Source organism: Mirounga angustirostris, unplaced genomic scaffold, assembly GCF_029215605.1.
Source record: "Mirounga angustirostris isolate CCGP_5_RB_7025 unplaced genomic scaffold, mMirAng1.0.hap1 SCAF_5, whole genome shotgun sequence".
NCBI lineage: Eukaryota > Metazoa > Chordata > Mammalia > Carnivora > Phocidae > Mirounga > Mirounga angustirostris.
The window spans coordinates 134,118,596-134,185,122 of NW_026991713.1; the positions used below are offsets into that span (position 1 = coordinate 134,118,596).

Sequence of the window (66,527 nt, forward strand, 5' to 3'; positions counted from 1 at the left end):
TCTAGGAAAAGCAAACGGAGAAGAATCTGCAAGGTTTTATACTAATAGGTGATTTTTAATTATCTGCAAAAAAAATTTCCCCCGTTTTTAAAAATATCACACACATTTTGGGAACAGATTGTATCAGCAAGAAGTGAATGCACCTTCAAGCAAAAGAGAAACAACTGTACAGAAAAGCTGAAAAGCGACACCTCACGGACATGACCAAGCTTTTCCTCCCACCCTCCTTGGCACGTTGGCTGCTCACCTGGACTAAATGGCTGCCATGGCTCCACTGTGAAAGTAAAAAGCATTTCTAAAACTACCGAAACGCACACTCCATTCCCACTTAGAGCTCACGGGCCAGAACGGTCACATGGCTGCTCCTGGCTCCAGGTTAAGAATTTCATTTTTCCAGCTTTTAAAAAAGAGGCCTAAGATAGAAGTTTGGGAATAGGTACTGGGATATGCAGTGTTGCCAGTCGACCTCTTTGGCTCCCCCCCCAAATATTCATTGTTCTTCCCATATGTACTCTTTAAGAGCATTCACCCCTGACCTAGAGACGACACCAAGTCTCTTCCAGTTACTGATTCCAGTCTAAATCTCGGGAGTGAAAGGCAGTTTTTTCCATCAGAGCCAAATGTGGCCGGACTTGGTACACACCTCCAGCTACACAGCCAGGTGACCTGCCCTGAACACAGGACCTAACACACAAAGGCAGACAGGACGTGGATAGCGGCCCGTTCCAGGCCCTAGCAAACACGACGACGAGCTCACCTACAGGCTCTCACCTGAGCACTGTCTTACAGCAGCGGGTCTCTGGGCATCTGTCTGTCCAGTCCCCTCTCCCTTGCCTAGTAATTAAGGCTGTTGTCTTGAGCAATTCAAAACCATCCTTTCAGATGGGAAAGCAGCACCTGTAGTCCCATTTTCGCAGGACTACAATCTGCAATGTGAACTCTGGCTAAGGCTGCTGCTGGGGCCCTCGGCGGAGCTTCAGCGACGGGAGGTTTCCCTGCACCAGCCGGACTCCAACTCAGAACTCTCGGGCAACTGAGATGCAGGCGGCGAGCACAGGAGTCTTCCCTTATCGAGACCAGCTTTATCGTTCTTTTGCAGGACTTTGCAGCTTGCACTGACTCAACACTTCTGAGATACTGCTTTCCATGTATGATTGACTTAATCTTCCTAACAATCCTAGGGAGGTGTGATTATCATTTCCGTTTCCGGCCAAGGCACCTGGTCACACAGCAAGCAAGCAGAACCAAGGTTTGAACCCACGCAGCCTGGCACCAACATCACAGCCGCCTAAGAAGTGACCAACACATGCTAATGCTCTGTGGTTTCCCTCTTATTTCCCTTCACACCAGTCTGGTCTGTTACTGCTAAAGCACAGTAACAGTCTGGCAAAATATTTTACCACCAAATAACTAGGTTCACCAATTTCGCCAACTAACCTAGCACAGGGAATCCTCCCTAATCCTGTCCTATCTCCTCCTTCTTTTAAGATCTGTCATTTGCAATTCCAGCTATCAACTTGTTTATCAGTCAGTTGTTCTTACCTGCAACTGAGAGAACACGCTCTGGCTTAAGGAAAGGAATTTACAAAGCAAAAACAAAAACCAAAAACAAACAAACAAACAAAAAACTAGATAGGAAAGAAGAATCTCCAGACTGGCCCCAGTCATGCTTGGAGGTTTAAACAGACCAAGAACACTGCCAAACCACACCTCGAAACTGCTCCAGAGCCTGCCCTGCCACTCCAACACGACAAGGTCTCTGGCACCGCTGCCCCAAAGGCCATGACACTGGGCCTGCCCCGCCAGGGTGAGGACGGCTTCTTCAGAGACTGCCACATGCAATGGGAACAACAAGGGCCAGGACACTGCCCCAGCTGCAAGACAGGCTGGGAAAGCAAGTTTCTGGTCTTGACCTTAGGGAGGGAGGTGGATGCAGGCAACTCCCTGAACACAGGAAGGGCTCGCTGAGCACAGGTGGACCAGGAGTGACAAATGTCTAGGAGGCTGAACCTAATTATTACAACATAGCTTCATTGATTTTTTAGTTTATATGGAAATTTTGACCTTGCAGTTAATACTGGAAATTAACTTCAAAGTTCTTAAGCACTATCTTGCAGAAAACTTAGAAGTATCAGAAATTCACTGCCAATAACACTAAATGACTAATGCAGTCATGGAAAATTTCAAAATTAATAATCAGAGAGGTTGGGGAGAGAGATACGAAGTTGTGCCATTGCTAACAAGAATCGTAGGCACCTGCATTTCTCTGAGTGGATCATGAAAACACTGAAAAAAGCCACCTGAATGCAAATAAACAATGATGTTACTATAAAGCACAACAATTATACAGGCATTAGAAGCGTTTTGGAACTTACACTTTTAAGAACATTAAGCTGTAGTCATAAATACAGATGTTCTCAACAGTTTTTCAACTTCACGATGGTGTGAAGCGATACACATTCAGTAGGAACCGTACTTGGATGTGGATCTTTTCCCAGGCTAGCGACACGTGGTCGGATCCGCTCTCATGATGCTGGGTAGTGAGCTGCATCCAGGCAGCTGGCCAATCCCACTGTTCTGTTCTTCACTCACAGGGCCGTCCTCAGTACGTGACACAAGACACTCAACACCTGATTATCCAACAGGCTTCCTGCGAGAGGACTTGGCCCACCTGGAGGCTGATGGGAGTGTTGTGGGCATGTTTAAGGTGGGCCAGGCTAGGCTAGGCTGTTCGGCAGGTTAGGTGTATTAAATGGATTTTCAACTTACGGTGGGTTTATGGGCATGTAATCCCATCATAAGTTGAGGGAGGTCTGTACTTAGCATAAACACGTTTAGGTACTTGTAAGCCCAAGGTGTCATCCACATTCAGTATTTGGTCCAGGTGGTCAGGTCCATAGGAAGACCTGCTCAAGTCTCAGGGCTGCTGTTGATTTTTATTCCTGCAAAATACTCAAGTATGTAATTCTTTTACCTTATATTCTTTAACCCAAACTTATTTTAGAGAATATGTGCACCTTTATCACAAAAACCGAGTCTTAATTCAGCTTTACTCAGTAAAATAATACCACAAAAGAGAAAATGTTATTCTTTTATTTATGTTAAATAAAAACATGAGAAAATCCTTTTTTAAAAAGGGTCAGAATATTCCTTGTCTCCAAACCATGGATGCAAAGAACTGTTGAGTGCTTTCTTCCCCCACAGGGTCATAACACACTTCCATGTGGTAATCACCTAGAGACAACATAGACGTGTGTGCTCTCCAGCTGCCACTCTGGGAAAGTCACACGCAGTACGTGGGCAAGCAAGGAACAGAACACAGGCACAGTATATTCTGGAAACACTTCCTGTGCTGGCAATGAACCTCAGTACCAAGTATTGTCACCTGGCTTTGTTTTTTTTTTTTTTTTGTGGTCCTGCTACATTTTTAAGCCACACATACCACCACACTTCAACGGTACAATTTTTCACAATTCCAGAATTCTATCAACTGGCAGTACAGGTTAAGTAGCTTATGTGGAAACATTTATAAATTTAAAAATTACATATGAGAACTAACACTATTGCGAATTTTGCCAGTAGAAACATGACCCCCAAGGAGCCACAGTTTCCAAAATATAACTGGACACACGTTTACAATGTACCTGTGAATTCTAGAATCAACATGTCATTTCTATTTCAGAGACTATAGGTGAGTCTCTGAAAACAAGTGCTAGATCCATGGTTTTTATACCCATCTACCCCTACACCCACCAGATACCCCACAGTCTAACTTCACCAAAGATGATTTATCCAAACAGTCATGGTAGGTTGGCAATTCTTCAACCTTAGCTCATGTCACAAAGAGTTTTCTATGACTGGAGTCAATAAGAACTTCTCTGTTAGAGAAAGCAAACATTTTCACCTTCGGCAGACGGCCAAGATGATGCTTTATTATAGAATTTATGAAGCTACAGTTTAGTAACTTGCAGGTTTTATTAAAATGAATCAAAAAGAAAGAAAAGCAAAGGATAACAATACAACCCCATATCCCAAAAATTTCTAGCTTTTTTAGTGCAAGAAATGCTGTATCACTGAAGCACTTGAGAATTATCATGAAATCCTAGCAAAAAATGTAATCACCTCAGAAGTGGTAATAAAAAAAGAGAAACAACCAGAGAGGCACACAGATTGTTTTTTTTTTTAAAGGATTTTTATACTATATTTAAAAAACCACAAAATAAAAAAGGGATCAATCAACATATATCTTAGAAGTCCTTCCAAGAGTCTCTGTATGCGGCAGCCACCCAGGCCGGCTGACGCCTTTTCCTTCTCTGCTCAGCCTGCAGCTCATTTAAGGATCATCGGAGATGACTCGTGCTCTAGTTCTTAAAATCAGACTTGTTCCGCCAAATCCAAGACCCTGAACTTATCCAAATTGTAGAAACATGCTTTTACCACCCGTCCACCAAAATACCTCCCATTCAGATCAACAACGGCTAAAAGACAAACAGAAAGAGTATCAGTTAATACAGGTATCCTGTAAGGCATTACAAGAATATGTTTTAATTATAAGGATCAAGATCACAAATTCCATTTTATTCTTTACATTTAGCTCTACCACTTACCTTTAATTGCTGATTCAACCCTCTCAAATTCTAAAAATATTCGTACTGCTTCATCATCAGGGGCACCAGGAATCTGGGAAAGAAACGGAAAGTGTCATATGTGAAGTTATCAACTGAGATACAGATGAGTATGTTTTCTTCCTTAATTGATCTTTGTCAGAGTAAGTATTGCAATGATTATCATATACAGACAAGTCAAATACTAAGGAAATAAGTATGATTTGTTTGTCATCAAAATCTGTTAACGTCTGGGTTTTTTTTTTGAATGTCTGTTTATGAGAGGCACCATGTTAGGTGCAGACAACACAGAACTAACTAAGCTGGGCAGTCTTTGACCCTGAAGAAGTCCTATGGCAGCCGACACCTAAACAAATCATTATGTGGTCAACAAACAGAACATGGAATAGAAGAGAAGCAGTAGTGGGATCAGAAATTTAAGATGAAGAGATCTGTGTTCTAACTGCCTCTCACATTCACTGAAATTCCTGTTGGGCTCTTCAAGCCCTGCATAACATGGCCCCGCCCCCCCCGCCCCCGTTGATTCCCAGCACACCCAACCATTCCACTCGGTAGCCCTCCTTAGTCTCCCAGAAGCTGTGACCCCATCAGGATACCTTTTCCTCCTATCCAAATCCTACCCATGCATTTCAAGTTCAGCCCACATCTGATATTGTTCACAAAGCTTGCTCTATTTTTTGTGATCAAATCCTTTTTTGACTCCTGTATTTATAGTGACTACTACAGAGTCTAGCAACTGCACATTCCCTATTTTTACATGTGCTTGTTTTGTTGTTTCTTCAACTTAACATATCACTGAGAGCACAGACCACGTTTCCTGTCTCCCAAATGTATGTGGGAGGCACTAAATATACACTTGCCAAATGAAAGAAACCAAAGGCATGTCCAACTAACTGAACTACTGAACATATGACAGTGAGTCTTGAATCACCAAACTAAACGTCAATCATAAAATGAAACATTTTATTCCTCCACCAAATAAAATTTGAAGTTCTTCTTGTCTTTATGTTTAAAATTGTTATAACCAAGTAAGAGAAGTGTGACTAAGTAACATCTGTCACCTTTGGTGGTAACAACACACTCAGAGCACACCTTGTCTCTACTTGCAGAAAATGTTTGGTAATCTGTCAGTTACAACTTGGGTTACAAACATCAAAAGAAAACCCTCTTACTTCAAATATCACACATTTTCCAACTTTGCCATATTTTTCACACTCTTCCTTGGTTTCTGCTTCCAAGTCTTCATCTACCTCTCCTGCACCAACCATGTTCTACGAAAAAAAATAAAGAAGTTCAAGTATAATTTACAAATATATAAACGAGATGAATAAATTTCTTTCATGATGGCAAATGTTCTCAATCCCAAACGACACAATGAAAATTTTCATCCTTATAGTACCCAAGAGTTGGTATTTCTTAACAAAATAAAAATATGTATTTATGGTTTTTAACATGTTGAATGAAAGCAAATTATGACCTCACGACACGTAATAGAGAACAGATGTACACTCTTATTCCGTTTACTCATCTAACTGAAAAATAATTTTTTGAGCTTATGTTCTACTTCAAGTGTAAGTTGAAAAAGAGTGTCCTACACGGACAGATGCCCAAGTTAAACATGGCTTACCTACTGCTCGAGGGAAAAATAAGCGTTTCAGGTGTGAATAATGAGCGTAAGTGCATGAATGCATTGATGTTGTAAAATAACAGGTGAAATCAATAAATCTTTTGAGAAACACTAAACATAAAAACACAAACACACACATACATTAAGCTTCATAGAGTGTCACAAGAGCATCTACGTAAGCACCAAAATACCTAAACTAAGCTGAACTTGTACTGATTTCAAATATTTTAAAGCAGTTACTCACTGTGGTCTTAAATATTATATTTAGCAAATAAACATTAGTGAAAAACAATCTAAAACATCAATCTTAGATGGAGTCTATCCAGAAAGATCATTTGCAAAGAAAATTATTTTCCGTTTTAACTGTTACCATTAGCAGTAGTGTTAAAAGCATGCAAAGATAGCTCAGGGAGGACTGACACGCAAAACTCAAGGTAGGACAACCCGGTTTCTTCAATTCTGCTTCTTACCCTTAGGAGGACCACTTTGGTAGGACACTTAAGTATTTCAGTTAATGGATTTGAATCTGACTTCTTGGATGCATCTGTAGCAAAACATTTAAAGGTAGGCGTGTTAGAACACTGAGTCCGAGTTACAACGACTAATTTAATTTCCAGAGTACTTCTCACTATTTATGTCCTTAGAGTCATCTATAAGCATTTATGCAAGCAGTCTCTGAGCAAAAATGTAGCCTTATCTGTGATGAAAATATCTGCCCTGCTTTGGTATAGGTTTTTACCATCATTTCTACAAGTTTTTAGCTTCTCTAATTACCTGCGATTTTTGCTTCATTCACCTCCTCAGTTCACAGAGTTGACAGAGCACAGACCACAAACCTTACAGGTCAGAGTACTGCCACATGCAGTGTGGCCAAAGGTCACTAGCCTAACGTAATAAGCAGTGAATTAGCCAGCCACTGGCTGACTAACTTCACATACCCCCCAAATCAGGGCGACTGCTGATTTGGGGTTTTAGCCTGTCAGCCTGACCAGCTGCTTCCTCAGGCTACGTATTGACAGGGCTGCCAGCAAAGTTTTCTTCTTTCTTTAGGAAAGGGAGCTAAACTAAGATATTCAAAATAAACTCAATTCTGCTTAAATGTGAAGCTATGTTTGTCTCATTCTAATATGCCCTCAGCACAGAATAATCACATGAAAATAAAACACCAAGCAGGCATCATCTATCAAACAGACTGTGAAATAACATTAGATCTCACAGAGCAATCAATCTGTAAGAAAATGAGAAATCACTCTTAAAATGAAAGGGCAGGAAAAAGAAAAAAGTAAAGAACTCTTACAGGATGGAAATACACTGACACAATCACGGACATATTATATGTGGCTCTGTCTTTCATGCTCTAAAAACCTAACTACAACTTCACCAATTTAGCAAGGTCTTTGCCTAGGAGAAACAGGCATGAAATCACTTCTCTGAGTGCTGTTTATTTTCTGCCAGTCTCTCGTCTTTTCTCCCATGAACCTTCCTATCTCTAGATCCGTTCTAAACAAATAGATGCGCCTCTGGAGTCTCTGTGTCTACAACACAGAACTGGAATGCATCATAATTCCAAGTTCTTGTTCTACTGCAAAGAGGGCCGGTCCTCTCACGCTGGACCACACCTCCCCCTGCTCCCACCCTGGAAGGTCTGCTTGTGGAGGAGACCCACCTTTCTCTGTGGCATCGCCCACAATGATCTTGCCTCCTCGCTTGCTTGTCTTCTCCACAGACAGTGCTGTGCTCAGCCCCTGCTCGTGCTTCCCCAGACCCTGGCCTTCCCGGAAGCCGTACTTCTGCATGATTTTATGTGCTACTGTGCCACTGGAAGGAAGGAAAAGAGAAGGAGCTCTTGGACTTGAAGTCCCCAGCTACAGCATAAGCCAATTTTATATCACAGCAATCGCCTTCTAAAAAGAGAAAGTGTAAATCCCACATGGGCTTCGATGTGGTCACATATAATACCAACAGGCCATTTGCTAGAAGCTGTGGGGATGTTCAGGATGAAAAAAATGGAAAAGGCTAATGCTGAAATCCTGGACATCCCAAGATTATCTTTGAGGCAAGGGAAATATCTGTTTCCTACAAAATTCTCCCAGTACCCCTGTTCGAAAACACTAGAGGTCTTGTGTGCACCGCTATACAGTTTATGACCACGGTTCATTTCTGAGTGTGCCTGTCAAACAGCAAGCATACATTTCACATTATGAAGACCACCACATTTTTCTAAATAGTATAGCAGAGTTTCCAATGACAGTCTTTATAAACGAAAACTCTTAGAGATCATCCATTTAACAGACGGGCAAATCTTCTGAGGCCCAGATTAGCTGACCAGCTTAAGGCTGACTAGGAGCAAAGCAAGACACCCAATTCAGAAATTCTTTTGTAGGTACTAAGGGTCAAGTCTAACTGGAACCTCCAACTCTTGATTCCTAGCCCATAGCTCTTTCCTTAGGACTCAGCGTTCACACTGCGCTTGGAGGTGCCTCACGGGTCTCTAAGGGGCCCCCCAGCAACCACTGCTGTTTAGGGCTTGAATCATAAAACGCTGCTTCAAGTAACAGTGCAACTACGTCATTTTCCGTATGTAATTTCCTTAAAAATTCCATTTGAACAAGTCGACCTAGAGCAGAGAGCTCTGAAGATGGCTGAGCTACGCCACCCTCTACCTTCCTGCGGTATACGGCGAACATTTAATCCCTGTTCCCAAGGGAATTCAGCAGAACAAAAAACAGCTTCATGTCTGTCCACACTCCAGCACACAGTCCAGGGCAAGAGCGGACGTGTTCTCTATCTACGCTGCTTGTGTGGTTTCTGGCACCAGAGAGGAGACTACTGTGACCGAGGAGCTGCATTTTAAATTGTATTCCTCTTCAAGTAATTTACTAGCCAGCAATTACACCACAGAAAGCCGCACAGATCAAGCAGAGGGATACCAACAAGGCCAGACACTGAATACCCTCTTGCAGGAGTGAAGCCCAGCCATGTGCCCCCAACAAGGCTTCTCAGAATCAAAGCACATGCGCACAGGGGAGGGCACAGCAGGGTCACAGGCAGAGTGTAGGCCTAGTGTAACGTCGCCTCACTGGATAGCTCCTCATAGGAGGAGACACACTGTCAACACTGTAAAACATTCTTTAAACCAAAACGCAGGCCGAATCCAGTGGGGGTCAAAAAAAAAAAACCAAAAACCCACACAAATCCACAAGCCCCACCTGAAAGTCAACATTAAAACTGAATTTTATATGCTGGCAAACAAATTTCTAACTGTAGTCAGAATGACTACGTGTTTTAAAGCCAAAGTGCAGAACCATGACTTTAAAGCAAATGGCTCATTTTATCAAGAAAAAAATGTCATTCACCCTTTGGACGTAGCATATGTCAGCTCTAATTCACATGAGCTATTTTGTTTGCAAATGTTATGAAAATCAATGTAAATAATTATCAGAAACTGTTCCTACCTGTAGACTATAACGTTCAGTATCTAAATCATTCAAAACTTACATGAGAAGGCTTTTTGTTTGGTAGAAAACCTAGCAGTGTCAGGCTGGAACACCCTCCACATGACTCAAGCACTGATTCTTAAGAAGGACGCTGTGTGACTGAACACACCAAGTGTCTCCCCATAAACCCGAGAGTGCCCTCATTCCCCAACAAAAGCTACATCGACTGACAAGGCTGGCAACACTCCACACCGAGTCTCGTTCTTCTTACACTTGCTGAGATGAGAGCACTCAGAACCATTACCCCATGTTGGCAAGGAAGGAGTTGCCAGGTCCAGTCGGAGATCTGGGTCTGTCTTGTTCTTCGTATACTGGGGGAGGGATAGCAGCTTTGGAAGACTGGGAGCGAGGTCTTGAATCCTCTTCGTAAGGGAAATCTCTGGGTACTATTGGATAAAAATAAAACAGGTTTACCAAAGTACTACAAAAGAATTCTGAACTATATTTACACAGATCAGTACCTACAAGGAGTAAGAAAAAAACAAATCAATCTTACAGCCACTACATGACATTTTGAAAAATCAGAGGTAGAACGCTATTTTCCTGTTTCCTGCTTTGCTACTCCTGTTTTTATCTCCTCGAATGTCTTTTTTTTTACATCTTACTGAAATGTTATTTACCCTTTAAAGTGCTCTTAAATGACAATCTGTGTCTAAAACTTTAAACGTTCTCTATGTTCCAAGTAGGTCCAACTCTCTTTTGATGCCCACAGCACTTTGTGTACCCGTCTTAAGATTCTAATCTTACTACCTCGTTAGCCTAGCAAACAATAAAGGTCTCTGAGATTAGGGACCATGTACCAGAACAGTGAACAGGGAAGCTTTAAAAAGATCTAGATGCTTGGGCCCCACTCCCAGAGACTTCTTTCAGTTGGGGCTTATGGTTTGTCAGGTGTTTTCACATAAAAGGTATTTAACAATATCTTTTGAATTATCTTCTTTAAAAAGATAACATAAATTGGGTAACAGGTATTAAAAAGCACTAGGATGATTATATTTTCTTAGGACAGTTTAGGTGTGGTCCAACGCAGCAGATACAAAAACGATCTAGATGCTGTATCAAAGTCTAATTCCAACCCAAATATTCTAGAATAGACCACTGGGAGAAGAAACAGTGGGTGAGCATGTTTTGGCAATCTAAGTAAAGATACACAACGTATGTAAGGAAATAGAAACTAATTGCAGAAAAATCTAATTAAGGAAGGCACTGCCACCTTGTGGAAGGTCATGAATTTAACAGCCTCTAAACCACAGAGTATGAAAACCGTAAACTGAGCAACATTTGTTCTAACCTAACTCCAACTATGAAATGTCAGAGAAAATAAAACAAATTACTGAAAAGAAAAGCATATCGCTATATGAAATCCAAGCCTCAGCCTGGCGTGAAAACTTCTAAAGCAGAGGAGTGAAGGGCGGTCTCCCACTTGGCCTCAGTGGGGGAGCCAGAGGCTGGGTTTTCAGGCCATGACCCTTTACATTCAGCACAGCTGGCTGATTCAAGCCAAGACTTCCCCTGCCCGGGCCCAAGATGTGGGTCAGAAGAAAAAAGGACAAGAAACAGATACGTACACTCTTTGTCTTTCTCTACAAGAGAAGTGGGTGGCGCGATGGCAGCTCCGCCCATACCTGCAAGACAGGAATGAATGCGCCATTAGCGGAGAGGACACCCGGCGCCCCGTGCTATACTGCACCCCTTCGCCCAGGGAGGGGGCAGGAAAATACCCGCTACCTCATCCCTCCTGCTAACACTTACGAATTCATCTGAGTCTAGGATTAAAAACACAGAAAATGGGCAAAACAGAGGCAGACAAAATATCTTTTTCATAGCAGGCAGCCAAGAGCCCCAGAATGCAGTTAATGAGCGAACTGCAAGGTGAAAGGACACAGCCCAGAGAGCGAGCAGTTACTTAGGAGGCAGTAACATAACTCTCCTGAGAGTCTGTTGCCTGTGAGGAGTTTTCATATGTGTTATCTCAATTCAGGTTCAATAAACCTCAGAAGGAGGTCTTACTGCCTTCCATCTTTCAGAAGAGAAGAGGATCAGAGGAGTCAACGGGCAGGGACAGGATAAAACCCAGCTGCCCACGGCACCAACGCTCGCGCCCACTATCTGCACACTCCTTTCCAGGGTGTAACCCCTGGACCTAAACGCCTATCTGGAAATGTGGGTACTTCTGGCCCCTGCGCTGTCATCATTCCTGCTCCTGTTTCCTGGGCCATGACGACACAACCAACCAAAACAGACCCCACTTGCTACCCAGCAACCCGAGGGAGAACAGCATGGAGGACATAAGGAATTTTTCATTAGACACAAACCCTAACACATGTATTACAACTTAATTGCCAATGAAACAATCAAAACAATAAAATGTAAATTTAAAAAAAACCAAACAGATTACAGACCACGTTGCACCAGCATACGTAAGGTTTCACAAAAGTGACTCCTCTAAAGCCGCTGTACGTGCATCACGATGAACACGGCCGGACTAGACAACGTACTTACGGAGAAATACGAACCTGAATAAAACTTACATTTCTCCTGAAATACCTATTATCATTCCTTTTTTTTTAACCTGGTCACTAAGACCTAGATGATTATTGACTGATTCTGAAAAAAATCAGCTCTGAGTTCAGTATAAAGAATTCAGGTGATTACTGGAAATCTGCTACTAATCTGGTTAAAATATGAACATCGATCTGTTAACAGCAGCGTGCAGAATGGATATAATGCCATTGTTTTCCTAATACTAGATTGTATGGCTCTTGTTAACATTAAAAAAAACAATGTCCTTAACATAGAAAGCACAGCTCCTTATCCAAAGGGCAGCCAATGTGTAAGCTGGAAAGGTAAGACAAATATTCAACCTATGCACTGGATTCTAAAACAAGTCAATTAACATTTGTTAAGTAGTAAGATAGATATGGGATGTTTAACATAATGCCTGACATACAGAGCACACTCAAATGTTAACTCTCCTCCCCGTTAGAAAGACAACGTAGCACCTAACAGTGCTCAGCATGTATTTTTTTTTTTTAATTGAGGTATAACTGACATATGACATATTCGTTTCAGGTGTACAACATAGTGATTTGCTATTTGTGTATATTGTGATCACCACAGTAAGTCTAGTTAACATCTATCATACACAGTTACAAATTTTTCTTATAATGAGGACTTTGAAGATCTACTCTCTTAACAACTCTGGAATACGCAATATAGTTTTATTAACTACAACTATGTTGTACGCTACAACCTCATGATTTATTTTATAACTGAAGTTTTGTACCTTTTCATCCCCTTTACCCATTTTGCCCACCTCCCACCCCCATCTCTAGCAACTGCCAATCTGTTCTCTCTGTATCTGTGAACTTGGCTTTTTGTTGTTGCCATTATTAAGCATCCTATAAATACATTTAATTCATATCTGCACTGAAAGATTAAGAATTCTAAATTATTACAGACTTGTTCCTTTCCAAATCAATTAGTATTTTAAATTTTAAATTAAACCCTAAAGCAGCTTTGGCTGTACACTGGGGAAGACCAGGCTTGCCAAACTGCTAGTCATACAACTGAGTTCATGTATGTGGAAATATACTGCACCTTTATGGTAACATGATTCTTAGGTCTCATGTTAAAGATGACGACATAGGTTTTTGGGCATATGAAGATCTTGGATAAGCTGGACCGTGGATCTGTATCTGTATCTGTATCTTATTCCCTCTGTGCCTCAGATTTCTCACCTTTAAAATGGGGATAATCATAGCTCCTACTCTGAGTTGTGTGATGTAAAGTAGATAATCTATGAAAGTGCTTATTAGAACAGTAGCTGGTATCCAGTAGACAAACAGAAGATTTAAATTTCTCACTTAAATAAATCTCAACCTGTCAACCAAACTGGTCAACTAAGCCAAGGAAATCCCAGCAATTAATACACAATGAAGCTAATGTAAGAAGCATTCCATTCTCTCAAAAATGAACACTACTTAGCCATCTAGAGATCACAAAGAAGTCAGCTCTAACAGAAGTACAATTCTGCCTGTGAAATTTTAGAGATGAAGGGGCCTTATGAAGTACCTGGCTCAAATTCTTGTCTCCCTGCTCTCCATAGACCCTGAAAGAAACCAACGTCCCGGGAAACTAAGAGATTTCCTCAAATTCATGCATGTTAGTGGCAAACGCTGTGGAAACGAGTGCCTTGACTCTCTGGTCGGTGCTGAACAGATACGCAGCAGGCTACAGGGAAGAGGTCAATGTGATGGTCCTGTGGGTAAGGAAACTGTGGTAGTAGGTACCTAAGGTATCCCCAAGGTCTCCAAGCAACACATGTGAGAAAGTGATCGCGAAGCTCATAAGAGAATACACGTGAAAACAGGATATAGGTTAAAACTGTTACGCAAACATGGATTGCCGGGATTCCAGACAGAAAATTACCCAAATCAACGTCAACTGAACTATTTATCAAGTTGAACATGAAAAGCAAACAGGAGAATGTCACCATGTTTGAAATGTGACATTTATGTTCCACGCCTTACTTCTTTTCCGCCTCTCTCGCTCGTAATCTTCATCTTCATCAGAATCTGGATCTGGTCGCCTCGAAAACCCACTAGCTTCATGTCTGTCCTTACGCCTCCTGGAACCAAATATTCATTACAGACGAACCAATTGAGAGATATGAACCCAAGGATGTTACCTTGACTTGCTCTTGGCTAGAAAATATTCAAACCCTCTCTTTCCCACTAAACTATTAATTGGGGGGTGGAGGGTGGGAGGGGGGCACATGAGCAAATAACTGGTTTAAGACTAAAGTAGCAAAATTAAGTGAGAAAAATCCAAAAGATAAATTGAACAAATTTAACAGGCACATGAATATAAGTAGCAAGAAAAAAGTTTCCTTGATGTTTACCTTTTTCAATTTTAAAGCATATCAACATAGATAATACTTTAATAATTTTGAGTCTCTAGAATGTGCTTTCACTTCATGAAATGATTCAATAAATAATGAGAAGTTATATAATATTTTATATAACTACTGAATAATTAACATTCAGTATTTTCAAAATAAGAAATACAAATAAAACCTTTTCACCCATACCTTTAAAAAACATAAATAAGGGGTAGACGAACCATGAGAGACAATGGACTCTGAAAAACAAACTGAGGGTTCTAGAGGGGAGGGGTGTGGGAGGATGGGTTAGCCTGGTGATGGGTATTGAGGAGGGCACGTTCTGCATGGAGCACTGGGTGTTATGCACAAACAATGAATCATGGAACACTACATCTAAAACTAATGATGTAATGTATGGGGATTAACGTAACAATAAAAAAAATTTAAAAAAATATAAATAAAAGATGTATATAAGCTTTTCAAAATTCCATTTGGCTCAAAATTAGTTAAACATTGCAAGTATTTTATTTTATTTTTTAAAGTAAGCTCTACTGCCCAACATGGGGCTTGAACTCACGACCCTGAGACCAAGAGCCAGCCAGGCACCCATAACATTTTAAGTATTTTAAATAGTTACGATTCTAGAAGAATAGGAAAAAACCGATTATTCAACTTCAGATTTTTATGTTTCTTTTCTAACAATTCACCCAAAATGTAGACTTCAAGTCTTCTGCATCTAGACATGAAATCTTCTCCTAGCATTTGTTTTCATGCTGGAACATAACCATAGGCACACCTCAGAGATATTGCTGGTTTGGTGCCAGACCACCACAGTAAAGCAAATATTGCAATAAAGAGAATCAAATGGAGTTTCTGGTTTCCCAGTGCATAGAAAAGATATGTTTACACTACACTGTAGTCTATTAAGTATGTAATAATAGCACTATGCCTTAAAAAAAAACCAATGTATATACCTTAAAAATACTGCTAAAAAATTCTAACCATCCTGAGCTTTCAGCAAGTCATAATCACTGATGATAAATCACCAAAACAAATATAATAATGAAAAAGTTTGAAATACTGGGAGAATTACCAAGTAATACAGAGACATGAGGAGAGCAAATGCTGTTAGAAAAATGGCACTGAGGGACACCTGGGTGGCTCAGTCGGCAGAGCATCCAACTCTTGCTTTCAGCTCAGGTTGTGATCTCAGGGTCATGAGATGGAGCCGTGTCAGGCTACACACTCAACATGGACTCTGCTTGAGGATCCTCTCCCTCTGCCCCTCCTCCCACTTGCGCACGCACTCTCCCTCTCAAATAATCTTAAAAAAAAAAAAGAAAAAAAGAAAAAATGGTGCTGATAGACTTGCTCCATACAGAGCTGCCATGATCTTTGTTTTTAAAGATTTATTTATTTGGGGGGAGGAGGGAAGGAGAGAAAGAGACTCTCAAGCAGACTCCGCGCTGGGCATGGACCTGAGGTAGGGCTCCATCTCAGGACCCTGAGATCATGACCTGGGCGGAAAGCAAGAGTCGGACGCTCAACCAACTGAGCCACCAGGCGCCCCACCACAAACTTTTAGTTTGTAAAAAAAATTCTGCATCTGCAAAGCACAATAAAATGAGGTATGCCTGTACAAAATCTTAAAAACAGATTGATTCCTTCTGATGACTGCTTAGATCAACCATGAAAACTAACTTCAGCCTTACAGACAGCACCAAGGTTCATTCGTTAATATCACAATGACTATTTCAAATGAAAATATCCTTGAATCCAAACAGAGCCTTACTTTTCTCTCTCTTCTATTTCTTTTTGTCTCTCCAGCTCCCGCTGTCTCTGTCGTTCCTCTCTTTGGCGCTTCACTACTTTCTCATAATCATTAGGAAACATGGGATCATATTCATCAGCTAATGGAATCAAAACTTCTCCTGCAGAAAATCCACTGGGAACAGGATCCTGAGGAAGGTAAAAATGCCAAACTATGTATCATCCTCATGTTTTAGAATTGTATTCGTAGAATTAAAGTCAAAGAATACGAGCGTTAGAAGGGGCTTTGCAGACCATCTACCTGCCTCCTTTGTTTTATAGACAAGGGAACAGAAGCCTAAGGAGAGTTAGTGACCTGACACGGCCACACACTATGTAGCTATGGAACAGCTGAGCCAAGAGTTCACCTCTCCTTCAGTATTAATTCTATAAATACCCTAGGGCATCTTCCTGGAATTCCTAAACAAGCTGCCACCACCTAAAATTTCAAGCAATAAATTTGACTATTTATAATAAACAGTGAATACTTCTGTTTTAATATGTCTCTATGAAAACTTAAAAATAAACAATCCATGAATAACAATCATTCTTGTGGTCATTTAACAGACTAATTTTGGATTCTGCTTACATGGAAACATGATATATTAAGACTTCACAATAAAGGCAGAAAGCATCCTCTCAGGCTGTTTGAAACCCTCTCGAATACACGTCCCTTTCCAGGAAGGTTGCATTTCAGGAACCGAGTCTGGCACAAGTGGTTGTAACTCCCTTCACACCATCATTAGTTCTTTTAAGGTCCACTAAGGTCAGGTTTGGATGATAACATTTTGCATTTTTCTGTACACTTAGAGACTGGGGCTACTCTTTGAGAGAAAAGAGGTAGCCTTAAAGAACTCAGAAAAACAAAAAGCAGACACAGCACAGCTAACCTGAAAATGGGGACCTAAACCTCCACACTTTGTTAGTTTTCTTAGCATAACTCCCCCTTAGTATCTACACGAATGAGATGCCTTAGCTGGTCTCCACAGTTACCCTGAGCACGCACAGGTTGGGACTAGAGTCTCGGAGGGCCCGCTCTGCACCACCTCACGAAGGACACTGTCCATACCAGCAAAGGCAGGACAGCTGTTTGTCGAATGTACTGTGTATCTGAACACAAGACTGATGTGATACAGAGAGCTTATGTTCAATGTCAATGGATCTAAATCCCACAATTCCTGCATTACACCACTCCGTCTGATGTTTTGCACTGTAAAACAAACATTTCAATGCTTCTTTAGAAAAATCAGGAAACATGATGTCCAATGAATATAAGAAATTAGAAAGCTATAATCAGCTCCCAGGCCTGAACAGTGGAAAGTTTATACAAATCTATTTAAGGAAAGGTTCCCAAAGGGTAGTTATGAATTTGTATTCATATAAAAGACTTTTTAAAAACACAAAGGCACATGAACAAGATTTCCTTTCAGTTATTATTAAGACAGGAGAGAAACTAACAATCAGCTACTCAATTTATATAATACTATCACCACAGAGTTTCTGACAGAACCAACTGTCAATATCAAGGTTAATTCTTTGTCATTTCAAAATCTGAAAGTAAACAACTTTTACTGTATAAACCCTGCTGAGTGGAACAAGGAACCATCATCTCTAAATGCTATAAAGAGTAAAGCAATCTGTTCAATTTTAAAAAATTAAAATGTTAATACCCCAATGCTGGGGAGGGTGGGTAAAACTAAAACACTTATATGTTGTGGGGATATTGTAGAGTCAAGACACAGTAACAGAAGACAGTGAACCAGTTTTTGATTAGATGTGGTCAGGGAAAATTAGGTAGATAATCTGTGGGGAAAGAATGTTAAATGATGAAGAATCCCCAGAAACATCTCCACTGGGGGATGCCTTTCCTCCTTGATATATCGACTATCAGCCTGCAGGACCAATGCCAGTTCTTCTGGCCAAGAAATCTCAGAATAAAGGCAAATGAGGAGAATAGAATCCAACCCAGAACAGTTTTGACTGAAACTAAATAAAGAAGGGAGGGGGCATACAGTTGGGACTGTGTCTCAAATTGATTTGGGTTCTCTCTGATAGGTGGGGGGGTGGGGGGTGGGAAGATATCTTGCTAGAAACAGCAATAATAGCATATTCTATTTATTAACCTTTTGGTCATTTTTCATCAAGCAATTTGTGTGCACGGTGCTGTTTAAACTCTTGCAGTCATATTACTTGACTGCCATCTGTAGAAGAAGGAATGTTACCTGAAGAGTGGGTGTGATTTTAACCACAGTTTACACTGAATTCATTTATCCCTCATTTTGTATCGTTTGAACTATGATTCTTAGTTATCCTTGTCCAGATCCTCCTCATCCTCACTAACCCATTTACAGAGCTGATCATGTGTGTTTCTTTGTTTTTAAGATGACGTAAAATCGCTGAGGTAATAAGGGTTAGGCTGGTAGAATTTAAACCTTTTCTCTATTTTCATCCACAATAAGACAATAAGCACTAACGTTCCTTATGACAGCAGAAATTAGAAACAACCCATATAACCAGCTTTAAGTGAACTAAATAAATTACAGTACACCCATTTGAGGAAGTACAGTGAATCCATTAAAATGATCATACAGTCCTGACTTTTTAACACAGACAGTGTGTTCTCACAACACATAAAGTGAGAAAAGCAAGTTAGAGAACAGAAGATAGAGGAGGCAGAGAATGGAAAGATATTCCAAAATATAAAGTTTTTAGCTTCTAGAGGGTAGGACTGAAGTCCTACTGCTTTCCTTTCTGCATCTCTCCAGTTTCTGACTTTTCTATAATGCACTATTTTATTTTCAATACTAATTTTTACAATTCAGTTGAAAAGGACACTGGCTAGCCTACAATGACCCACTGAGGGGATCGTGCTCTGAGGACACATGCGTGAAACAGGAGAGCCCGTCAGGCAGGGCTGGGGCTCACCTTCAGGCCAGCTGCGACGTGCGGGGGGGTGTCCACGATCTGCCGGTCGTCTGAAGAGCCGCCTCGCTTTAGGTCGATTACTGGGGCAAGTACTGTACTCTGTTTCGTTCTCTGGCTCTAAAATCATGGACAAACAAGAGAAGGACACTGAAGCTTCAAATTAAAACTCATACTGTTTGTAACAAAGCTTTGTGGTCTCTGTGACAAACCTTTCAGATATGAGAAAAACAATCTTAGAACAACAGCCTTCTAATTATTACCATTACCATATACCAGTTTCTGTAGCCTTTTTTTTTACAACACAAATTTCCTCTATTTTTTTTTAATGTTTTTATTGTTCTGTTAATCAAATTTCCTCTATTCTTATAGAAGGTTTACAGTAAGCTTGGTCTCTTTTATTTAAATTTGCATGTAAAATAGTAAACGAGAAAAGCTCTCACACTGATTTTCCCTCTGAGCATAGGAGGGCAAATCTCCAACAGCACAACACACTTGGACTAGTGGGAGCCTTTCCCCAAGGAAGAGGTATGTTTTTACATCCTGAGCGAAAGATACTTGTGGACTAGGAGTTTTTCCCTCCCAGCAGAATCTAAACTCCTACCTCTTTTATTTTGAACCCACAGAAAAACTTTAAAAAGACAACAATACTCATTCATGAACCAGCCACCACTGCTCCCACGTTACCACATTTTCTTTACCGTACACTGTATATTGCACTGAACCATCTGGAAGGAATTTGGGAGACTCATGACACTTTCCCTTAACCTCCTAAAATTACAGACATTCTCTTACATAAGCGCAGTACTATTACCACACCTAATAAAATAAAAAATCCCGTTACCATTTCCTATCCAAGTCATACTCAGATTTTCTGAACTGTCCCCTAAAATGCTTAAATAGCTCATTTATTTTGAACCAGAATCATACCAAAGTCCCACAACGCGTTTGATTGTTAAAGCTCTCATTTTAGAAGAGACTCCTTTCCCTCCTTTTGTCACCATCATCTCCAGAGCAACGTCTTTGTCTCCTTCTCCTTTTCCCGACACTTGTAAAACGCTGCACGTTCTAGACCCATCTGGTAACTTCGTGGCAGTCTAGTTTCACTTATTCCTCTCTGCCCCTAATTCCTGAAAACTGAGTGTCTCCCAGGTGCGGTGCTGTGCTCCGTTTGGCATCACCGCTGCGGCGCTCAGGGGCAGGCTGTCTGGCAGCAGGGCGAACGTCAGATGGGCAGGCCAGTGACCATCTGGTCTTGTGGTTACAAAGGTTTAATTCCCCCGCTGCAATTAAAGTGTTACACGTTTTCACTCTTAGTACTACAAAAGGCTCAAAATAAACCACTATCCCTCTTGAATTTAACAGTGCTTATAATGTTAAGGAAACAAATTTAATCCAATCATTAAATATACAATCCACTAAGTGAATACCAAAGTTGAGAGGGCAGTGGGGAAGATTATCAGAATCATATATTTTTCTATTATTCCACAGATGAGACCACAGCTCCATCTTTCAGCTGTAGGTAAAGTTTTCTCTACCAAACACTTTTACAGGTTTGGTTAGGCCAACCTAGAACTGAGTAATTAATTAGTCAATTAAACCTAAGAAAATCAATGCAACGTACCTTCACGTCCCTTCAAGAAAAACAAAATACTAACTTCACACAGCAATCTCAAAAAGATATTAGAAAGTTAGCAGAAATGATTTCACAGGCCACTTTTTATTCTGACCTATCTTCTAAAAACCCATTTGAAACCTCAGGAGATGTCCTAGTAGCTGAAATTACTGTACTGAAGAAGTGAAAACCTGGTAACTGTAAATTAAACAGACTGAAGCAGATACTAAAAAGGATGTCCAACAGTCTATAGACTTCATAAAAAAGCCTATTTCCTTGCTTATCAGCATCTCATGCTTTTTCATGTGAGTAAAGTAACAGTACAGAAAAATCAGTACGTCATGAATAAATTTCATTTAACTTTTTAATATATTTTTTCAAAGGATCTATTTTCTCAATAGTATTTTATATAAGCTAGTTTTTAACCGACAGGTTATAAATATGCACTGACTGGATAGAGTAAGTGATCCTGAAGTTACATTGGGCAGGAAGAAACAAATTAGGATTTTTAAAATTTGGCTGCAGGTAATCCATGAAGCTGACAGTATTTACGCTGCTAACTGAAGAATTAGCCCAGTTTTTAATCTGTATATATCTAGTATATTTTGACTTCTGCTCTTCTACTTTGTTCTCTCTCATTGACCTAAGACTGTCCACTAATTATATCCACTTAAAGTCTAACTGAATTTATGTTACTAAGTGTGAGATTGCTCCTTAACAGCCAGAGCCATTTTACAAAAGGGAATGTTAGGCCTTGAAGAATAATACATAAAATGGTACTGGTATGGGAATATAAAACCTTATTCCTAGATCTAGTGTGCAAAGTAAAAGTTACATGAAATTCAGAAAGATTTAAAAAACTAACAATTTTTAAAATTTTTTTTTTTTTTAAGATTTTATTTATTTATTTGAGAGAGAGAGAATGAGAGACAGAGAGCAGCAGAGGGAGGAGGGTCAGAGGGAGAAGTAGACTCCCTGCTGAGCAGGGAGCCCGATGTGGGACTTGATCCCGAGACTCCAGGATCATGACCTGAGCCGAAGGCAGTCGCTTAACCAACTGAGCCACCCAGGCGCCCAAAAAACTAACAATTTTTAAAAATTAAAAGGAAAAACAAGTCTTGCTTTGCTAATCTTCCCTTCAAGTGGGGTGAAAGGTTGTTTTAAAACAACAAAATTCTCTCTTTAAAAATACTGGCATAAAAATTTTAAATCTCGTCATGATGAATTTGAAAAAGACAAAAACCCTGATCAACAGAATTGACAAAACAAAAATTTTCACTGTTGTTTTACCTGTGGGTATACTAATCCTAAAAACCTTTTACACCACTGAGCACTCACATGTAAGCACTTCAACAGAAGCACCAATTGAGGAGGTAGTAAAGGAAAAGAAAAATAATTCCAACTTTAAAAAAATGTTTATGATGTAAAATTCCAAACACAAAATGTAAAGAGAACAGATTCATGAATCCTTAAATCTCTGTGACCCAGCGTCACCAGCTACCAACTCACGGGGAACTGTGTTCCGTGTGCCTCCTCACCTCCTCTGCCCCATAATGGATTATTTTAAAGCAAATCCCCTAAATTCAAACATTTTATCAGTAAGTATTTCAATATATCTCTAAGGCAGGTTTTCTTTCTTTCTTTTTTTTTTTTTTAAAGATTTTATTTATTTATTTGACAGAGAGAGAGACAGCAAGAGAGGGAACACAAGCAGGGGGAGTGGGAGACGGAGAAGCAGGCTTCCCCGGAGCAGGGAGCCCGATGCGGGGCTCGATCCCAAGACCCTGGGATCATGACCTGAGCTGAAGGCAGACGCTTAACGACTGAGCCACCCAGGTGCCCCTCTAAGGCAGGTTTTCTTAACTTGTTTCATTATTGCTTTCCTCTCAAGGAACTTCTTAATACATTCCCTGGACCCCCCACCCCATAAAACTTTACCACAGATATACTATGTACCTGTTTATGTACCTAATGTGTATCCTGCACCACACATAAAAACAGCACAGTTTTCACCCAGGTAGGACAATATTCGCCCCATTTAGGGGGATATAGCCTCCACTGGGTTATGCGCTCTAAAACATAAGGGCCCTTAAAACAACAAGCAAACCAGATACCATTCTCATTCCTACAAGTATTTTGACAGTAGCATTTTAGATCAAATATTCAGTGGACAACTTATGGACAACAGTGGACATTATTAACAATCTTAATGTCTTGTATGTTGTTCAATTTCAAAGATGTCACCAGTGCCCAACATGTACCCAACAGGATCAAAACCAATTACTCCCAGACTACATATGCCCGACACATTCAGAACCAATCTGAGCGCTCACTAAGGCATACAAATTATTAATTCCTGCCGAGCCTCACTACTCCACGTGCTGCTTCCAGACCCCTACAACGAACAGCAGACTCCCAAGCCCCAACCCAGGAATATGGCTAACAAAGCAACACTCCAACCAAACCCTCGGCCAATCTCAGACACACTAAAAGGCCTGAAAACCAGTGTCATTGCTGGAAACCGACAGTCCTGCTTTTTCTTCATTCTGATTCCCTCAAACAGTTCTATTCCCAGGACTCACCTTAACTTCCTTACTTCTCTCCACCCAGAGTCTCTCCGCCTATAAATGTTTAACCCTACATATTTGATAAACAGGCAGAAGAGCAAGCTGAAACCAAAGCACTCGTACTCCTCAGGAGGAACCTGCTTTGTAGATTTCCACTTCCACACCATGGGCTTATCTTACCTTTGCTTGTGTGAGAGCTGCCTTCTTGACCTGAAGCTGAGACTGCAGAAGTTTGAAGTTTTTGGACCAGCCTTCTGTTTTTGAATCACTGGTCTCTACTCCCAGGTCATCATACAGGGACATCTTTCCAATTTAATGCTGAAAGGCAAGGGGGATGGGGTTTAAAGAATGCAAAATACAGGAAGGATTTCACATCTTTTCATGTTAAAATAACTCAGTATCATGGAATTTTAGAGGTGAAAGGTATTGGAAGAGATCACCTCGTCCAGGAAGCTTCAGCAACAGAAGCCAAGATGCCTGATACTGCCAATCAGTGCCCTAACACATGACACTAGATCTGCATATTAGCTTACAAATAAACTTGCAGAATTAATTTTTTTACCTATATCATGTGGCCAAGTAATTCATGAGTGAAATCATTCTGTGCTACTGCATATAATGATTATTAATAATTACGTATTGTCAATTATACGTATCCAATTTTTCTTTTTTCTTTTTAAAGATGTTATTTATCTGTTTGAGAGAGACAGAGAAAGAGAGAGACAGAGAGGGAACACAAGCAGGGGGAGTGGGAGAGGGAAAAGCAGGCTCCCCATCAAGCAGGGAGCCTGATGCGGGGCTCGATCCCAGGACCTTGGGATCATGACCTGAGCCGAGGGCAGACGCTTAACGACTGAACCACCCAAGCGCCCCTACATGTACCCAATTTTTAAAAAATTCTTTTTTGTCTCAACAACAAAAAGTAGAAACTACAACAACCCATTATTACCAGGTTGATTTAGCACTATTAGCTACCTTTTATAAAAGAAGAAATCTAAACATATGCCTAGAAATTAAAAAACAAATTATATCATGGATGCTGTATTTTAATAAATTATGATTATTGAGAGTAGAGAGGCAGATCATAAATATCCTGACTTCTTCATATTCCATCAAGTTGAAATTTGTAATCTCTAATAACATCAATTACAAAGATAATAATCTACATGTAAATGATCGATACATAATACCCTTGCAGAACAGAGAACACAAGACAACAACAAAAACAGGAAGAGTTCACACTTAGGAAGCCTTATCAAGCCAGGCTGGTAGTAAATGTAGTATCTGCTGGAGAGCCTACTAGAAGCTACCATTAAAGCTTAGCCTGCTACAGAACTGGGACTTTGGGAGATAAATCTGCCCAGGTCATGGTGGGAAGACCCATTTCAAACCTATTAATGGGAACACCACAACCCTTTACACTAAATCCCTACTGTCACCTTTTTATTTGGTTTTTAAGATTTTATTTATTTATATAAGATTTTATTTATTTGAGAGAGAGAGAGAGAGAATGACAGAGAGCACGAGAGGGGAGAGGGTCAGAAGGAGAAGCAGGCTTCCCTGCGCAGGGAGTCCGATGTGGGACTGGAGTCCCAGGATCATGACCTGAGCCAAAGGCAGTCGCTTAACCAACTAAGCCACCCAGGTGCCCCTACTGTCACCTTTTTAAAAAACTCAACATTCTGGGTGAGACCACAACAGAGACCCTTCCCAAAATAAAAAAAAAAATCAATCTCTTTCTCACAAGTGGAAAGAGAGAGAAAAAAAATTGAAATCCCCGTACTGCAAAATATTTAGCATAGGTAGTTTCTGACTCATGGCCACATTCCAAAAAAATCTGTCAGTTCCCAGGTCCAGACAGCATTTTGCCATAGGAACTGTGTCAAACAAATCCTGTTTCGCCTGTGTCGGTCTCTAAGGAAAAGAAGGTAATACAGACAAGAAGGAAAATATTTAATCCTCCCGGCTGTGTCAGACTCAGGGCAAAAACTTCTCTCTGGTATATGCTTACTTCTCCGCCCTTCTAGGTTTGGTATTCTAAGACCCTGCCACCGCAACATCCTGGCTGACCCTGGTTCACTCTGTGTGGGGTGGGTACCAACATTTCCTCCCCCCGGCAAGAAGAGCTGGTCTGGGTCTGAGCAGAGCAGTTCTCAGCCTGGAAGTCAGGCCCCACACAACTGTTGCTGCTTTTCCGTTTCTTCTATCCTTAATATTCCAGCCCTCAGATTACCTAAAAGCTCTCAGGTTTGATTTCTAAATGAAAGGCCCCCACGGCAGTACAGACACGGAGAATAAAGGAGAGCCCAGGGTACTGGTGGCTGACTGCTCTAATGAATCACCTAAAAATCGAGGAATGCTTGCATGTTCTCCTCAGTAAGGCTTCAGTGACAACTCACCAGCTCAGCTGATAGCATGAACAAAGAATTTCCTAGACAGCATATCCAACAGGGAAATAAATGCCCACTGCCTGCAGTGCCAGACAAAGTGAACATTTTATTCGGGAACTTGGCGGCCCGTTGTCACATTAAGCTCAAGTCACTGAGGCAATAAAGAAACAGTAAGGAAAGCCCCTGGCATCCACTTCAGAACCTGTTTTAATCCACACTATGGTAAACCCCACGAAAACCTAAATCCAGTTTGCTGAGTTCCTGCACTCTCCCCAGACTACGATCACGTCTGACCCAGAGCTGAACAGGAAGGTAGGCCAACTGCACGGTTAATGCTCTATTTGCAACCCCCCCCCCCCCCCCCGCCCCAAGCCATCTTTTCAGAGATTCTGGCCAACGATGAGTGCCCAGAAGGAAGAGCAATGTACCGAAGAGCTTTAGAGGCTTTCATGCACCTTCCGCAAGAGCCCACACGGTATTCAAAACTAACTCTTCTTATCTAAATACCTATCCTTAAACTTTAAATTTCATCAGAAGAACTCAGAGCAACAGCAAAGAAAAACAATGCTGAATGTCCAGCTTACTACTGTGGTTCTCAAACTACTTCAAAAATGGCCACACACCCTTCATCTAACCTCATTTAACTGTACAGGCTCTCTTCATTCAAATAGTCACTAAACCAAAGCCTAGTTAAACCATGGGTTCATTCGTTTTCTCTTTCTTTATTCTCACAAAGGCAAGGGAAGACTAACACATTCTGGGAAGTAAATATAAACAATGAAGCTTTCTTGGAAATTATAAACAAAGTTAGTATTTGTTTGCAAATTTGTTTGCAACCCAAACTCTACTTCTCCCAGTACCGCTTCATAAGAAACTTAAGAACCTCACCAAAAATGGTATTTACAAATATGTTGGTGCCAATGGAAATATGCCAACCAAATGCCCACTGAACTCTGAAGCAAAAAGATTAGCCTATCCACCTGTGCATCTCCAATTTCTGGCACAGGGTAGGAATTTAATAAACAAGTATTTGCTGAGATATTACTTATTAAGTGAAGTCTGTGTAGCCACATGAATCAGCAGAGAAATGACACAATCCTGAGGTTCCACTAGAATGTTAACGACAGGAGAAAGGTTCTGGAGATAGACGGTACTAATGGTTGTACAATGTGTATGCATTTACTGCCCCGTGGTCCCACACACTTAAAATGGTTCAAATCCCAGGCTGTGTGTTAACGTATGTTTACCACACACAAACAGGAAGTAACAAAAGGGAGGGAGAGGCAGCACCTGAGGAACAGGCTGCTGTCTAATTAACACTAGTACATTTCCCTACCAGGAAGAGTAAACTTTCATGGAAATATTTTCCCAAATTTGAGGGTTAAAACAAAGTCAAACAGTATAGAGGATCTCTTCCTCCACCAGAGTTCTTACATCCAAAGATTTCATGGCTGAATTAATGAGGTCCCATGGGGCCATACTTCCAGTGATTCCATTTCCAAATCGAAGATGGTCTGTTGATGATTCCATTTGATTTGCCCCCTCTCCAAGCTTTGAAAATCACTATGCAGCAAAATCTTACGTTCATTTAAACCACCATTTCTGTTCTCAAAACCTTTGAAAACACACTTCAAATATTAGAAACTGATGTCATTTCACCAGCATCTGCTGGTTTTCTGTGACACAGAGCTTATAGATCAGATCTGTGCATCACAGTAAATGAGGAAGAGCTTTCTTTACTTTTCTCGCTTGAATGGACTTTGAATTCACAGAACTGGATTAATCACAGCAATGACACACTCATTATCCATCCACGTATGGATGGCCTGCTTTTAATTACTGCAATGCTACAGCACCAGTGAATTTACCACAAGAGTCAGAATCTGGACCAAAAAACCGCATTAAATCCCGATGCCCACCCCCTCCCCATCCCATTCATGTGATTTCCCCAGCCCAGGGGTGGGCAGCACCCTGAATTCCATTCCCATTAATTCCTTACTATCCTCCTTTTATATAAAGGTGTGCACATTTTGATTTTAGCTGTTTGAAGCACTTCTAATATACCAGAGTTGATTCATTCATTCTCCCCACTGCAGTCACTGAAATGTAACAAGCATTGACAAGACTGCCATGAACTTAACCTAATTACTGCTGAGATGTTACTTAGATGACAGAACACATTTATTTCATGAAGTCTAGCAGCAGGTAATAAAAACTAGCGCATTCTAACATTTGGATACACTTTAAGTCAGGATCAAATACAAACACAGACATGTGACTTTTAGAACTTTAAAATACCTATTTCTTTTTTATAGTGACACCAGGCTTTGATCAACACATCTTTCACGTATGCGCCATTTTTGTTCTTAAGAAGAAACACAGTAAACACGGTCTGCCAGAAGAATGATGACTTGTTAAAATTCTACCTAAGCTGGCAAAATATTTTTTTAAACATGCAACTAGTAGAAAAAGAACATGGAACGAGTCTTCTCAGAAGCAGCCCACCTTTCTCACCTCTCAAGTGCATCTATGAAGCCTTCAGTGTCTGCCACCCCACATAAAACTCTCCATCCTCAACTTGCTTCCCCTGAACAAACTCAGAGCAACTTCTATAGGTTACGTTGCCTCCCGGTTGACACGCTTGTCTCTTCCTCTGTTACAAGTCCCTTAAAGGTAAGGGCTGATTTTGTCTTCATCCAGCTGAACATCATGCTATGAACACTGCAAACACTTCGTATTTTCTAAATGTTATCAAGTGCACCTACTTAAATCACATTATGAAACAATAAGATCTTCAGATCTGCTTTTTAAGGACACAACTTATTGTAAATGGTATGTGACGTTAGTGTGCTAAATTTTTTTTTTTTAATTTATTTATTAGAGAGAGAGGGTGAGAAAGAGAGTGCAAGAGGGGGTAGGGTTAGAGGGAGAAGGAGACTCCCCGCCGAGCAGGGAGCCCGATGTGGACTCGATCCCGGGACTCCAGGATCATGAGCTGAGCCGAAGGCAGTCGCTTAAGCAACTGAGCCACCCAGGCGCCCAGTGTGCTAAATTCTAAGTTGTACACCATCATAATGGGAGAAAAACGACCACCACCATACAACTAACAATGAGTCAAAGTCTGAGTTCTGAGCACCTGAAGAAGCAGCATGGTTAAGAAACCTTTTTTTTTTTTTAAATCACTAAATAGATACTCATGTATCATAAAGCAAAAATAAAGCCTAAAGAACGTGGAAAGTATACACAGATAGAAAGGAAAAGGAAGGGAACTATGAGGGGCGGTGCACATTGATGTTCACAAAAAATACAGGTAATAAGCAATAAAAAGCATATGCCCCATGTAAAATTTACAACGACTTTTTAAAGAATGAAAACATTTTTTTTCCTGTATCTCCACCTCTGACACCCCGGTCACATCCCTTCTTTGGAGGAGGTGTACTGTCACGAAGTCCAGGAAAGTCACCTGGAATGTGGGTGGATAACAAAACGTCCTTCACTATTCACTGTTATGACAGACTTGAGGGATTACTAGCCCTGGATGTTCCCTGAAGGTAATTTACAACAAATCAGGTAAAAAAGAAATCCATTCTATGCATTCAGTTGGGACAATTCCCCTCAAATTCTTATTTTCCATCAAGGCTATCTTTAGTTATTACAGAACTCCACCATCACAACAGCTTTCCACTGATAACACGTCTATCACACCTTGTTACATTCTTGTCTCACAACCTACTCATTCTAAGCTGTAGAGCAGGTAGCACGTCTCTTAATAAAATTCTAAAACACACCCTCTGCTTAAGTTACTAATGCATTACCCCCAATTCCTCAAATATCTCTATTACAGTAAAAATGGCGGTGGCCTTTATCCCCTAAACGTGTGGAAACTGAGGTGCAGCCTTTAAAAACTCCACCTGTTGTCCGGAGACACAGCGCTCGCCGGAGTATATGCACAATTCTGCCCTTCTCCAGGACACGCTATTTTCCATCCGTAGGCTTGGCTCTAGCAATAAGGGCCTTCAGCGTCTCTCCTTTACTGCCTTCTCAAAGAACCTTCTCGAGCTCACCCGACTACCCGCCCCTCAAAACTACCCTACCTGCCGTTTCCAGAATGCACTATGGTGCTTCTCGTCTGCTACCTTTGCACTTCTTTCCTCAGCAGGGAGCCTTCCGCCCCCCCCCCGCCCCCGCACACCTAACAAAACACCTCCCAGACTCAGTTATAAGCATCACCCCCTCTGGGAAGCCTCCGATCAACCCAGGGATGGGTTTTTAACGCCTGTTTTCCTAGAGACCAAACTCCCGGAGTAGGAACCCAATCTTACTTATTTATCCCGCGTCTGCTGCTCAGGACACATGGTCTGGGAAGGGAAATGCTCCGGAAACATGTTTGGTGACTGAGCATCAGGGCTACAACACCGCCCGACAAGGACAGGGACCGAGGTAACGCCTGAGTTCTGTCTCCCGTCATCTGTCTAGGTAAACCTGCGCCGTTCGGGGAGGTCAACACGTCCGGAGGTCCCCGTCCCGCGGCCGGGAAGGAAGCGACTTCCCTCCTCTCCGCTCCCCGGGCCCGGGGGGGGGGGGGGGGCGCACAAGTGTGCTGGGCCACAGGTGACACAAGCCTGGCTACCAGGGTCTAGGGACGGAGCAACTTTTCCAAAACAGGGCCGACGGAGAGGGGAAAAGAAAAAACAACACAACGTGCTCGGGTCCAAGAGAGGAAACACACAGACGGGGAAGGGGAAGAATAGGAAGGAGACAGGAAGAACTCGAGGGCCCGGCGACCCGAGGCAAATAAAGGAAGGCGGCGGCGGGCGCGAGGGGAAACACTGCGGGTCGCCCGCAGCCGGGGCCGCGGACCCGCAGCACGGAGGCCGAGGGCGTCGGCGGCTCCGGGGGGCCGGCCCGGGACCTCTCGCCCCCCTTGCGGCGCGGCCTAAAGCCGCGGCCTCGCGTCCAGCGCCACCTGGGGAGGCGCTCCCGCCCCGGCTCCCCGCCGGGCCGCCCGACCGGACGCCGCCTCGGGCGCCACTTACCCGGCCCGCCCGGCCGACTCTCCCCATGGGCCGCGGCGGCGCACCGGGGCCGAGGCGCCGCGGAGAGGACGGCCTGGGCGTATTCGGCGTAAGCCCGCGACCGCAAGACCTGAACCGGCGCCAACCCCTACGCCGAGTGCGCAGGTCGCGCGGCGGCGCGGGGTCAGGGAGCGCGTGCGGCCGGGAGAGAGGCACGCCTGCGCCTGAGCCGCGGGCCGCTTTGCTCCGGCGACCCCTGCCGGCGGGAGGACCGCACTGCACCTCCCCTCCGCCGGCGTCCTTTTCTCCCGCCACGAGGGGTCGCAGTGGCCCGAGTTTGTGAAACTTCAGACTCGGGAGAGCCTGGCAGTGACCCCAGATGGTGAGCAGGAGAAATGTCCAAAGGCTGCCAAGACGGTCTTTGCGAGCCCGCTGCGTTCTAATAGGATAGGGGGGTAGAATCCCTCCAACCCTTTCGTTCTCACTCATTCAAAACCGTCCATGTCTAAGCACAAAGCTGAAAATAAATCGCCATAAGCGAGATGTATGGGAAAGCTCCTGCAAAACGGATGCATTGAATTAAGTGTCCGACTAAGGAGAGAGTAGATGAGGTTACACAAGAGAAGGCTTACACAAGAGAAGGTAAATGTTATAAGGCCTCCCAATTTAAAAACGATGTAACAAAAAGTGCGAGGAAAGAGAAAATAGGATTTCGTGTAAATATGATTTTCACCTCTATAATGAGGGATAAAAAATATTTCGAGCTGATAAATCAAATAAGAGAGATCAAAATACACATCTTCCTACAAAGGAACATACTAAGAAGAGGTATAATCAGCTAAAATCTGGTGAGTAGGAAAAGGGAGAAAAGAAAGAAATATAGTAGGGAGGTAATAGACAACCTAAAGAAATAAGATGATTAAAGACATCAAGTAACATTGTCATTATAATCACAGAACCCAGAACAAAAATGCAAACCTTTCAAGTGATCAAAACACATACACACAACTACAAAGTCAAACAAGAGCACAGAGTGAGCTGTCTGGAAAAGTTACAAAACAGAAAGCATAACAAAACAACATGCGAGAACTAAGACGGAACACCTTACATGAGTAAATGTTAAATAAGCCCAACTTACTTGTCTGAAAAATGCAACTCCAGGTTGGAGCACCAGCCGTAACACAACTCTATGTTACGCATAAGAACATGCATAAAATAGTCATTCTGAAAGTTCAAAAACACAAGAACTTTGGAAAAGATATACCAGGAATATGCAAACATAAAGAAATCAGGGATCACAAACTTACTGATTTCAGGGCAAAAAGCATTAAATGAGATTGAGAAGGGCATTTTACAATCATAAGAGTTGCAATTCACAATGAGGAAAAAATAGGAATATCTATGCACCGAATATCATAATTTCATTATTCATAGCAAACACTATAGGAGATATAAAAAGAATAAATAGTTAGAAATAATTGATAGTCTTTGCCAGACTGAGGGCACAGGAGGTAAAAGAGGATAGAGAAGACCTAAAAATATATTCTATTATATTAATTGTACATAATTAATTTAATATTAGTTATTAGATAATATATTATTAACAATAATATATTGATATATTTAATATTAGATATTTGGTAATATATTATTAATATGTCAATAATATATTATTAATTTAATATGGTAGATCTAATATGTAAAATTCTGTATCCTGAAACAGAGATTACATCTTTTCAAGTGTCCTTGGAACGAACATTCAGGGTTGGCCATATTTTAGGCCACAGGCAAAATCTTAATATATCTCAATAAGTAGAACCATATGGATAATATTATAGGATCACAATTCAGTAAAACTAGAAATTAATGACAAAACAGAAAACAAAATATTCCTACTGCCCAGAAATTTTTAAAGGGTCACATAACATTTGGATCAAAAAAAAAAAACCAAAAACAAAATAGAAAATACCTGCAAGAGTATGAAAGTGAAAATGACCAATCAGAACCCATGGGATTTAGCTACATATTCCTAAGATCATGATTTTAAATGATCATGTTAATTAAAGAGTTAGGATAAATGAAATGAATTAAGCACCCATGCAAGAAGGTAGAAATAGAACAAAATATACTTTGAAGAGCAGAAGGATGTAATGAGTAAAGATAAAAGCCTAAAATGATGGTGTATAGAACAGAAAAATATATAACTAAAAAATAAATCCAGGAGCTGATTGTTTGAAAGTAAATAGGTAAGCTGTTAGCTGAACAAGAAAACAAGAAGAAAGTACAAATATACAAAGTATGGAATCAAAGCAACGAGCTCCAGACACAGAGGAAAGTTGAGAGAAGACTTTGTTGAATTTTATCAAATAAGTCAGAAAATCTAGATCAAGGAGTTAATTTGGAGGACAGTATAATTTCTTAAAATGGGCTTTAGACAAGTTATAAAATGTAAACAGACCAACAATCAGAGGAGAAATAGGGAAGAAGAGCAAAGACCTACTGTCCAAAATAGCAGCAAGTCCAAACCCTTAGGGCCATTGAATCCTAATGTGCTGTTCCAGGGCATAGAAAATGAAGGAAAGCTTCAAATTTCTTGTACGAGCCATCACAGTAGTGATACCTAATAAATATACCCCAAAGAAAACTATAAGCCATTCTCACTTAAGACTGTCAAGGCAAAAATCCTAAATAAAATGTAGTATGGCATTAGGACAGAGATCCTCAGTCCTAGGGTAAGGCCATTCCCAGAGCTGTGGCGATCAGCCCTCACTGAGAAGGGGAACCTTCTGGCAATAAGACAAACGTGCTCAGGGCTGGAGTGCTCACTCAATTGTTTTGAAGGAACCAGTCCTGGCTTGGGAGGGTTCATTTCCAGGGTTGGCTTGGAGCCCCAGGTTTGTGGGGGTCAGCTCCATTTTAGAGGTGAGGATTTCCAAATCAGGGGAGCCATTCCTACTCCAGATTGCTGGTTCAAATGTAATCAGGCTTAGGTTCAAGGTCACACATAGACCTGATTCTCAGGTTCACACTCAGCTGTGGAATCCGAAGACTTCTCCAAAGGCATTGCTACTTGTAGGAGCCTGTGGTCAACCAGGTAGCATTTCAGTCTAGCAGAAGGAAAAGGGGGTAGGAAAAAATGGAGCAGACATATTGAAGGCTGCTAGAGGCAGGTAACATAACTAGGAAGAGATGGCCAGGGAATGAACCAAGGCTGTGTACAACTCTAGGAAACAGGCCCTTCCCAGAGGCAGGAAGATGTGCAGTGATTGGGAGGTGGTGAGACTGAATTCTCAGTGGAAGGAACTTTGGTTTAGACACACAGGCAATGACTCAACCCAGCAGGAGATTAAGATCTCATTGGAGAGACACAAGGTAGATCTGGGGCTGTCTCTACACCCAGTCTGTGGTGGGAGGTGGGTAGACCAGATTGTAGGAGACAGCACTCCTCCCCAGGGGGCAGAGAACTGGTGAACAGATGAAATAGATGTGAACAGATTTATTTGTCCAGGGCCTGGGTGAATTTTGAGAAGAAAACCCAAGCTGGGCCCATGAAGGTCTGTGCACCTGTCAGTGCAGCCCACCAGCCAGCCAGCCATTCTCTCCATGTTCCTTCTTCTTATTGTCTTCTTCTTTTCTTACTTGCCAGGCTGTTATTTATTTGAATGCACCTATAGGACCATGAAGCTACCACGTGAATAAGCAAGGCTTGCCTGATGTCTTCTTAGTCTGTCCTCATGTCAGAAGAGGGAAGGGAGCTCTCCGGGATCTCTTTTATAAGGGCATCAAGCCTATTCATGGGGACTCCAACTCTCATGACCTCCTCACATCCCAAAGGCCCTACCTCTTAATACCATTACTGGGGATTAGGATTCAACGTATGAATTTTGGGAGGACACAAGCATTCAGTCTATAGCACATGGTATTTTGCAGGCTATGTTAGAAGGAGCAAACCCTGTAGAAATCATTTGAATATCACTGAAATCACATTGAGTGCTCAAAGTGAAAACCGAGCCAGACCATGAGCAGAGAATGGGAGTGACCTGCCGCTGGAAATAAGGGCCTGGAAATAAGCACATCTTCCCATCCTGCATACTACAAAACTGGCACCAAGCAAAGATCCACATAACCCAAGAGAGGTAGATTTCTACAAGGAAACAGATTTTTAACCAACCATGGTTAACCAACTCTTTTGGTTTTTTTTTTTTTTTTTTTTTTTTTAAGATTTTTATTTATTTATTTGAGACAGAGAGAATGAGAGACAGAGAGCATGAGAGGGAGGAGGATCAGAGGGAGAAGCAAACTCCCTGCCGAGCAGGGAGCCCGATGCGGGACTCAATCCCGGGACTCCAGGATCATGACCTGAGCCGAAGGCAGTCGCTTAACCGACTGAGCCACCCAGGTGCCCAACTCTTTCGGTTTTTTGACAAGTACTAAATCTGTGATCCAGAATCCAATCCTGCTTACTATTTACTTATACAACTCGCATTCTACTTACATTACTTGACCTTAATACTCATGTAACATGGTGGAGAATTACATTCATCAGATATTCCCCATAAAGATTGAGAAAGAAGCAGTCAGGGTGTCTCAGTCAGCCCAAGCTGCTATAACAAAATATCACAGACTTGGTGGCTTGAGCAGCAGACATTGATTTTTTGGTCACAATTCTAGAGGCTGGAAGTCTACGATCAAAGTGCTGGCAGATTTGGTTCTTGGTGAAAGGGCCCACTTCGTGGTGTGTAGGCGGCTGCCATCTTGCTGTACGATAGAGCGAGCGAGCTCTGGTCTCTTTCTCTTCATATAAGCATATTAATCCTATCTTGGGCGCCCCATCCTCATGACCTAATCTAAACCTAATTGCCTCCCAAAGACCCCACCTCCTAATAGCATCACACTGGGGGTTAAGGCTTCAACACCTGCATTTGGGGACACATAAACACATAGTCTATAACAGAGAGTGAGAAAAGAACCACACTTCTCAGGGGCTCTGAAAACTTTAGGATGCTGCCTTTTCAGGAGAGTGAGGGGGAAGTAGGAAGCATGAGCTGGCTTGGCTGCTGTCTGTGTTCTCGAGTGTGATGTGGGCCAGGTGTGGGGGCTGAAGTCCCATGGAGGTTTCCAGTAGGGAGACACGGCCAAGAGTAGCACGGTAGTGGGAGAAGACAAGATTTTAGCCTGTTCTCTCTCACCTATGGAGTGGGTGGGAGTGGCATCCATACTAGAGCCTGAGAAACTTTCCACCTGAATCGCTGTGTAAAATACTGCAATATGCCCTTCAAAGGAAAATATGCTAATGATCTACATTTTTGGGGGGTCAAAGTTTCTGGAGTCGGGTCCCCTGGCCTTTTGTTACCTCACACATAAATCGGGCAGGGGAAGGGAGGGACTGGCTTTTATTTGAGTAACACTTTTAACTATTCTGTGTGGTTGTAGTACAGTGAACCCTGAACAGCATGAGGTTTAGGGGCGCCAACCCCACCCTCACCTCACACAAGATGGAAATCCCCATATAACTTTGGACTCCCAGAAAACTTAACTTCTAATAGCCAACTATTGACTGGAAGCCTTACTGATCACATAAACAGTCGGTTAACACATACTTACCTGTATTCTTACAGTAAAATAAACTAGAGAAAACAAAATGTTATTAAGAAAATCATAAAGGGGGCATCTGGCTGGCTCAGTTGGTAGAGCATGCAACTATGGATCTCAGGGTTGTGAGTTCAAGCCCCACGTTGGGTATAGAGATCACTTTTAATGAATAAATAAATAAATAAAATCACAAGGAATAGAAAATACATTTACAGTACTGTACTGTATTTATCAAAAAGCAAATCCACGTGTAAGTGGACCGACGCAGTTCAAACCTGTGTTGTTCAAGGTCAGATGTATTATCCCTTTTCCAAGTGACCCTTCACGAGGTGAATGACTTTGTCATGGGCTTGGTTAGCAAGTGGTAGAGTCAGCAGGTGAACACACACAAAGTGAGTGCAGAGTGAGTGCTCTGTCTCAGCAGCACCAAGAGAAAAAAGAGGCTTGGGCTAAGCTTTCAGGCCGACTTAAAATGTGGTTCCTGGACAAGGAGACGGGAAGTCGTTGATGAAATAGGATATGTTCACTGAACATTTAAGAAACAAAATGACCGGAGTGCCTGGGTGGCTCAGATGTTAAGCATCTGCCTTCAGCTCAGGTCATGATCCCAGGATGCTGGGATCGAGCCCCACTTCGGGGTCCCTACTCAGCGGGAAGCCTGCTTCTCCCTCTCCCACTCCCCCTGCTTGTGTTCCCTCTCTCGCCATGTCTCTCTCTGTCAAATAAATAAATAAAATCTTAAAAAAAAAAAAAAAAGAAAAAGAAAAAGAAAGAAAGAAAGAAAGAAAGAAAGAAAGAAAGAAAGAAAGAAAGAAAGAAAGAAAGAAAGAAAAGAAAAGAAAATGACCCTATGGAGTGCCTCTGTTATTCTCTGGCTCTCTACCAAGCTCTGAGTGGGCTCTGAGGGCCCTGGAAACAGAGTCTGGGCTGGGTCTCTCCAACCCTGATCAAAGCACGGGTGGGTGTGCAAAAGCCCTGAATCTGAGGTGCGGAGATCTCAGGACCCTCTGAGCAGAATCTGCTGCCAACCAAGCCTCCCTAATTGGCCAGTCGCCTCTGGTTTGCTGCTGGGTACTACCACTCCCTTCCTTCTTCTTGGTTGGAGTTCTGTGCATTTCCCAATCATGACAACACACATTTACAGACATCTTGTTGGCTTATAGACCACGGACGTGATCACCTCCATTGTTTGAGAGTTTTCTAGTTTAACTCCAGGAGGAAATCTTCTTTCCCTCATTGCTGAGTGTATTAGAAACTTCATTCTTTCTGCCACTTCCTGTCAAAGGTAACTGATATGACCTTTATTTTACAAATGGAGAATCTGAGGCTTCATGTGATGGAGGAGGATAGCTGGGGCCATGCAAGGAGCAGGCAGGATAAATACATGTGGAGATTCAGAAGAGGGACAAGACAAGAGGCTTGTCTTGGGGTAGAAGGTAGGGGCGGGGAGGACAGTCCAGGCTAGAGAGCAGTGCTCAGGAGGCAGGAGGGAAGGAGGGCAGAAAGCAGATGGTAGAGTTCACTGAAAACTAGAGATTAGCAGGGCAGATATTCTAGAAAGACAGGAGATGAGGGAGATGCTTGGGCTGGCTGGAAACGAAGTACACAGGATAACAGAGATGGGGGAGGGCCAGGAGGTGAGGAAACAAGGGCCTGGGTGCACTGGAAGGAAACAAGTTGGTAAATTGACCGTTTGATCAAAATTATAATTTGATCAAAAATAATAATTCCCAGGGGTGCCTGGGTGGTGCGGTTGGTTAAGCGCCCCACTCTTGGTTTCCGCTCAGGTCGTGATCTCAGGGTTGTGAGGTGGAGCCCTGCATAGGGCTCCGTAATCAGCAGGGAGTCTGCTTGAGGATTCTCTCCCTCTGCCCCTCCCCCGACTCGAGCGCATGCTACTCTCTTTCTCACTCTAAAAAAAAATTAAAATAATAATAATTACCAAGGACGGGGTGTGTAGTGATACTTTTGGTCTACCACGGAGGATGACTTCTGTTGACATTTATATATCTCTAAGCAGTTTTGTCCATTTTGTAAAAACTTTGTTTTTTTCCCTACATTTTTTTCAAGTCATTCTCTATAGCTGTTTCTGCTCTGCAAAGTTTATAATAGTGAACATTTAGAAACAAACTACATATCAATAATAAAGACTCAGTAAAATTGAATTATGTTGGGTGACAATTTATATGGAAGTTTAAAAATTTTTGTTTTAAAAATAAGTAAATATATACAGAGAAAGCAACTAAGGGTTATTTGTCCATCTGAGTTTCTCCAGATAGGCGGGATCACAGCAGCTCTTTATTTATATTTTTTGCTTGTTTGTATGTTTTCCCAGTAAAAGATTTTACAGGTTTGTAGAATTTTCTGAATTAAAGAACAATTTTTAAAAAAGATTTTATTTATTTATTTGAGAGAGAGAGAGAAAGAAAGCACAGGGGGAGGTGCAGAGGCAGAGGGAGAAGCAGACTCCACGCTGAGCATGGAGCCCTATGTAGGGCTCAGTCTCAGGACCCTGAGATCATGATCTGAGATGAAACCAAGAGTCAGACGCTTAACCGACTGAGCCACCCAGGCACCCCTTAAAAACAATTTTAAATTTATTTTCTACCAACTGATGTTTGTTCCATAAGTTTTTAATTGCATCAATAAGTTGAAAACTACCCCTTTCAATAAGAAATTTACTTTTTAAAAAACATAATTTTTGTGCACGTTTTATGACTTTCATGTGGATATTTTTTAGATGCTGAGTTTACATACGCATTCACCTAAAACAGTCGATAAAACTATGAACTGTCAGCATGCCTGGGTGGCTCAGTCAGTTAATCTTTCCACTCTTGATTTTGACTCAGGTCATGATCTCAGGGTCGTGGGATGAAGCCCCACTTCGAGCTCTGTGCTCAGCATGGAGTCTGCTTGTCCCTCTCCTCCTCTCCTCCCCTCTCTCCCTCTCTCTCCCTCTAAAATAAATAAATAAAATCTTAAAAAACAACAACAACAACAACAAGGATGAACTGTCTTTATCACTTTCCAACACTGAGTTTCCCACTCTTCAAGCAGCCAGAACAAGAGCTTGATCTGTGAGCAGATGACTCGGTGGGGGTCTGTTATCTTTTCCATCATATCATTTGGTGCCATCTCCACAGTGCGTGGGCAGAAGCAAGCCTTGCTCCAGAACTTTGATCATGAGTACAGCTTTGAGTTACAAGCTTAATGTGGTCCTCAATGTGTGATTGGGTCATCAAAACTAGATCAGTGGCTTACGTGGCAGGATCGGGAAATGAGTTTATCTGTGATCAGAGGGTTTCGAGGGACTAGTAACCCTTTTAAATTATGCTCTTCCTCCATGGAGAAAAGCAGTGCAGAGAGGAGTGGTGATAGCCCAGCATGGAGGTAAGACATCCATAGAACCCTAGAGGGCCAGTGCTGACCTATGCTGGGAATTTTAACATAAATCACCGCTCTTTGATCTTGAAATACCCCTTGAGACAGGTGTCTTAATGTCCCTCTCAAAGAGGTCAAGTAATGTGCTGAAGTTACAGTTAGTAACTGGCTGGACTGTGATGAGCGCCCAGGTCTGTATGACTCTGTTGAAGGTTAGCATGCTTTTTATTATTATAGTAAGCTGCCTCCCGACCAGGAGGCAATTTAACAAAGAGCAGGACAGTGAGGCTACACCAGATATGCCTCTGGAACTCTACAGTTTATGTTACTCTACAGTTTCCTCTCCACATTCCCTTGGAGCTCTCCCGTTCTTCCTGCTCTGGCAGATGATGTCACTTATCAAGCACTTCCTATGTAGCCGGCTCCAGGCTGAGTGATTTGCATATATTATCTAAATTTATTCTTCCTAAGAGCCCCAGGGGGTAGTTATCATCAGCCCCATTTATGGATGAAGAAATGGCAGCCAAGAGAAATTATTTTCCCAAAGTTCTAAATATAGAAACTCAGAGCTCCCTGATTCCAAAACTTGTTCTCTTAAACTCTATGCCTTATACCACTAAACAAACATGCACAGAGACCAAGCTCACTGAAACATACCATGTCCATATAGCGAAAAAGGTTTTTAAGTCAGAGGTAATGTTTTATTTCTAACAGTGCAGGAGGACTTAAAATTCTTGGCTGCCTCCTTAGATTTTATTGAGTTCCATCTTGGAATTTCTGAGCCCTGTTTCTTAGAAGTTCATCCAAGATCAGTATTATGGTTCAGAAACTAGGAACTTTATCTAACTTTGAATATCAAAGCCAAGGCTGAACAAGCCCTCCAGTTTTAAAAGGGAAAGGTACAGTTGGTACTGCTCTTTTATCCTCTCACATGTCTACCTAAAGCTGCAGATGGATCACAAAAGAAACACAAACTCCGTCCTTATGAAGAATGTATCTCTGACTCTGGACTCTGGGGAAGGGTTGCTACATTCAGGGAAGGAAAAACAGCACAGGATTAAGTTCCTGGCAGCCCACCACCTCATATACCAAGAGAACACAGCTCTCCAGAGTAAGTGACTTACACCGACGAGCAACACCAACATTCCTGTGTTGGAACCGGTAGAAATAAAACACAGGAGCAGCAGAGGAAGTGGGGTGGCTGAGGAAAAGCACTTTTGCAGGAAGCTGTCTGTAACTGAGGAAGGGTAGAGGGAAGAAAAAGCAACTGAGTATCCTTGCAGCCGCTGACTGAGAGAAATAAAGGTTAAAAGAAAAGAACGGACTCCAACACCTACTCCCCGTGCCTAAGAAGTTCTGCTACTCTGGACCATGACCCCAGGATATTCCCTACCCAAGCCCTCTGCAAAGGTCTTGTTTAAAAAGGGCTTGACTCACTGAAATTTCGACAAAAAATGGAAAATGTTCCCAGCACAGATCAATACCAAGTCATACCAAGAAAAAAGGGAAGGAAATAAAATTATCCGAGAAAATACTGCACCATCACAGATGAGTCCTGGGACGAAACATATTGCCATGAATTTTTAAAATGTAATGAAGCGGGACGCCTGGGTGGCTCAGTCGGTTAAGCGTCTGCCTTTGGCTCAGGTCATGATCCCAGGGTCCTGGGATCGAGCCCCATATCGGGCTCCCTGCTCAGTGGGGAGTCTGCTTCTCCCTCTCCCTCTGTGTGCTCACCCTCGCCCTCGCTCTCGCTCTCTCTCTAATAAACAGATCTTAAAAAAATAAAAAATAAAAAAATAAAATGTAATGAAGCATTGGCCTCTGTAAATAGAAACTCAAAGCAGAGATATCAGGGAAGATAGGATGGGGAAACAAGAGGTGAAACCTAGGTGACTTGCGCTCAGGAAATTGGTGCAAAGGTTTCAGTGGAAATGGGACATCTGATAATAGACCCAGCTGAAAACACGGCAAGGCTGAGAAAAGCTGGCAAACCTAAATGGGCGTGAGCAGAGGTGTAGTTTTAGAGCGCTGCCTAGGTGAATGGGAAGGGTACACCAGGGGAGGGGAATGCACTAGCTTGCCACAAGGGGCAGGTGTTTGCGAAGTTCTCACATAGCAGACGGGACGGGGGAGCTCACTGGGGTCTTCTTTATAAGGACACTGATCCCATTCACGAGCGCTCCACACTCATGACCCAGTCACCTCCCAAAGGCTCCTAACATCATCACCTTTGGGGTTAGGATTCCAACATAATGAATTTGGGGGTATGGAAGATACAAACATCCAGACCATAACAAATGGCTATTCCTAGGTTCCATTGATTTTTTTTTTTTTTTTACAAAGAACAAATAAAAGCCTGTGGGCATTTAATAGGGAACTGAAAGCCAAGTCTGAAAGCCAGAGAAATTCCCTAGTAGCTTACAAAGGGGCTCTCCTGAGTAAGTAAAAGGGAGAACCCTGAGAACTCTGCCCAGCTAGCATTTCCCCTTGTTTTAAGACAATACAAAGACCTTTTCTCCACAGCACAGAATCATTTCCCTATGTCCCCCCAGCCATTAGTCTCTACCTACGGTTGAGTAGCAGCACAATCCAGCCAGGGGCTTTGCCCCTAGGGATGTCATATTCCAGCAACCAGCTCCATAAGTCTTCAGGTCAGGCTTGCACGGCTGCCTGTCCATCCACCCTGCTCCTCATTGTGCTCATTGCACCTCCTCATCCCATAGTCCCCTTGCCCCTTGTCTTCTGGTGCATAAGAGCCAGCACCCGGCCTCTATTACAGGGGCCCCCGTTGCTATGAGAAAGCCTAGCTGGGCAGCCAGCAAGGATACTACTCAGTTTGTAAACATCTGAAGAAATGAAGGCTGATTGACCAGGTGGCTGAGAGAAGTCACCCTCATAAAAATCCATCATCCCTTGCCCCATTTCCAGGCCTGAGTCAGTTATCAGAGCCAGGACCCATCAACAGAAGAGGAGGCTCATTCCCCAGGAAGAAGAGGACGCCTCTGCAAGTACACATAATAATAATTCCCCAGTCCTTCACCCAAGGGACCTGTGGCCCTTTACTTAGGCAACTGTACTAGGGAAAGAGAAATAACAAAAAAAAATTTTGAGGATTATTGTTGACATGGTGACCTAGACACCTGAAGGGCTATCATGCCCCCTTGTGCAAGTTGGGGGACAAGAGAACAGATAATAAATGGAGTCATGGCCAAAGTCCACCTACATGGACCCACCCAGTGACCCCTTTTCCCAATTTCCGAATGTGCAGTTGAGATTGAGGTGCAGGAGAACTGGCACAGTCCCCACGTTGGTTCCTTGTCCTATGCATGAGGGCCATTATCGTGGGAAAGGCAGAAAAAAGTTTCTGAAGCTCCCTCTCCCAGATCAAGATAGAAAGCAATACCAACGGCGCCTGGGTGGCTCAGTCGGTTAAGCGACTGCCTTCGGCTCAGGTCATGATCCTGGAGTCCCTGGATTGAGTCCCGCATCGGGCTCCCTGCTCGGCGGGGAGTCTGCTTCTCCCTCTGACCCTCCCCCTCTCATGCTCTCTGTCTCCCATTCTCTCTCTCAGATAAATAAATAAAAAATCTTTAAAAAATAAAAAAAATTTTTTTAAAAATAAGATTTTATTTATTTGGGCGCCTGGGTGGCTCAGTTGGTTAAGCGACTGCCTTCGGCTCAGGTCATGATCCTGGAGTCCCGGGATCGAGTCCCACATCGGGCTCCCTGCTCGGCAGGGAGTCTGCTTCTCCCTCTGACCCTCCTCCCTCTCATGCTCTCTGTCTCTCATTCTCTCTCTCTCAAATAAATAAATAAATAAATAAATAAATAAATAAATAAATAAATAAGAAAGCAATACCATGGCCCAGGGAGAGGGAAGGACGGCAAAGCTGAGTGCCATGTTTAAGGATATAAAGCCGGAGTTGGTAAATATTTTAGGCTTTGCAGGCCATACGGTCTCTATCTAGCACAACCATTTGTCTTTGCTATCGCAGCAAAAAGCAGCTATGGAAAATATGTCAATGAGATAACATTTCTGAGTTTGAGTAAAACTTTACTTATAGACACTGAAATTTGAGTTTCATATAATTTTCATGTGTCATAAAATATTCTTCTTTTGATTTTGTCCCAGCCATTTAAAAATGTAAAAACCATAGTTAGCTCAAAGGCTACACAAAACAGGCAGCAGGTCAGATATAGCCACGGGCCAAAATTTGTGGACCCCTGATCTAAATGATGCAGGGTGGTAGTGCTCATCATATTCCTATTAAATTCACCAGTCTGACCTTGGAAAACATGATGCAGATCCTGAAAAATAATAGTAGACTACCGTAAAGTCAAACACGTAGAAGCCTCAGTTGCAGCTACCATAATAAATATGGTATTTTTGCCAGAGCAGATTAAGGCCACCTCAGGGACATAGCAGGTGGCATTATGATTTGGCCAATGAATTCTTTTCCATTTCAATCAGGACTAGTTATAAGAGACCACAATCTACATTTACAGTTTTGCCCCAGGGCCATGATAACTCTCCTGCTCTCTGTTATAATTCGTGAAAAGATCTGGATGGCTGAGACATCCTGCAGAACATCCCATGCATATTTTTATTTTTATTATTATTATTATTATTATGTTCAGTTAGCCAACATATTTTGCTAATCAGGCCAGATGAGCAAGAAATGGCTGGCCTGTGAGAAGACTTTGTAAGACACATGAGCCACAGAGAGTGGGAGATAAACCCTAAAAATATTCTGGAGCATTCTATAGATTCGGACAAATGAATAAGGACATGATCATTATAGTATCATACAGAGTAGTTTCACTGCCCTAGAAGTCCTCTGTGCTCTGCCCGTTTCATCCTGTTCCCCACCCACAATCCTGGGCAACCACTGATGTTTCTACTGTCTCCATAGTTTTGCCTTTTCCAGAATGTCATATAACTGGAATCACACAGTCCGGAGCCTTTTCAGATTGGCCTCTTTCATTTAGTAATATGCCTTTAAAGCTCTTCCATATCTTTTCATGGCTTGTTAGCGCATTCCTTTTTTAGTGCTGAGTAATATTCCATTGTCTGGATGGACCACAGTTTGTTTAGCCATTCACCTACTGGTGGACATTTTGGTTGCTTCTAAGTTTTGGCGATTATGAATAAAGCTGCTATAAAATATTTTGTATGCAGGTTTTTGTGTGCACATAACTGTTCAACCCTTTTGGCTAAATACCAAGGAGTGTGATTGCTGGTTTGTATGACAAGAGTATATTTACTTTTGTAAGTGTGAGTTTTGGCAGGTTATGTTTTTCAAGGAAGTAGGCATAAAATTTGTGGGCATAGAGTTGTTCATAGTATTCCTTTATTATCCTTTTAATGTTCATATTGGTAGTGATGTCCCCTTTCATTTATGATACTGAATTTTTTGTCTTCCCTTTTTTCTTAGCCTGGTTAGAAGCTTATTGATTTTATTGATCTTTTCAAAGAACCCGCTTTTGGTTTCACTGATTTCCTGTTTTCAACTTCATTGATATCTGCTCTAATTCTTATCATTTTTTCCCTTCTGCTTATGTTAGCCTTAAGTTGCTCTTCTTTTCTGAGGTTCCTAAAGTGGAAACTTACATGGCTGATTTTAGATCTTTCATCTTTTCTAATACAGCCACTCAATGTTGTAAATTTCCCTCAGCACTGCTTTCTTTGCATCTCACAAATTTTGATAAGTTGTGTTTTCATTTTTACTTGGTTCAAAATATTTTGAAATTTCTCCTTTCAACTATGTGCTATTTAGAAGTTTATGGCTTAATCTCCACATATTTCAGGGAATTTCCAGTTATCTTTCTGTTACTCATTTCTAGCTTAATTCCATTGTGGTGTAAGAGCAGCATTGTATGATTTCTACTTTTTTTTTAATTTGTTAAGATGTTTTATGTTCTATAACATGATCTGTCTTGGTGAATGTTTCACGTGAGCCTGAGAAAAATGTGTATTCTGCTCTTGTCGAATGAAGTAGTCTACAAACCCATTACATCCATTTGATTGAAGGTGTTAAGTTCAGCTACGTCCTTGCTGATTTTCTGCCTGCTGAATCTGTCCATTTCTGAGAGGGCAGTGTTGAAGTCTGTAACCGTGATAGTGGTCTAATCTATAAACCTCACAGTTCTATTAGTTTTTGGCTCACATAGTTTTGATGTTGCTATTAGGGGTGCACACATTAAGAATTGTTACATCTTCTTGGAGAATTGACCTCTTTGTCATCATGTAAAGCTCTTTATCCTGATAACTTTCCTTACTTTGGAGTCTGCTCTGTCTGAAATTAATACAGCTACTCCTGGTTTCTTTCAATTAGTGTTAGCATTGTGTATTTTTCTCCATCCATTTACTTCTAATCTCTATGCATCCTTATATTTAAAGTGGGCTTCTTGGGGCGCCTGGGTGGCTCAGTCGTTAAGCGTCTGCCTTCAGCTCAGGTCATGATCCCAGGGTCCTGGGATCGAGCCCCGCATCGGGCTCCATGTTCGGCGGGAAGCCTGCTTCTCCCTCTCCCACTCCCCCTGCTTGTGTTCCTGCTCTTGCTGTGTCTCTCTCTGTCAAATAAATAAACGAAATCTTTAAAAAAAAAAAAAAGTGGGCTTCTTATAGACAATATAAAGTTGGAAGACTTTTGATCTGATTTTTAAAACTTCAAAGACACAGAGGTGTTGGAAATATTTAGGAAGTAATAGAAGAGAGCTGAGTACTCTCACTTTTGAGTCCTCCTGGTGGGCAGGCAGTGAGTCTTTAAATTGCTTCTGGTGCTATAAAAATGGCCCCTACTGCTATTACCATTTTAAGACAATGTGCACACATTTCAACTATCCAGGATTTCATCATCATCAGTAGTAACTTATTTGCACTGTGTATATGATTCAGCTCTGGGCTGAATACACAGCGGGAACTTGCAAGGGGCTTTGAGGCACATAAAGGGGACTATGGGATGGAGGAGGCCCAGGTGCATCACATGGGTCACAAGACGATATGTCATGATACACAGGAAATACACCAAAATATACCCCAGGCAGACTTCCAGATATTGAGACTAGCTATGCTTTCACTTACTTTTCTGTCAAAAGAATAGCCATGTAGAGGTCAGTCAAAGTGAAGTTCTAAGGATAACTGTAGTCTAATTTAGGGAACTAATGAATGCTGGGATCTTTGTAACTTATTCCTTGGCACATTTCTTAACATGGGTAAAGACCTACCAGTGTGTCAGTGGTGTCCTTAAGACCTCTTCTACTTATGAGGATCTACTTCCCATTTCCTTCTAAGGGACAGGAAATGAGAGAAAGGTCTAAGAGAGACATTTGGAACCTAGGAGGATAAAGGCAAGGCCAACCAGTGGCCAAGTTACCTCGAGATGATTCTTACAGTACCGTCTATTAACCATCCTCATCCACAAAGGAAGCATGTGCGTTGGGCGGATAAAGCACTCTCTCCTTGGATAGCAAAGTCTTGTTCTGTGGGCTCCCTTTAGGAAATTCTGGAGACAATCTTACTTCTCTGCTAGCACATTCTTTCAACAGGCAACCAAAAATTTATCAGATTTATTTTTTAAAAAATTACATTCAAGGGAGCTCTGCTCACTTATTAAACACACATTATCCTCACTGGACATGTGTTCCCAGATTCTCCCAGAGATTCATGGCAATCATTGCTGGTTTTACCTCAATGAGGGCTTGCATTCCCTTATTAATTTTCATTTCCAAAGGTAATTAATTTCTAAGCTCTAGGGATTTGTGTACCAGCCACATATATACTATTTAGTATCTTACGTAAAAATGTCTTTTGCAATAAATATTTCAAGAAATTATCATTTCTTATATATTTAATTACAAACTCAATGATAGATTATTGATTATTTTCAGTGGTTTATTTATGATCCTATTTGAATGCAGGATGCATTTCAAATTCTTTTTCTAGTCTAATAACTGCAAATAATGATTTCCCCACAGTACACTCTCATATTCTAAAATGCACATTCTTAAACCAGAGGATTGTTTCCTAACAGCGAGCATGAAAATCAAGATGCAAAGTATGGGGGACACATACAGGTGTGGTTAGAAAAGTGATGAAAAAAGAATAAGAAAAAAAACGACGAAGATGGCCTTGGGGAAAATGAAAACCCTTTTCTTCTGTTTCCCCAACCTCCTACCTTCTGCTATGTTTCAAGGTAAGGTGACAGCCCTGACTAAACAGTGCCAACTGTTATCTTCCCCATCATATGAAAAGACCACAAGCATTAAAGAGGATGTCTTTATCAAAATATCTGTAATTGTGACCTTCAGAGAAACCGAACAAGAAGTACTAGTGAATTTCTTGTTTTTTTTTCATGGGTATCCCCCCTCCCTTCCTTTCATTTCTTTTATATCTAAGACTTCTTCCTGAAGTAAAAACATAGTTTCTATTACAAAAAAAAAAAAAAGTTGAAAAACAGAATTTAATTCGTGTCCATCCCCTGGTTTCTCTTTTCTGGGATGGTCGGTCTTCCCGGCTCTAAGAAGAGACGTTTTGTTTGCTGTATCTGAATATTATCTTAGAGGAAAAAAAGCAAATCTGTAACATGTTTTTTTAAAGCTGATTTGGGTCATCCTCCTGTCAAAGGCCATTCAGTGACTCCTGCATACCTCTGTGCTTTCTTGTGTGAGAGACTGAATAGTCATTACAGAGTCATAGAATCATAGGGCTGAAATAACCTATAGATCCCATCACCATATTCAATGCTTAAATCTTTTCTGTTGTACTCACAACGTTGAGATTTCACGGTGCTAATTAATTCACTCTCTCTCCCCTCTGAGTACTGAACCTGTTGAGAAAAGGAGTGTGATTTCGTGGTTTAGGATAAGAAATATATATTTGGTCTTCATCACTGTTTCTGGCACAGAGCTACTAAAACCCTTGGAATCTCCTAAGTGAGGAGAGTGATCTGTGTATTTTGTTATGTTAACGAGGTGATTTTCGGAAAGCACCTACTGATGGAGACTGGTAACCAGGGGAACCAACCATCTGATTTGAGGGTTGGAACTTTCAGTCCTACCCCTCCCCCCGACCTCTGGAGACTGGAGAGATGCTGTAGCTCGAATTCAATCACCAAGGGCCAATGATTTAATAATTAATGCCTATGTAATGAAACTTTCATTAAAACCCAGAAGGATGGGGTTAAGAGAGCTCCCAGGTTGTGAACAGGTGGAGATTCAGGGAGAGTGGCAGCTCAGAGAGCATGTTAGCTCCACACTGTTTCCCCATACCTCTCTCTGTGCATCTCTTCCATCTGGCTGTTTCTAAATGTATATCCTTTTATAATAAATCAGTGATCCAGTAAGTAAAATATTTCTCTGAGTTCTGTGAACCACTCTAGCAAATTAAACAAACGCAGTAAAGGGGTCTTTGGAACCTGTGATCTATAGCCAGTCAGTCAGAAGTATAGGATGCAATTGGCATCCTGAGTTGGAAGCAGTTGCTAGAACCTCCAATTTGTAGCCAGCTGGTCAGAAGTACAGGGAGCAGTCTGGGCTTGCAGCTGGTATCTAAAGGAGGGGGACAGTCTTGTAGGACTGAACACTTAACCTGCAGGATCTGACACTATCTCTGGATAGGCAGTATCAGAATTGAGTTGAATTGTAGAACACCCATCAGGTGTCTGAGAATTGCATGTTGATGGGGAGAACCACCCGTCCCCATCCCCTCTACACTGGAATTGATGATCAGAACACATATAAGAAGGAACACAGGGATCAAAATATTAGCTTTACTGAGGTAAAGCTAGGTTGCAGTGGGTGGTAGGCCCAGGCATAGGCCTTGTAATGTACATGGAGACGATTGGGGTGTGTAAAACAGACACCTGCCCAGCCCTCTGCCTTGTACCATTAAGACAACCCTTGATGGGGCGCCTGGGTGGCTCAGTTGGTTGGGCGACTAACTTCGGCTCAGGTCATGATCCTGGGGTCCCAGGATCGAGTCCCACATCGGACTCCCTGCTCAGCGGGGAGTCTGCTTCTCCCTCTGACCCTCCTCCCTCTCGTGCTCTCTGTCTCTCATTCTCTCTCTCTCAAATAAATAAATAAAATCTTAAAAAAAAAAAAAAAAAGACAACCCTTGACATGCTACCTATTGCACACAGAAATATAGAACATAAACATCTACTAGACTCTTGACATTTCGCCAATCAGGGAATTATGCCCCTCTTTTGGGGAAAAGGCAGTGACGTGGGGAGGAAAGATAGCAATTTCTACCCAATACTTCCAGTAGCCAGACACTCAGTCTTCAGAAACTGTCCATACCTGGACAGTAGTGACTTCTAGAAAAATTCTTTTTTTTTTTTTAAGATTTTATTTATTTATTTGAGAGACAATGAGATAGAGAGAGCATGAGAGGGGGGAGGGTCAGAGGGAGAAGCAGACTCCCTGCTGAGCAGGGAGCCCGATGTGGGACTTGATACTGGGACTCCAGGATCATGACCTGAGCCGAAGGCAGTCGCTTAACCAACTGAGCCACCCAGGCGCCCTAGAAAAATTCTTATGTACAACTAAAACCCATATTGCTGAAGCCTCTGCTCTACAGCACCTGTTCCATTTGGGGGTCTTTTTAGAATAAGACTAATTCCTCTTCCACATAACAGCCCTTAAAAAGTTTTGAAACATACTTTTAGACAGTATCATAGCTCATCTTCTCTCAGTTGAGCATCTGTAGGTGTTCAAAAGATAAACCGTTGATCCACTCACCGTCTAGATCTGCATATTAGATAACTTTATGGTAGCTATGTTTAAAAATCACATTCATTTATAAGAGACAAAAAATAGACCAAATGGGAAAAAATAACTAAATATGTAAAGAAAACTTACTAAAACTAATAAACTATTACAATGAATGATGAAATAATAAAAATCTCTCATCAAAATCTAGGAATTAGGGAGGTATGCCCACGCTTATCACTGTTGTTAAGTATTGTTTTGGAAAGCACTGACTAAGCAGTAAGATGGGAAAATGAAATAAAGGGTATGAATCTTGGAAATAAGACACGATAGTTTTAATCTACTGATGACATCATTATATTGCTAGCAAAACAGCCATGCCATGACTTATTAAAGATCTGTACTATTTACTGTTCATTGCAAAGCTGTTTTGGACATACTTTCTCTTTTCTTTCAAACTTCAGCTCAATTTAGATTTTAGCTTTATTACACTATTAAACGGACCTGTGGCTCATCTTACAATCACCATGGTTTTACCTTTCTATCATGCACTTTTGATATCCTAGTTTTTCAGAATCCCATTTAAGTTATTTAATTTCCTTTCTCATTGGCATCATTATTTGCAACTATACTATCAGAAATTAAATGTTCTGGCTTTCCAACTTTCTCAGGCCATCTGTCCTCTCCAAGTCTTGGGCTGCCTAATCCTGCCTGCCTTTTTATGAACTTCTGCAACATTCCTTTCTAAAGGTAAATGTATGTGTCTGATTGCTTCCAGGCTTTCCCTTTATGGTTATCACAAATTCTAAGAAAATAAATAGAAATATGGCTGTCCCCCCACCCCAAATTCCTGCTACTTTTACCATTACTCATTTTTTTCCTTCTCTATTAGAATAATGTAGAGCAAAGATTCCCTAAGTGTAGTTCCCAGGCCCATGCAAATTCTCCAGTCCAAGCTCTCCAGGCATTTGCCACATCTGGGGAACTAGGAGCTCTGGAGATGGGGTCCATCAATCTGTGTTATAACAAGCCCTCCAGGTGATTCTGATGCATTCTAAAGTTTGAGAATTGCTGACATAAAGGACAATAATTATGTCACTTATCTCACTGAACATTTTTTTGAATTGTGAAAACTCTAAAAGATATACCTTTATCAGAATGTATCTAACCTCTGTGTTCTGTGATTTATGTTTAGGAATGTGGTTTTCTTAAGTCTTCTTTTGAATATTTCCTGGCTGCTTCTGTTTTCAGGGTGATAAATGTTCAGGCAGACCTCTATCCTCTTGACATGCTACAGTAGTCCCTCTCATCTCCCCAGAAGCCTGCTTCTTTGAATCGGGCATGCTCTTTCAATGTTATATTCTAATCCTAAGTACCTATCAGTTGATCTTCAACAGCTGCTTCTGCATTCTCCACCAAGCAAACCAACCATGCTAGATTTTCAAATGGTCCTGCTGTGCCCAGGGTTCTGTGATGGCATCTAGGGTCTTTGGGCCCACCGGGGCAGGGAGGGGCTAGGGAAAGACCTAGCGGGAGCACTGGGATCCCTCACCCCCACTTCAACTGGAGTGTCTCTGCTTTGGTTAATTTTAACATGGGGTTTACACATTTAATAAATTTGTTTTAAAAAGAGAGGAGGGGCACCTGGGTGGCTCAGTCGTTAAGCATCTGCCTTCGGCTCAGGTCATGATCCCAGGGTCCTGGGATCGAGCCCTGCATCGGGCTCCCTGCTCCACGGGAAGCCTGCTTCTCCCTCTCCCACTCCCCCTGCTTGTGTTCCTGCTCTCGCTGTCTCTCTTCCTGTTTTGTATTACTTGTTCCTGTCAAATAAATAAAATTAAAAAATAAATAAAAATAAAAAATAAAAAGGAAAGTTTTCATGCTTTAAAAAATATTTGATAGTGACTGGGTTAAGTAAGTAGAATACATGTCTGTCTAGCAATGCATAGGTAGGGTCCAGAGATAGATACCAAATGTCCGAAGCACAGCTGTCTAGTCATTACCATCATTATCAATCAGAAGGCAATCTCAGGCGCCTGGGTGGCTCAGTTGGTTAAGCGACTGCCTTCGGCTCAGGTCATGATCCTGGAGTTCCTGGATCGAGTCCCGCATCGGGCTCCCTGCTCGGCAGGGAGTCTGCTTCTGCCTCTGACCCTCCCCCCTCTCATGTGCTCTTTCTCTCTCATTCTCTCTCTCTCAAATAAATAAATAAAATCTTAAAAAAAAAAAAAAAAGAAGGCAATCTCATTGCCATTCTTGACCTACAGCCACACATGGAGAACTGCATAGCAAAATGGCTGTCATTAGACTCATTCTTGGCCCTCTACTTCTCACTCCATCAGCCCAAGAAGTTAGTTATTCTGATAAACATTTATTCCAAAATTTATTTATACCAATAAGCATTTACTGAACAGTGGCCACCACCCTCAAGTTAATCCCAGTCCCTGTGACTTGAGAGAGGGGCTCCAGGCTTTGCTTTGCTTTCCAAGCACACGATGCAACCAGTGTCCATTCTCTTCTTTTGAACTTCGCTGTGCAAGAGTGCCAGGGCCTGGAAGCAGGTTACACGTAGGAACTCTTTTCCTTAACGAAAGAGGAAGGTCTTACATTTCATACTGATGGGCTGGAGTGAGGAAGAAGTGTGCATAAACGAACAGAGGAACAAGTAATACAAAACAGGAAGCAAATCATCACAGTGGGTTTTTGATGTCTGTATAAATATATTATTTTGCAGCACTTCGAATTCTCATCTATGTTTTTATCACGATTGTTCAGTGTTTTAAGTTTTCTCTGCTCAAGATAATTGACTGCAAGAAATGTAGTCTTAGACGAACCATGAGAGACGATGGACTCTGAAAAACAAACTGAGGGTTCTAGAGGGGAGGGGGGTGGGAGGATGGGTTAGCCTGGTGATGGGTATTAAAGAGGGCACGTTCTGCATGGAGCACTGGGTGTTGTGCACAAACAATGAATCATGGAACACTTCATCTAAAACTAATGTTGTAATGTATGGGGATTAACATAAGAATAAAAAAAAAAAAAAGAAATGTAGTCTTAGAGAAGTATGCTTTAGGACAGAAAGAAGCCAAGTCGAGATGGTAAAATTGCGGTAAAAATTAACCAAATGGAGACTCAACAGTTGTTGATAACACCACGTATTCTAATTAGTTCATTCTTTCCATCCATATTCTTCCTTTTATATTTCTGGGTTATCCTTACTCTCTTTTGTGTGCCTACTCAGCCCAGACTCACTGTCTTTGAGAACTGCGCCCTCAACACACACACACACACACACACACACACACACACACACACCCCAATGGGTTCCTGTAGCCATAACCATATTATTTGGCCATGGCCCTTTGGCACAGTTGCTTGGACCAGGAATGGACCTCTGCCTTAAGGAAATTCAATTCATTGGTTGTGTATGGCCAGTCAGATGCTCTCTTGAGGATGTGAATTGATGCACAAGAAGACTGAGTGCTCATGGTAGTCATTTAATGCTGGCCCATTAGGATGACAGTCCATACTTTCCTACAAAGCCACCAAAGCTGCCTTGGCCAATGAATTCTTGAGACCTAGTTCAGCTTTCCTTGGATTCTGTGGATATACCCCATATCCTTCCATAAATACCCACTCTGTTCTCTCTCTCTCTCCTCTTTCTGTTTACTTCGAGTGGATTTCTGTTAAATGCAACTAAATACTCCTTAAGACACTCTATCTTTGAGAAGGTTTATTAGCCCCTACTGTTACTCTGAAACATCAAACCATATGCCTCCCCTACTCCCAAGCTCTTTTTTCTAAAAGATTATTTATCTATGTATGTATGTATGTATGTATGTATTTTAGAGAGAGCAAAAAGGAGAGAGAGAGAGAGCATGCACGAGCAGGGGGAGGGGCAGAGGGAGAGGAAGAGGGAAAGAGAATCCACAAGCAGACTCCCCACTGAGCGTAGAGCCCCACACGGGGCTTGATCTCAGGACCCTGAGATCATGATCTAAGCGGAAATCAAGAGTCAGCTGCTTAACTGACTGAACCACCCAGGTGCCCCCCCCACCCTACTCCCAAACTGGAAATCTCAAATCTTAGTAACTGTGTAAACCATGCTTCTCAATACAGGCTACAATTGAAATTTTTTTTTTTTAAAGATTTTTATTTATTTATTTGAGAGAGAGAATGAGAGACAGAGAGCACGAGAAGGAAGAGGGTCAGAGGGAGAAGCAGACCCCCCGCTGAGCAGGGAGCCTGATGTGGGACTCGATCCCGGGACTCCAGGATCATGACCTGAGCCGAAGGCAGTCGCTTAACCAACTGAGCCACCCAGGCGCCCCAGGCTACAATTGAAATTTACTTGGAAATTTTATAAAACCTTCCAGTGCCCCAGCCCACATCCCACACTGATTGAGTCTGAAACTCCTGGTGTAGGTCCTTGATGTTAAAAATGATATAAGGTTCCCCAGATAATTCTAAGAACCAGCCAAGACTGCATACCACTGGAATATGACAATAACCACCCATTCTGCCAATGTATCTAGTGAAGTTCACACTCGCCATGAACTTGGTCTGGCAGTGATGTCTACTCTAAGAAAATCAGATATTGAAACATGATTTAGAAAAAAACAGATAAATTAACAAGTAATTCTTCTCTTTAAAAGATTTATTTCTCTTTCCAATATAGTATTTTTTACTGTTTCCTTAAATAACTGTTCCCTGTTGATTAAAAATATGTTTCAATTTATTCAGCAACCATTAAGAAAGTGAAAGCCACAGACTGGGAAAAATATTTGCAATATATATATCTGACAAAGAATTATATAAAGGATACAGAATACACAAAGAATTCCTAATAATCATTTTTTTAAAAAAACAAAACATCCAACTTTAAAAAATGGGCAAAAGATTTTATTTATTTATTTATTTATTTTTAAAGATTTTATATATTTATTTGAGAGAGAGAGAATGAGAGAGAGCAAGCACATGAGGGGGGGGAGGGTCAAAGGGAGAAGCAGATTCCCTGCCGAGCAGGGAGCCCAATGCGGGACTCGATCCAGGGACTCCAGGATCATGACCTGAGCCGAAGGCAGTCGCTTAACCAACTGAGCCACTCAGGCGCCCTGGGCAAAAGATTTTAATTAGACACGTGACAAAAGATGATATCCAAATAGCCAATAAATATGTGAAAATAATCCTCAGTACTATTATTTCATTAGGAAAATGCAAATGAAAGCCACAAGGATGTGAAGTAATAAAATGATATATGAAAGAACAAAGTAATTAGAATATGTGTTATTATCAACAATTATTACATGCAAATTAAATCCAGCAGAATATCTAAAACTAAAAAAGACAGCGGCACCTGGATGACTCACTCAGTTGAATGGCTGACTTGGTTTTGGCTCAGGTCGTGATCTCAGGATGGTGAGACTGAGGCCTGTGTCTGGCTCAGCAGGGAGTCTGCTTGAAGATTCCCTCCCTCTATCCTTCCCCCCACTCATGCGTGCTCTCCCTCTCTAAAATAAATACATAAATCCTTAAAAATAAATAAATAAATACAGTTGAAAAAGACAGTAATGCGTGTTGGTGAGTATGTGAGCAACTACAACTAGAATCTATACATCTGTTGCTAGTACGAGTATAAAACAGTCACTTTGGGGGCGCCTGGGTGGCTCAGTTGGTTGGGCGACTGCCTTTGGCTCAGGTCATGATCCTGGAGTCCTTGGATTGAGTCCCGCATCGGGCTCCCTGCTCGGCGGGGAGTCTGCTTCCCCCTCTCATGTGCTCTCTCTCTCATTCTCTCTGTCAAATAAAATAAATAAAATCTTAAAAAAAAAAAATTTAAAACAGTCACTTTGGAAAAGCGTTTGGCAGTTTCATATAAAGGTAACATACACCTACCCTATGACTTAATTATTCCACTTGCATGTACATACCCAAGATAATTGTGTGTGTATCCACAAAAAGCTGTGTACAAACGTGTTCTTAGGGGCTTTATTCAATGGTTTGGCAGTTTCATACAGTCAACATACATCAACCAATGACCCAGTTATTCACTCCTACATATACCTGGGAGAACTGAGTGTATGTGTTTACAAAAAAAAAAAAAAAAAAAATATATATATATATATATATATATACACACACACACACACACACACAACAATGTTCATAGGAGATTTACTCATAATAATCAAAAACTGGAAATAACCCAAATGTTCATCAATAGAAGAGTGAATAAACATTTTGGTATATTTATATGATGGACTGCTACACAGTAATACAAAAAGAGAAAAACCTATTGACATATGGGATGACATGAATGAATCTCAAGAACATTATGCTGAGCGAAAGAAGCCAATCCCCCTCCCCACCAAAAAAAAAATACACCTTACTAGTTACATGAAATGAAAGAACAAGCAAAACTAGTGTATGTTTAAAGAAATAAGAGAAGTGGCTATCTCTGATAGAAAGGAGATATTGATTGGGAAGAAGCAGAAGGACACTTTCTAGGGGGATGGAAATGTTCTATAACTTGATTGGGATAGTGGTTACAAGGGTGTGTATATGGGTTGAAATTCATCAGGCTGCACATTTAAGACTTATGTATTTTAGTGTTACATACACTAAAATTATACTCCAGTAAAAATGTATTTCATAAATATTTACCAAGTTTCTGTTATGTGCCTGGACCTGTATGAGGCATTTAGAATTCAAAGATGAATGAGATAGGAAGGAAACTTCTGCCTAGAAGGGATGTTGGAGTTTTAGGCAATGTATTGATAACCTTCTCTTTCCTGGATTCACAATTAAAGGAAGGAAGGAGGGAAAAGAAAAAAAAAGCACAGGGACTTATAGGTATCAGAATGCCCGCATTATTACTGACATAAGAATTGGAGGAAATGGCTCTAGGTTTAACACCCAAATCTAGACATGATTTGGCAGTCCTTGGACTCCCAAGAGTCCATCCAAGGAGAAGTTTGGGTCTACAGATCAGACTTCCTAAGATTGCTGGCTTTATATCCTGACATTTGTGACAACATGGATGGACCTTGAGGGCATTATGCTAAGGAAAATAAGTCAGACAGAGAAAGACAAATACTGAATGATCTCACTTATATGTGGAATCTCAAAAACTGAACTCATAGAAACAGACAGCAGAGCAGTGGTAACCAGGGGCTTGGGGGTAGGGGATGTGGGGAGTTTTTGGTCAAAGGGCACAAACTTCTAGTCATAAGATGAATAAGTTCTGGGGATCCAATGAACAGCATGGTGATTATAGTTAATAACACTGTTTTACATACTTGAAAGTTGCTACGTGAGTAGATCTTAAGTGTTCTCACCACAAAAAAAAAAAAAAGAAGGTAATTACGTGACATGATGAAGGTATTAGCTAACCCAGTGGTGGTAACCATTTTGCAATACGTAAGTGTATCAAATTAACACACTGTATGCCTTAAACTTACACAATGTGTATGTCAATTACACCTCAATAAAGCTGGGAGTAAAAAAAAAAAATTCCTGGCTTCTCAAGATTGTTACAAAGTAGACCCACTTCCTGAGATTGCTGGCTCAGGGAATGGTAACAGAACAAGAGTGAATCTTTAGTGCTTTTGAACTTTCAGGAGATTAGCTCCACCCAGTTGAGAAACAGAGGCCAGTGGATGTCACTCATCAATCAGGTAGGTCAGTCCTCCTCCATGGAGAGGAGTAAGTCAGGAGTGGAAAGAGAGGCTGACTGCATGTTCCAGCAGAAAACCCTTCAAGTGAAAACATGAGGCTAGAGAAGGGCAGGATCACCCAACAAGGCCCAAAATAGGGAGACAGAGAGAGAAACAAGCAAGTGCAAAATGTTTTGTAGATGACAACAAGTTTACAACAGGTACACAAGAGAATGGTCTACTCTATTGGGAGTGAAAGTCATAAAAACTCTAAAAAGGAGAAAGATGAGTTGGCTTTGAAAGAAAACAGGTGGAGGGACTTTTTAGGCAGAGTTTTCCCAGAATATGAGAAAAGCCATGAAGATATGAAGTGGTCTTAAAGAACTTAAAGAACTTTGGGGACTAGGTAGTTGGTGTAGATACTTGCTAAGAAGAGTGTGGCAAGAAAAGAGGCTACATTACAAATGCCCTTGGAGGCTGTGCTAAGGATTTGGGGATTTATTTCCATGTAATAGAGATGATCATATAATGAGATTCCTATTTTGGGTGGTTGCATGCATGATGGAAGGTAATTCTGAAGTTCAGGGTAATAGTCAAGGAGAGAGACACTGAGGATCTGGCATCTTTGAAGGAGATAGAGAATCCGGGAGAAGGACTGAGGGGAAAGAGAGAGTTCAGCTTGGGAAGTGTTGAGTTTGAGAGATTTACAGGACCTGGGCAAATGATTAAAGTTGTAGCTAGATAGAGTGAAAATAGAAAAAAGCACTCCTCTTCTTGGTGGAGGGATCTATATTTCTACATGCCCTCTTTCTCATGAGTTGTATTGCCTCCTGTGGGAAGAGTCTACCTTCCCATCACAGTGGTGTCATGCTGGGCCATGTGACTTGCTTTGGCCAATGGAATGGGATGCACACTGCACTGAAAAATCTCTAAGAACTATTCTGCTTCTGTAAGCTCTCTTGTTTGATTCCTTATGTCACAAGACTGGCACATGCCAAACAGGGGCTGATTTTCTTTTCTTTTTTTTAAAAAATATTTTAGAATATATTTTTTTTTCAGTTAATATCCATAGGTTTTATTTATTTATATTTAAATTAAATTAATTAACATATAGTGTATTATAGTTTCAGAGGTAGAGTTCAGTGATTCATCAGTCTTATGTAATAGCCAGTGTTCATTACATCATGTGCCCTCCTTAATGTCCATCACCCAGTTACCCCACCCCCCCACCCCTGTCCCCTCCAGGGGGACTGATTTTCTACTCACTGTCTGGAGCAGAGCCACAGCCATAGCAGAGCTGTAGATGACCCTCAGCTGACCTGTAGCATGGGTGAAAATTAAACTTTTTTTGTTGTAAGCCATTGAAGCTTTGGGTCATTCCTTATGGCAGCGAAACTAATACCCATTCTCACCTCTCACACCTTCTTGAATCTACTATAATGCAAATTTCATGAAAGCACAGGCATGATTTTGTTCATTATTGTTTCCCTGCATCCCAAAATGGTGACTGGCATGTAGTAGTTGCTCAATAAAACCTGTTGAATAAGCCATCTCCTCTAACACCCCTCAGCTTCCCCTTTTCCTCAGGTGACAACCTTGTTTCTTTCATTTCACTGAGAAAATTAAGCAACCAGAAGACTCATCTCACCTCTCACCCCCACATTATCAGCAGACCAACCTCTGACCCATTATTCACTATCTTCCACCTGTTATAATGGAAGCACTGTCTATGCTGGTATCTCAGGTTGGTTCTTTTGTCTACACAACAAATCCTTTGGTCTTTCTCTTACTCAAAAACTTTGTGCCTGGGGCTCCTGAGTGGCTCAGTTGTTAAGTGTCTGCCTTCGGTTCAGGTCGTGATATCAGGGGCCTGGGATTGAGCCCCGCATCGGGCTCTCTGCTCAGCGGGGAGCCTGCTTCTCCCTCTCCTACTCCCTCTGCTTGTGTTCCCTCTCTCGCTGTGTTTCTCTCTGTCAAATAAATAAATAAAATCTTAAAAAAAAAAAAAAAACCTTTGTGCCTGCAATTCTTCTCTCTCTTTCCAGCATTTCATCAGCATACTACTCTACTATAGTAATTCCCTTCTTAGAAAACGAACGAAATAATTATTAAAAAGTCACTAATTGCCACGGACTAGAGGGAAGGAAGGAATGAATAGGCAGAGCACAGGATTTTTAGGGCAGTGAGAGTACTCTGTATGATATTCTAATGGTATATACATATCATTGTACATTTGTCCAAATCCCCAGAAATACAATCCTAATAGTGAACCCTAATATCAACTATGGACTCTGGGTGATAATGATGTGTCAATGTAAGTTCATCAGTTGTAACATGTACCACTCTAGTGGAGGATGCTGATAGTGGAGAAGGCTGTGGGGGGACTGGGGACGATGGGTAAATGGGAAATCTCCCTACCTACCACTCAAGTTTTCTGTGAACCTAAAACCACTCTAAGAAATAAAGTCCATAAGAAATCAACTCACTAGCCCCCACTGCTATCATGTCAGGCCAAGCCACCACTGTCTGTCTCACTTGGACAACTGTAATAACCTAATCACTTTACTCCTCTGCTCTTGGCTTTCTCACAGCTACCATCAATTAAGAATACTATCCCAAACTCCTGACCTGGTCTACAAATCCTTAATGATCCAGCCCCTCCTTACTTTTCCAACTTGCATCTCTTTCCTCTGTCCTCTGGCTTGTTCACTCACACCAGCCAGATTGTTGATCCTAGGACATAGAGCTCATTCTGCCACGGGCGTCCTGTTCTTCCAAATAGCTACATGGCTGTTCCTTCACTTTACCCAGGACTCTGGCCAAGTGTCACCTCCTCAAATGGGCTTTTCTTGACCTCTCCACTCCCATCCTGGCATGTTTTACTTACCTGCACTAGTTTCCTTTGTAACACCTATCACCATGAAACATTACACTATCTATTCATTTGTGTGTTCGCTCATTGTCTATCTGCCTCACCAGCACTTAAGCATCACAGCAATGGCAAAAATTTTGTCTGTTTTGTTCCTGCTATAACGCCAGCGCAGTGTGGATGGCACGTATTAGGTACTCGATAAATAGTAGTGGGAACAGAGCACCAAAAATGAGCTCGGCAGAAGATGAAGAATTCCCCTCTTTGTATAAAACAGACAGATAAATCACCAAGGTGGGGAAATATGGGTAATAACAGGAGAGATGTGGGTTCTTTCAGAAAAAAAGAAGTGAGAAAATTAGGACTTAGTCCTTGTCTACAGCCTGGATGAAACCAACCTAATCTCAACAGATCTCAATCTCTTCATTTATCAAACAAGAAACAGAATTTTTCACAATAGTTTGGGGATGAAAAAAAAGGAGGTAACTCAAACAGAAAGTTTTGAGCTTTTCAGAAAAAATTAATTTCATCAGTTTGAGGTGTTGCTAATCCCCCAGTTGGTCATGACTGATGGAACAGATTTCTGGATTTCATGAATTTAACAACTTGCTAATGTCACTTCTACGTTCTTCCTTTGTTCTGTTTTAATCCTCCAGGTTCATATAAAATACAGAATTTGCCTATTAGGAAATAATCCTCTTACCTTGTGACCCAGAATGTTCCTGTTTTGGGTTTTGCTTATTATTTTTATTTATTTTTGTTTTGTTTCTTTTCCTTTTCTCAAGCTCTGAAACTAGAAGTTGCTAGTAAAAATTATACGGAAAGTTGTGAGTTTTCACGAAAGGGCAAAGTTGCTTAGAACCTAAGTAAGCAAAATATTGTCCTCCTCCATTCTTGCCCTCCGTTGGTCCAGCTCAGTTTCTGGAGATCCTTTGGCTCTTCAGGAGAGGCAGGTCTAGAGCCAAAAAGAACACACTCTGCTCCTAAAATAAGGGAACTTACATCAGCTGGCTAATTGCATCCAGTTCTTTGGATTCATGATTGAGAATACTCTCCATCCTTCCTAGTAAAACTGAAGGTGTGAGTACCTTTGTAACCTACTGCATAATTGTGGGCTCACATATACCACAATTGAATGATTTCTCCTCAAACCCAGTTCCACAGAGTAAATGAAATGAAAGTAATGAAAACCAGTTAAGGCTAATACAGTATTGATCTTGTCTCCCAAAACCAGAGCTCTAAAAGGGCTCTCCACGTAGTCATTCGTTCAACAGATACTTACTGAGTACCTATTATGTGCAAGGTAGTGCACGAGGCACCAGGAATAAAAAGGTGACTTAGAGGCATTTCCTGCCTCTAGAAACACATAGAGTCTGGTTGGAATGATCAGATATGTCTCCAGAGACCTGTAACACATCGTAAATTTGAAAATGCCCTGAGAATGATGGAACAGTGGCACTGTTTAAGTAGATAGACCTAGGTATCTAGACATGACACCACCCCTAATTAATCGTGCAAGTGTGGGTGTTTCACAACCACAACGAGACTCAATGTCTTCATTTGTAAAATGGAAATTGTGATAGTACACTGACCTCATCTAGTCGCTGTGAGAAGGCAACGAGATAATACACATGAAATGCTTAGCACAGTGTTCGCCATGTAGTGTGTGTTTAATCAATGCCAGTGATTACGATTCTCACTAAGATGCAGAGGAGAGACAGTACTTCCAGAACAGAGGGATAGGGTGAGATTTCCATTAGAAGGTAGCATTTGAGCTGGGTATTAAAGCATCCGTTAGATTTGAACCAAGGAAGGAGGACGTTATGTTGTGGGATTAGTGAGCAGTTGATGATTTTTTGTTTTATTTTTTGTCTGTAGCAAAGCCGGCAGGAAGGAGAATAGTGGAGAATTCCTAGTGAAGAGCTAGGCGAGGGCAGATAAGGAAGGATCTTGAATGCCAGGTTGATGAATCTGGGCTCAATTCCAAAGACATTATGGATTCCTAGGACTCTAGGTTTTGGGTAAGGGAAGGGAAAAATGACCGTGTTTCAAGAAGATTAAACTGGAAGCAATGGAGAAGAATGATGGAGCAGACATGCCCCCTCCAAATAAATCCCTACAGCCCCCTGAGCTCTGATGGAGCCCTGGGTCCTGCTCCAGGCAGCCATTAGCAATTGATCAGTGCTGGTGTGAAGGAAAAGCTGTATGATTACCCATCCCTGAACTAGAGCCACAATGGAAGAGGTGATATCCATCTAGCAAACACAGCCTGTTCTCAAATGGAAAGGGGGAAAAGGAATCGAACTTTTCGGCCATCTTTGTGAGATCCAACAGGACTGGTCATCATAAGCAGCAAAATGAAAGCAAGGTCAACTTTTCAGCCGTTAGAGATGGAGGGCTCAGTTTTTGATTCATTCAAACCAGCTGTTCTCTCCCAGTATTTATAGGCAGGAAAATTCACAATAGTTTAATGGCTCCTTGGAAACTAGACATGTGAGGAGGGGAATTATTCAATTCACAGTGGATTTAGATTTTCCATGGTACCCCTGTGCCCCACCTAGTAAAATCTGGTGGAAATTTCAAACTGTAGAAATTCAACTCTGTGTCACAATAACAGGATGCACCTGTAGATTTCATAGAATTAGCAGCAGCATTCTCTCAACACCAGTTTGAGAGAAATAAGACTGTTTGCATAGCACCAACTGGGGCAAAATCTGCAGTAGTATGACATACCTCTCAACGATGAAAGCTGTCACTCACAGCAGATACTGACTACGCATCCACCCCCCACTTAACAAACATGTACTGAATTCCTCCACCCCCACTCCCCCAGCTTCTCTTGTATTGGCTGATTTGCTATTTGGGGGATTACCAATTTAACAGACGTGTTTGCAGTTGGTTGGGGCTTTTCTGCTCCCCATCCCCATAATTACATTGTGGGCTCTTTGAAAGCAGGAACCCTGATTTTCTTTGTCTTTGCATCTCTCAGATCCTGGACTGAGTGCCTTGTTCCTGGGTTCTCAATCTGTATTCCTTTAATTATCATGAAGAGCATGTGCACTGTGTGGAAAAAAGTAAACATTAGGACCTTTAATGGAGATTTCAGACCCATAGTAGGAGATAAAGGTGAGAAAGGCCCAGGACACCATAGGCTTGGGAAAACAGCCTCTTGCTGAACTGAACAAGAACGTGAGCTATGTAAACTGTAGGCTCTCTGCAGCACCTCTGGTCATTTGACTGCTGAGAGTCCTCTTCTCTCTGGATTCTGCTTCTGATGCCACCACTCAGCGTGCTCTGCTAGGAGTGTGAGATGAGAGAGTGAGGCTGCTTTCATGTGGTGCAACTAGGAAAGGCAGGGCAGGCCTGCATGCTCAAAGGATCCCTGCAGAACCCACCAGTCATTTCTCTTGTCAAGAGCTTGTTTTTTCTCTCTCTGAGTAGGTTGTGAGCATTCTCAGAGCAGGTCTGAATTTCTTAGATCTCCCCAGATCCTAGCACCATGCTTTACCTTTTTTTTTTTTATTCTTATGTTAATCCCCATACATTACATCATTAGTTTTAGATGAAGTGTTCCATGATTCATTGTTTGTGCACAACACCCAGTGCTCCATGCAGAATGTGCCCTCCTCAATACCCACCACCAGGCTAACCCATCCTCCCACCCCCCTCCCCTCTAGAACCCTGTTTGTTTTTCAGAGTCCATCGTCTCTCATGGTTCGTCTACCCCTCCGATTTCCCCTGCTTCATTCTTCCCCTCCTGCTACCTTCTACTTCTTCTTCTTTTTTTTTTTTTCTTAACATATATTGCATTATTTGTTTCAGAGATACAGATCTGAGATTCAACAGTCTTGCACAATTCACAGCGCTTACCAGAGCACATACCCTCCCCAGTGTCTATCCCTCCCACCCCACCCTCCACTCCAACAACACTCAGTTTGTTTCCTGCGATTAAGAATTCCTCATATCAGTGAGATCATATGATACATGTCTTTCTCTTTTTGACTTATTTCACTCAACATAATACCCTCCAGTTCCATCCACGTCGTTGCAAATGGCAAGATCTCATTCCTTTTGATGGCTGCATAATATTCCATTGTATATATCTACCACATCTTCTTTATCCATTCATCTGTCGATGGACATCTTGGCTCTTTCCACAGTTTGGCTATTGTGGACATTGCTGCTATAAACATCGGGGTGCACGTACCCCTTCGGATCCCTACTTTTGTATCTTTGGGGTAAATACCCTGTACCATGCTCGGAAGGGAGAAGGCAAAACTTGGATAAGAGAATTTCACCTCTTTCAAGTCATCCCTCAAAAAATGTTGACTGCATACCTACCATGCTTTAACCGTAGGTATGCAGTCAACATTTTTTGAGGGATGACTTGAAAGAGGTGAAATTCTCTTATCCAAGTTTTGCCTTCTCCCTTCCTGAGACTCACCTGTTGGAGATGTGAGTCCACAATGAAATGGCAACGAGGACAGCAGCAGGATAGAAGAGGGAGAAATCGTGGGATTCCTGAGCTCACTGGCCTCTGTCTTGCCCCTATCTCACAGAGAAAGCTGTGCTCAGCATTTTAACACACCCTCCAAGTGAAGTCAACTCCAAAAGGCATGAGCAAGAAATGGGATTTCTTTACTCACGTTTTTTGTGGAAATGTTGGGGAAAGGGGTTAACATTGCAAAGCAAATCACAAACTATTATTTGCCAGTGATCTTAAAAATCTCTTTAAGCTCTCTATTTAATTTCCCCGAAGTTCCCCTTAATTTTTCACTCTCTCTGAACCCCTTCTCTGCCACTCTCTGTCATCTCTACTTCTCCATTACCAATCCACCATCTCTTTTTTTTCTATAAAGCAATTTTTCTTGCCCTTGGCATCTCTAATGTGCATACTCATGCCCTCCCTAGTGACCATGCCTTTGAGAACTGGTGACACCATCTTCAATAAATAGAAGTCAGCAAGCTGTGGTACCTCATCACTTATGGGACTCACCATCCCTCACTGTGATCACTTCTTTCTTTCTTTTTTTTTTTTTCAGTTTTTTTTTTTTATGTTATGTTAGTCACCATACATTCCATCATTAGTTTTTTGATGTAGCGTTGATCACTTCTTTCTTATCTCTTTGCTCCTTGTCCCATCCTTTCTCCTCATTTTTTATGTCTGCTTTCAATCATTCAAGATCCATCTCTTTTATCTTCCCTTCAAAGGAGAATCTGTGCCACTTGGGACTAGGGGCATTGTTGAAAGGACCATCAAAGTGACAAGCCATAATGGTAAATGATGGGAAAGTGAAAGAAGGTGATAGATTTCTCACCACATCTTCTCCCTTCACCTGCTCCTCCTTTACCCCCTTCTCCT

At 41.7% G+C, this 66,527-nt stretch overlaps 1 protein-coding gene across 3 annotated transcripts; it reads right to left on the reverse strand.

Annotated features, from left to right (window-relative positions):
• Positions 1 to 3,077: 3,077 nt before the first annotated feature.
• Positions 3,078 to 31,133, reverse strand: RBM17 (RNA binding motif protein 17). 3 transcript variants are annotated; one of them, XM_064592099.1, is made up of 13 exons: positions 30,974 to 31,122; positions 27,372 to 27,552; positions 23,728 to 23,865; positions 19,369 to 19,485; positions 16,427 to 16,593; positions 14,282 to 14,379; positions 11,318 to 11,374; positions 9,994 to 10,135; positions 7,919 to 8,070; positions 6,723 to 6,796; positions 5,798 to 5,896; positions 4,608 to 4,680; positions 3,078 to 4,478 (listed from the first exon to the last, which is right to left on the reverse strand). In XM_064592099.1, the coding sequence occupies exons 3-13, from the start codon at positions 23,848 to 23,850 to the stop codon at positions 4,375 to 4,377; spliced, it is 1,206 nt and encodes a 401-aa protein (XP_064448169.1). In that variant the 5' UTR covers positions 23,851 to 23,865; positions 27,372 to 27,552; positions 30,974 to 31,122; the 3' UTR covers positions 3,078 to 4,374. The 3 variants fall into 3 exon arrangements, with proteins under 3 accessions (XP_064448169.1, XP_045730421.1, XP_064448170.1); XM_045874465.3 differs by lacking the exon at positions 27,372 to 27,552 and having other exon boundaries at positions 30,974 to 31,133; XM_064592100.1 differs by lacking the exons at positions 11,318 to 11,374; positions 27,372 to 27,552 and having other exon boundaries at positions 30,974 to 31,133.
• Positions 31,134 to 66,527: the final 35,394 nt, after the last annotated feature.

Coding starts and splice junctions, on each gene's coding strand:
- RBM17 (XM_045874465.3), bottom strand. CDS start 23,850: ATGTCCCTGTATGATGACCTGGGAGTAGAGACCAGTGATTCAAAAACA. Junction 16,594..19,368: donor ACGTCGCAGCTGGCCTGAAG/GTGAGCCCCAGC, acceptor TACCTTCCTCAG/GATCCTGTTCCCAGTGGATT. Junction 8,071..9,993: donor TCCTTCCTTGCCAACATGGG/GTAATGGTTCTG, acceptor CCTTCCTTCCAG/TGGCACAGTAGCACATAAAA.